The following is a 59,453-nucleotide window of genomic DNA, read 5'->3' on the forward strand; positions in this document are numbered from 1 at the left end:
TTTTAACGTCAGTGCTCTTTTTACCCAATTCTTCAGTGTCAATCTACCTATGTTTTTGTCTATAGTGACGCTGTAAACACATATAAAAAAAAAATTAAGATGTGGTAAGATTGCCAATGAGATTACTGGTAATTTGTTCAGTCAGGGATATCGTTTCCACAAAATTATCCAAAACATTTACTGAATGCATTGAGAGATACAAAGATTCTCTTTGGAAGTTGAGGTATCACTAAAAATTTATTTCAAACGGGAAATCATATCTCAATTGTACGACAATGTTGTTTACGGAGCCCTTAGTACCACGTAAACTTTTAACTAACTTATCAATGTAACAATGCATGCTGTAAATGGATGTTTTATCTGTTCTAATATTGAAATTGACTTGATTCAACCCTTCAAACTTTTGTAATACATGTACAGATGACACCAGGATAAACATTTTCTAAATCTTGACATTGATATGGGCCAATGTTTTTTTTTTTATAAAACGTTGATTTAGAAACGATCCTTGTACAAGCTATCTTATAGCAAACTATTTTTTTCTGTAGAGCCTTGGTGCATTTTTCTCTAAATTTTAATGACAAGCTCTTAAAATGAGGCTTCCTTCGTAATGTTGGTGTCTTTGTTATATCAAGACAAAAAAGGTTTGAAGCCTTGCTTTGTTAAAGCTTTTGAAACAAAAGCGAAATGGAAAAATTTGAATAATGAAATCTTGTGCATATTTAAAGGATGTTATTTGTTAGTGTCCCTCTACTTTTTAGCAATTTAATATTGTTATGCATGTATGACATATAGGTATCATGATGATTCATTTCAGGAGTGTATCTGACCACACTTAATCCAACTGATAATACAAAAGAAACGATAGCTGAAAACAACTATACTGCTGCATTAGGAAACCAAAAACTAATGGAAGGAAAAGTTGACACTTGTATTGGATTATTTCTACGAAACAACCAAGTGAAGAATGAGTCAAAAGATGACAGAAACGTTTATGTGTACCGAAGGGATTTATACTTATCATCTGTCAAATACATGAGAGATACAGGATGTATTAAGTTTTTCATTGGTTTTCCATGTTAACATGAGACAAAAACGTGATAGTTGTGAAGTAATCTCAAACCAGAGGCTCTAGAGAGCCCGAGTTGCTCACATGGATCTATTTGTATTGGCAAATATGACCGCTATCCATAATTATAATAAAATTCATTAATCAAATCTCTATCTTTTATTAATCAAAATATTGAAAATGTAAATGGGGAATTTGTCAAAGAGACAGCAACCCACACAAAGAGCAGAAAACAGTCAAAGGCCACCAATAGCGTTTCAACACGACGAGAAACTCTTGCACTTGGAGGCGGACTTCAGCTTGCCTCTAAACAATAAATTGTACTAGTTCAATAAAAATGAACATTACACTCAGTGGCAGATGCAGGTGAGGATTCTGATCAATGCATTTGAATGGGGACAGAAATGAATGACTATATACCACTTGGTTCATTGTATATTGTTCATATGACTATGTTGTTTGTTAAGGTCAGTTGAACCCTTTCTAACATCATGTCGACCTTGCAAAATCCTCATTTTACAAAATATATCTATCAATTTACTCTACATTCTCTATGCTTTATAATATTTTAAACAGGAATTTATAAAAAAAAAAAAACAAGATTGTGTCTCAAAGTACACGGATGCCCCACTCGCACTATCATTTTCCATGTTCAATGGACCATGAAATTGGGTAAAAAATCTAATTTTCATTAAAAGTAGAAAGATCGTACCATAGGGTAAATGTGTACAAAGTTTCAAGTTAATTATACTTCAACTTCATCAAAAACTAACTCAACCAAAAACTTATACCTGAAACTTGCACTTTCATTTTCTATGTTCAGTGAACTGTGAACTTGGGGTCAAAAGTCTAATTTGGCTTTAAAATTAGAAAGATCATATCATAAGGAACATGTGTAGTAAGTTTCAAGGAACAAACGAACAAATGGACGCACAGACAAGAAAACATAATGCCCTCTACTATTGTAGGTGGAGGCATAAAAAAACAGTATATGCGAATACACATAATCAACAGCGCCTGGTGATGTTTCATAACCTGACTGAGACATTCATCAGAGGCAGAATACTTATGTCAGTACACAATTCCTACATTACCTATCAAATATTTAAAACAGGACTGACATTATTGAAGGCCATTTTGTTGTCCTGATATATTTTATAAAACAATTTTATTTCATCATGCTCAAATATTTTATCTTTTATTGATATTGTTACCTATAGAATAATAGGTAGTTTCGTTTTTGATACTGACTATATCATGTGAAATATCTAGACGAGCCCATAAGGGCGAGTTGAGATATTCCACATGATAAAGTCTATTATTCTGTTTTTGGTAATTATGACGTCACACAATGTATTGCCTAATATTTTCAGTGATACAGCCAGTATGTTGATACTCAAAAATATTAGGCAGTAAAATCAAAGGGAAAATATACGAACTACCGATAAACAAATCTATAAACCTTTTTTAGTAGTGAATCTATATCCAATAGAGGAAGTAAGTCATAGGTATGAAACTGGTAAGGTATAAGTGTAAGACTCTGAACCGTGATAGTACTTCGAACTACGATGGTCATGCTGACGTGTGATGGTTTGACTCTGATGTGCATTTTTTGTCAAGTGCGATGGTGGCACTTGGACACTATCTTGTTGATAATAACGACTAGGTGCGATGGTGGTCAGTGCGGTGGTCTATACAAACTTTTTCAATGTTTTCTATATGTCAATGTAGAAGACAATGTGTGTGTAAGAAGCATTTTTCCAGGTTTTGTTTGGGGTGCCTACAAACTTTAATATCAACAGAAAATGGGGAGGATCGGTGGAAATTTAACCTTCTCTGGGCTTTTGTAGCGATTTTTTTAAAATCTAAAAATATTATGGTAAACGATGATTTTATAAAAGCTACAAAGTACAGATAAAATGTTTATTTAAAATTATAATGTCCACAAAAAAGTCATGTAGAAAATCAAAGTGGATGATCTCTCATTTAGTATGCAACTGTAAGGACAGACCTAGGAAATAATAAATGTAGATTTATATACAGTAACTTACTTTAATGTAAGTTACATGTACTTTTCAAAATAATCTGTATAATTGTAAACTTGCCATCATGCATTTGATAGACAATCCCACATCAGTGAACAGACCATCCCACATCAGTGAACGGACCATCCCACATCAGTGAACGAATCATCCAACATCAGTGAACGGACCATTGCACATCAGTGAACAGACCATTGCACATCAGTGAACGGACCATTGCACATCAGTGAACGGACCATCCCACATCAGTGAACGGACCATTGCACATCAGTGAACGGACCATCCCACATCAGTGAACGTACCATCCCACATCAGTGAACGGACCATTGCACATCAGTGAACGGACCATTGCACATCAGTGAACGGACCATTGCACATCAGTGAACGGATCATCCCACATCAGTGAACGGACCATCCTACATCAGTGAACGGACCATTGCACATCAGTGAACGGACCATCCCACATCAGTGAATGGACCATCCCACATCAGTGAACAGACCATCCCACATCAGTGAACGGACCATTGCACATCAGTGAACGGACCATCCCACATCAGTGGACGGACCATCCCACATCGGTGAACGGACCATCGCACATCAGTGAACGAACCATTGCACATCAGTGAATGGACCATTGCACATCAGTGAACGGACCATCCCACATCTGTGAACGGACCATCCCACATCAGTGAACGGACCATCCCACATCAGTGAACGGACCATTGCACATCAGTGAACGGACAATCGCACTACAGCTCAGATCATTGCACTTCAGCGTCCCCATTGCACCTCTGAGTCCTACATATATTAAGAGGATCATTTACCTCTACATTAATTTTGCAAGCTGATGCAACAAAAACTAAAACTAATATACATCTATATATGCTTGTATTTTCATCACTTTGTATAAAATAATAATATACATTTATAGTATCTAATATGCACATAATTTGCAACTTTTCTCATTAGTAAATGTCTATATAAATGAACACATTGCACATAATTTGACAGGTATAATGCACCAATATATGTTTACATACATGTATTATCTGATACAAACTATTAAATGGATAATTTAGAGGAGTTTAAATTTCGTGATTTCTGGGAACAAACATGATGGTAAGGTTTCTATTTACACTAGTTTCATGACCCTGGTTCTTATTTTAATTTCTTTGAAGATAATATTTACCCTGTGGGATAATTTCACAATTTTTTTCAAAATGAAATCAGCAAACATAAATTCCTCCAGAAAAAAATCCCCTTTTACATTAATTGATTATTGATTATTTACAAAGTTTTCGTATATTCTATTTTCTAGGGTTTAAGTCTATATACTAACAGCACATGAAAATCTTACAATTTAATTTAGACATGGTTGTAACATAAACCTGTGAATTCTGACACAAAACCCTTAGAGAAGATACTATCAAAAGCTATTTAATCAAATCAGTTCTTTCTGTAAAGGTTTAAGAGGACATATTTTATCATAACAACACAAGCATGGTGATACTTAGCTGTCCCTAGCAAGTACATTATAAAATTAAAATGTCTTTGTCAATCCTTTATCATTTTTGGGAAAGAGTAAAAATTTGTGAAATGAAAATGAGATATCAAAATTTGCTCAAATTTGTCAACTTCAATGGAAATGAAATTAAAAGAAAAATTTCTTATAAATATTTTTGAATTCATTTATACAAGCTGTTGTTATTAGACAATGAGTATTGTTGTCTGCTAAGTGATGGCAAGAACACAAAACAGACTATTTACTATGATACATAATTTACCTATTTACAAATTTATATTAATAATACTCGTTTCCTACATAGTATTTGGCAGTTTCAAAACTGTATTATTAAGCAGGGATAAATACATTGGACTAAGTATAAAAGATGTACAATTTCTGTTTCTTATTCATAACTTATTATGAGGGGGAGGACAGGGGGTACCCTTCTCCTTTCTCCCACCCCTCTTCTCCTTTCTACTACCCCTCTTCCTCTTTCTCCTACCCCTCTTCTCCTTATTTTTTTTTTAATTTACTGGAAAAAAGAGATTTTATTTTTTCATATTTTATTTTTTTCTCAAACTTTTTCTCCTTTCTCCCAGCCTTCCTATCCTTTCTCCTTTCTCCTTTCTCCTTGCCCCTTTCTCCCTGTCTCCCTAACCCCTGTCCTCCCCCTCTATTATCTAAAATTTCAACAACAATTATAAAAAAAAAAATAATAATGATTGCTATTAATATTGATAAAATGTATAGAAATTAATTGCAGACAAAACTGACTGCAATAAAAATCCTGAAGATATTTGCTTTCATTTTTCTTTTTAGATTTCAACTGTTAAAGAATTTATTTCAAAATTCAAAATGTTTTGCAGATCTTGCTCAAAGTTCTGTAGTATGTTCTGTAAGTTGTGAAGATTTCTTTGGCTACACAACACACTTAACAATGTATTTTTTTTCTGTCTTTTTATACGTCAGCGGCTGAAGCTTTATACACAGAGTGGTAAGCATTCCTTAAAAGTGCATAAGGAAAACATGACTCTAACAGATCCATGGTTAAAAATGGAGATTCTGTGACGATCTGCAAAAGAAAGTTTTGTTTCAGATAATGTTTTTTATGACAATCCCACCTCTCTGTCAGAAATTGACTTAAAAAATGAGAGCAACTAAAAGGCACACAATTTTCTTCAATAAATAAACTCATTATAGATACCAGGATTAAATTTAGTATATACACCAGACGCGCTTTTCGTCTACAAAAGACTCATCAGTGACGTTCGGTACCCAAAAAAGTTAAAAAGGCCAAATAAATTAGTTCAGTGTTTGTTGCTGTATATCAATTTTATTTTTGTTTATTATTTCATATACAAATTAGCCAATAAGTTTTCTTGTTTTCTTGTATGAGTTGTTTTGTATTTGTATTGTATAGCTTGCTATGCAGTATGAGTTTTACTCATTATTGAAAACCATACAGTGACTTATAGTTGCTAACGTCTATGTAATTTGGTCTCTGGTAGAAAATTGTCACATTGACAAACATATCACATTTTCATATTTTTATTCTAAATGTACTTTCATTTTCTCACCCATACCTTATCAAGTAATATATAGACAGATTCTCTATTTTTTACAGCCTCTTTATCATTTTCTTGACCCAGTCTTAATAAACTAGAAGATGCCAGCTGAAAAGATGAAAAAGAATGCATGATTAAATAAATAAAAAAAATAGTGGTAACCCATGTATAAGTATGAAAAATTAATCAGTGCTGCACAGGGCTCACCTTTATACAACCGCAGAGGTTGAACCCTGAAAATTTGGGGCAAGAATGTACTCAACATTCAAGCTTGATACAGCACTGAATTGGATTAAGATTAAAAAGTTGACACAGCATAGGTTTCTAACACAGAATGAATGTGATTTAATGAACCTAAAAAATTGTTTTGATATTGAGCAATACACTATGCTGTTGAATATCAATCCCCTCAAAAAGAGTTTGCAACAATAACTAAGCATTAAAATACATCATAAAATATTAAAATATAAAATGACATACAGTCATTGTATGATTAATATTAATTAATAGTAACTTCTAAAATGTCTAAATGTAAATTTACAGCTACTCATCATTTCTTAATACATAATTTTCAAGCAGTGTAAGGGAGGTAATCACAAATATAATTAACAGTATTTTTAAATCGAATTTGCTTACCTCCCTTACACTGTTTTTAAATTGTCTAAATTGTGCCTTGAACAGAAAAACCGTGTGTTCCCCCTTTTTTGCCCCTTATTGCTAAATGATTTGAGCCATAACCCCAATAACTATCCCTTTGTAGTATGGAAACTTGTGGTATAATTTCAGAGAGATGTAGACACTTAAACACAAGTTCTTGACTGAAAACTAAAAAAATGCTTATTTTGACCCCCAATTGGTCCCTAATTTCTAAACCTTTGGGACAATTACCCCCAAAATCAATCCAAACCTTCTACCTATGGTAATAAACATTGTGGTACAATTTCAGAGCAAAACAAGTTGATATCCTGAAAGTAAAAAAATATTGTTTTTGGCCCCTAATTCCAAACCCATTTATGTGCACAAAACATTGTGACATCATCAGTGCTTGTTGGCATGTTTCATCTTTTGTGTTGCCATCTTGCCACTTTCATCTAACCTATGCATGGTAAATAACATCAATAGCTTCCAGTAAAATTTGGAAAAAAAACTAAAATTGGTATTCAAAACCTAGTTTTCTGTATAAGTAAAGACTTACAGCTAAGAATTCCTGTAACCGGTCATGAACATCACCTGGTCCATGAATAGAGAACAGAGCACCAGCCAACTGGTTAACAGCTAAAGCCAAGCAGTGACAATTATTCACATTTCCTGAAAAAAATACAAAAACTTTAATGTTTTAATATTTTTCTCAAATAAAGAAGTAGATTCATTAAGGTCCTAAAATGGCCGCCCTCTTTCTAACTTCAAATAACTTTTGATGGTGTTTTATACTTCTTGTAACACATTGAATTCACTTGGTCTAAGGACACAGTTATCATCCTTTGGTTTTCGTAGTCTATGAATATAGTCCCTATTGTGAACAGTGTATAACTTGCATTTTTTTTTATTCACTTTTCCAATTTACTTCTTAATATTTAATGCATGGAATATTAAGTAAGGGGTGAAATTACATGGTATAACCGATTTGGGTGCTGAATCTTTATGTTAAGTATTGATTTGGTCGAGTTAAAAAAGGTAAAAAATTAGTACATCTGAATCTTTCAAACTGAACTTTAGATCCCCTTAACATAGAATTGTCAATATTTTGAGTTAAAGCTGGTAGAAGTTTCTATAATTTTGATATTATTTGTCTAAATAGTAGTACACTACACTGTAAAAATCTTTTTGAGATAGAGCAGGTATGAGTTTTTTAATTTCAATTTATTGTCTATAGGTAATGCACTACGAAATAACTGTGTTCTCGTGCTGCATAATAATTTATAAATTCCCTACATTGAAATTTTGACTAGCAAATATTGTATAGCACAAACACTACCTTCCAGTGATGCTTTATATACAGATGAGTCTTGTCTGGCCAGCTTGGGAATGGCTACAGCTACAAACACCATCAATAAACAGGCTACTTCATATTCATTCTCTCGTCGTTCTGTAAATGACAAAAAAGTTTTAACACTAAGAGCTTGTAAACTAGAGGCTCAAAAGAGCCTGTGTCGCTCACTTTGGTCTATGTGAATATTAAACAAAGGACGCAGATTGATGCAAGACAAAATTGTGTTTTGATGATGGTGATCGATGTGTTTGTACATCTTAATTTACTGAACATTCTAGCTGCTTACAATTATCTCTATCTATAATTAACTTGGCCCAGTAGTTTCAGAGGAGAAGATATTTGTAAAAGATTACTAAGATTTATGAAAAAATGGTTAAAACATGACTATAAAGGGCAATAACTCCTAAAGGGGTCAACTGACCATTTCGGTCATGTTGACCTATTTGTAGATCTTACTTTGCCAACATGTATTGTTTTTTACAGTTTATCTCTATCTATAATAATATTCAAAATATAACCAAAAACAGCAAAATTTCCTTAAAATTAACAGTTCAGGGGCAGCTACCCACAACAGGTTGTTCGATTCATCTGAAAATTTCAGGGCAGATAGATTTTGACCTGTAAAATAATTTTACTTCATGTCATATTTGCTTTTAAAAATGCTTTGGTTTTTGAGTTAAAAGCCAAAAACTGAATTTTACCCCTATGTTCTATTTTTAACCGTGGCAGCCATCTTGGTTGGTTGACCAGGTCAAGCCACATATTTTTTAAACTAGATACCCAAATGATGATTGTGGCCAAGTTTGGTTTAATTTGGCCCCGTAGTATCAGAGAAGAAGATTTTTGTAAAAGATTACTAAGATTTACGAAAAACTGTTAAAAATTTACTATAAAGGGCAATAACTCCTAAAGGGGTCAACTGACCATTTCGGTTATGTTGACTTATTTGTAAATCTTACTTTGCTGAACATTATTGCTGTTTACAGTTTATCTCTATCTATAATAATATTCAAGATAATAACTAAAAACAGCAAAATTTCCTTAAAATTACCAATTCTGGGGCAGCAACCCAACAGCAGATTGTCCCATTCATCTGAAAATTTCAGGGCAGATAGATCTTGACCTGATGAAAATTTTTACTTCTGTCAGATTTGCTCTAAATGCTTTGGACTTTGAGTTATAAGCCAAAAACTGCATTTTACCCATATGTTCTATTTTTAACCGTGGCAGCCATCTTGGTTGGTTGGATGGGTCACCGGACACAATTTTAAAATCAAATACCCAAATGATGATTGTGGCCAAGTTTGGTTAAATTTGGCCCAGTAGTTTCAGAGGAGAAGATTTTTGTAAAAGATTACTAAGATTTACGAAAAATGGTTAAAAATTGACTATTAAGGGCAATAACTCCTAAAGAGGTCAACTGACCATTTCAGTCATGTTGACTTATTTGTAAATCTTACTTTGCTGAACATTATTGCTGTTTACAGTTTATCTCTATCTATAATAATATTCAAGATAATAACCAAAAACAGCAAAATTTCCTTAAAATTACCAATTCAGGGGCAGCAACCCAACAACGGGTTGTCCTATTCATCTGAAAATTTCTGGACAGATAGATCTTGACCTGATGAACAATTTTACCCCATGTCAGATTTGCTCTAAATGCTTTGGTTTTTGAGTTATAAGCCAAAAACTGCATTTTACCCCCATGTTCTATTTTTAGCTGTGGCGGCCATCTTGGTTGGTTGACCGGGTCACCGGACACATTTTGTAAACTAGATACCCCAATGATGATTGTGGCCAAGTTTGGTTAAATTTGGCCCAGTAGTTTCAGAGAAGAAGATTTTTGTAAAAGTTAACGCCGGACGCCGACGGACGACGGACGCCAGACGACGGACGCCAAGTGATGGGAAAAGCTCACTTGGCCCTTCGGGCCAGGTGAGCTAAAAAGGGGATCTATTTACATTGTGTTATCTATTTTCTGAGGTAGACATGGTTGACACAAATTCTCTTGACTTAGTGAAATGTTTTAAATATGAAACAATTGCCCATTGTTAAAAACATACACTGTGCAAAGTTTCATGCTTTTTCCATAAAGTGATCAATTATGACAATTAATACCATAAGCATTGTGATATAGAATATATATTGGGAAAATGCACAAATTTCAAAAGTTGTCTATTAATTAGGCATATTGGTTCACAAGTTTTGATATAATGATTTTATCTGTTCAACATTTGACAGTCGTAAGTCAACTCACCACTCTTCTGTTGTCTCAGTGCATTAATCAGGGTTGGATCAACATCACATGATAAACCTGACGCAGACGACATCTCATTTACCACCTGTTTAAATATAGAATAGATTACTATAAATTAAAGAAGGCTTTCAATAGTACAGTATCTGCCTCATAGAAAATCTTTTCCACTACTTTAGTTTCAAAATAATAGACCTAGTCACCTTAAAACTAAAGGTTATTTAAGCAATATTTATTAACTGACAAATTACAAAATGGGCACAATCATAGAAATATAATGCATGGTAAAATTTTTGAAATATGTGTAACTGTGGTAGATAAAATTGTATGAATTGTATTTCCTAAATTGAATTCTTTTCTGCAAGTGAAGTTATTTTCAAAGTCATGTCTTTAAATACCTGCAACATTTAGTTTCTAGCAAATGTGTAGAAATAAATGACAATTCTAAATTAAATTTTAAATGAAGAAACTAGAATTTCTTATTACTCAGATACTCTCGTATAGATACACTGTAGTTGAAAAATACTATCGAAATTTGGGACAAAATTTAACAAACTTGAGCTAATATATGACAATCTCAGTCATTTCTCTTTAGACAGATGAGATAAAGGTTACTGTTATAAATACAACCAAATAAGTTAGTTTTAATATATCATTCAAATTAGAATGGTTATTCAAGTCGTTTGTTATTTTATTACATTGTACAAATATTTTTGTGATAAACAGCACATAACAAAGAATTAAAATATGATATATAAAAAGCACATGTATAGAAAAGCAATTATGTTATGAACATCAATACACAATAAAAATACATTGTACAAACAAAATTGTAACACAAAACACAATGGTATTATATGTTAATAATTGTGGTTAATTTGATTCATACAAAAATATGGAAAATGATTTAAATAGATGGTTTGTTACTTGTTCTTCTTATATATTTTTTTTTTTATAAAATTAAATATTTGACATGGCTAGTACATTTATAGTTATGATGTAGAGTGGTCGTCTCATTGATGTATACCCAGTATCAACTTTTATTCAAATGAATTACCAACTAACTCATATAAAAGTGTGTCTTATTTGCTAATCATAAACATGTTTTTATATTCATAGATACCTAGAGATTTTAAGAGAGAAATATTTCTATTATTAACTCCAAATAAAGACATAAAAGTAAACCAAAAAGACTGACTAATTTTTCTACACAATAACTAATGAACTTTTGAGTTTTGAGCTTAAGAAAAAACAGATGTACAGTACAGCAGAAATAAAGCTCATAAGGAATTAACTCATTCTAAGGACTAAGAAAAAAGTTCTAAAATACCCTAAAAAAATATGTGTACTTATAAAATAAAAGAAATAAAATGCAATTATATTTTACCAACTAATTATTTCTTAAAATTTAATCAAAAGAAGGAATATAATATTTTTACTTATGTCTATCTGTACATTTACTTGACCAAATCTAAAGCAGAGGAACAGCACTGTTGATGAATTTTGGAAGCCAGAATTTTAGTTTTCATTTGCATCCCCCTAAACCTCCCTCTCATAGTGTCAATTGGTCACCCACTAACACATGTTAAGAAAATTTAATCACTTATTTACTTAGCTTTGCAATATTTAGTACTTTCAAATTTCAAATACATAATGTCATCCTACCCAAAGAATCTAAGTTTATAAAAATGTCTGATTATTAATTGGTGATGACTAGCTGGTTTAACCATCTTGACTGGATTTACAGCCCTCGTACTGTTGGTTATTAATTGGAAAGATACTTTCAATGATAAAGAATTTGTTTTGATTTCAAAATCATGCAAAACAGGAAAACTGCACAAGTTCACAATACAAATAGAGGGAAAAAAATGCAGCACACATTTAAAAATTGAAGATCCAGCACTATGTTAAAATGCAAAATAGAATAGATACATATTCTGGCTAACAAACATATAAACACACAAACAAACCTGTTGTTTCATTGAAGAATGCTGAATAATGTAATGATTACAAATTACAACTTTGGATAAAGGAGAGATTGCAACAAACTACCAGGTGTCGTCTGCTTGAGCAAAAAGTGCATCTTCACCAAGTAACAAAACCCAGATCAATTTTGTATTTCTTATTCTTTCAAAAAGACAATTTGCCAGATTAGAACCTAAGCATTATGAGTAATATTCTCAACAGTTTATACCAAACTGTTTTATTGGTTAAAAACATGGTAAGCAATGTGAATAGTACCAGTTCATGTAATTTTTTATTTCCACTTGGCATACAAAAAATAAAATTACCCATTATTCCTTAAGATTCTAAAATGGCTTAGTCATTGTGTTGTCACTGCATTTCTGAACTGCTACCACAAGTGGTCTACTCAGAGACATAAAAAGGTAAATCTGAAATTTTCAGCTCTGTCAAGGTAAGTATATAAACATGATAAACAGCAGGGGCGGATCCAGCCATTTTAAAAAGGGGGGGATTCCAATTATATGTCCTCATTCAAATGCATTGATGGTCCAGAAAAAAGGGGGGGGGTTTCAACCCACGAAACCCTCCCCCTTGATTCGCCACTGAACAGCTACTCTTGTTGGGAATTTTAAAGAAGTCAATTTCCAATTTCCAATGAGTTTTTACATCAAGTTTTGAAAACTGTATATGACAGATTTACCTTTGCAAGTCTCTTCTATAACCTTACAGAATTATGATTTTCATCATGTTAAAAACCAGCTTAATGAGGTTTTACTGTTACATGTATGTAAGCTTTGCATCATTAGAACTCCATATATGGAATTATTTAATTATAATAAAATGTTTTTGTTAATGTTAAGGGTAATTGTAAATAATTAATAATTTATTGATATTATTTCCATACAGTTTTTATAACTTTCAAGTTTAAAGCAAGACTTTTTTAATATATATACAAAATGCATGTCTTTTGCTGTTAATTCATTTCAGAACCTTATATTCTAAGCATTGTCATGAACAAATATATTCAACTATCAATTAATGTAAAAACATGCATTTTGTACACTTAGTAAAATATAGCTTATGGCTCTTTGTCCAAATATATTATATTGCCATTATTTAGTTAAATTCGTCCTTAGTTAATAATTAATAGGACGCTGAGCAAAATATATTCAGTTATTACTGTATGCCTAAAAATCAGTGTCATCAAACAAAAAGCCAAAATTTATCCCTTTGTAAAAGCATACCTTATTTACGACAGTTTTCATCTAAATAATCAAATACTCCTTTTTAAATACATTTTCATACTATAATTATTTTGATTAATTTTACCACACTAGGCATGGGTGAATTTGTGAATACTCTATTCAAGAACAATTACATATGTGAATACCAATAAAAAACTTAAATATTCTCATATGAATGTAATATGTAATGTTACTCTTGTATGTTGACACACAAAAATGATTATGTCTCAATATTATAAGGAGCTATTGTAGCCATGCCAAGACTAGTTAAGTCTATTTTGCATTAACATGCACAAATGTTTAAATCTTGTTTAAAAACATTCTTGTGTATACAATGTTATATTTTTAAATAATATAATGTTTCACTTGCTAAGATGGTTGGTAGAGATTTTGTTCATCCATGTTTGGTGGGTGTTATGAGCTATCCTAGGAAGCATTTGAAGTGTTCTCCCCAGTATTTTCAAATAGTATCATGATATTTGAAAAAGCACATTCTAATATAAAATATTTCAAGTATCATGGTCTTAAGATGAACACTGGGTCATATAGGGGAGACTTTTCTTTCAGATCTGACAACTAGATAAAAATATGTGCAGAATTTGATTCTTAAAAGATATTCAAACTGACTAACTTGCATTTTTTTCAATTTTAAAGTGTCAATAGCTTTCAATTCCCCATCAAAACATCCCTAAAACTTTATTTACTGGTAAATCCCTATCAGTTATCTTTCTACATTACACTACTATAATGCATAATTGAAAGCATATGAACATTTTCATCATTCTAATTTTTACCTTCAGATCTTTGGTACTTGGCACAAAATGTTGTAAGTCTTTGACTGATGCCATTAGGAATGGAATTCTGTCTTCCAGGACCTATAAAATATATAACAGATTGACTTATAAAAACAAGGAGATGTGACATGATTTTAAATAAGCAACTTTCAATAAAGAACACACTAGTAAATTACATGAAGTTTAACAATTTTAAAAGGTATGAAAAATTATTGCATAAGTTCCTTGAACTGTATTGAGAATTGCACTCTTCAAAATGAGTTTTCCTACCAAAGGTGGTTCTCTCTGTGCATTTGAGAAATTAAAAGCTAAACTGTTCAAAATTCAATAAAGAAATATTGAGAATTTGAAAACTTTTTGTAGGAAGTTACTTGAAATGTAAGTTTTTGAAATTCATTGAGACACATAGTTGTTGAACAGCATTTGTTTAATGTTTTGCCTAAGAAAAAGACAATAGGGTAACAAAATATAAGGACTAATACTGTTTTTTTTTTTTACCATACTCACATCTATGAGAGCTTCCTGTGCGAGCTGTCTGAATGATAACAATACTCCAATAATAGTCATCCTTAGTAACACACTGTCAACATCTGCAATCACACAAATTATATACATGTACATGGTATTAGAAATTTGATTAGAAAGGCTTCAATATTTCCAATGATTTAAATACTTTATGAATACATGTGGTACAAAAAATAATGTAAACGAACGATATCCAAATCACGTCCACAACTTGCTGTAAGTTAATCTGTAGTTCATAATAACACTAGTCTTAATAATAGTCACAAGTAGGACTAACAGTTCATAACATTCTGTTTTAAAAAGGTTTTATTTTGATCAGGGCGCATCATTAAAATTCTCAACAATTTTTTCTCAATGAAAATTCTGTAACTTAATCATGTTAAAATTGAACATGTATCCCTAGACAAATGTGAACAAATCTATTGAATAGCAGCACCACTCTGTAGAATGGAACAAATATGTTGAACTTGGAGCTATAATTCATTTATGATACTCCAACTTTAAGTATTCGGTTAACAGAAAGTAGATAAGCAATGATTGCAAAAACACAGTAAAAATGTTCTCCCCCTCCACTACATTGTGGATAAAAATGCAATCATGAAGATTTCAGAAGCTCTGATTTGTAGTGTCCGAGAAAATGTGATAAAAAAATTCATGGAAATATCAGACAGACTTACAGATTTAAACCAGTATAACCCTTTTTTTAGAAAATGCAGGGGTATGTGTAATAACATATATGTAGACATGCGAAGATGATGTGTGAGTGACAATGAGACACGTCTTCATCCAAATCACATTGTCCACACTCAAATCAATTAACCACAAACTGAAAATTAGGTTATCTGAAAATATTGTGCAATCGTTACTCACTGTGACAGCAAGCTATCAATACACATTCTCCAGAAACAAGTATATATAAATGTATGTAAAGCCTCATGGTGACCTATTTACATCCACATCACTTGACCTCGGGTAGATAACAGTCTAATTTGAAAATCATACCCCATCAATTAGACTCGGGTGGATATTTATCTTATTGGCAAATCATACCACATTATTAAAAAAAAATATTTTCAGAATATTACAAAGTTTCAATTTCTCTGATTATAAATACAGGTATATAACATCACTGTGTAAATGTGAAATAATAGTCTGTGTAGTACAATTCTCGTTAATAATGAGGTACACTGTTTATAAAGATATGAATAATATAACGTGAATTTTTTTTATATGTTACAGTTCTGAAGTTGTACAAAAGTTGATTGATTACCAACCAGGACAGTTATACCTAATGGAATACATATTTCCCATTGATATGTTTTGCTCCTTGGCGTCAAATCATTAGTTAAAGATCCCTTGAGATAAAATTACATCTGTTACAAAGAAAAAGACTGAAGAATAACAAAGGAAGAAGAACCTCAGTATACAAGTATTCAAGCTTTGAAAAAAAAATAAAAAAATATATATATAAATATGATACACTGATTTCGTAATAATAAAAAAAAGTTAGTTCAACTGCAGTCTGGAACAAAAAGTAATAAAATGTAAATACAAATAAATACAACAATCGAAAATTATTCTTAAATATATTTGTAGGAGGAAATATTTCATAGTTGACAACAACATTTTCATGGAGTAACAATGTAGGGGAGGAGTGTAGAGCCGGAAAATATGTGTGTATTGAAGCTTGACAAATCCAGGTCCTACCTTGCAGTCTACCAGCTAAAGATATAAACATACACAAATCATCATACCCTTTTCCAATTACTCTTGAGTATGTACAAATATCTAATTGGAATTGCATAAGTTATGGGGCATAACTCTTAAAGTCACATATGCCTTTGCTTCAACCATTTTCTTAAGCATAGTCTAAGCATCTTAGCTACACTGATCATTTAACTTCAAGTTCATATGAGTGCTTATAAACCATTGTTGATAATGCCTATTACAAATGCATAACTGATTTCATTTATAAGATATCTCTGTGACTAGAGATTTACCTCCTAAACATTTTAACATTATATCACTTTAATCCTGGTATCTATGATGAGTTTATCTATTAAGAAGTCCCCAGACTACTTAAATGACATCTGCAAGAACAGACTATGTTATTAAAGTTGTAATAAAAACTGAAAGCAAAACTTCAGAAAAATGCACTCTTTACTTAGCCTCTTCAAATAAACGTCAAACTGCCTTTTAAAAATAAGATGAAAGCCTACTCTTGCAAAAAATATGTTTTTCAGAGACAAATGTTATTTGCTATGAATGTGAAAGAAACTGTTTACAACAAGGAACAAGTGCATGTGTTCTCCATAGTTTTAATGACAGCAACAGTTCACTTGCAGGACAAATGAAATACATGTAAACTAAAGCTTTGAAGAAGTGCATGGCAATACAATGATTTTACTATCTGTTTGAAAATACCATTGAAAATTCATTATATTACTAAAGGTCATCATGACTAGACAATAAAATTTCAATGGTATTTTTAATCATTGTGTAAACATAAAATGATGTTTTTGACTGATCAGTGGGTATAGAGCTTTTTTTTGTAAAGTTTCTACAAAAGTAAAGTTTAACTTACTCTGCACAAGGCTGCTAAATTCTATTGAAGAACAACAGGCAATAATGAAATAAAACATCACAACATAAAATAACCATGCCAAAACAAACATTCAAAATGAAATAATAATTATTATTTCTGGTTATAATTTTTAAGGTAAATAAAAAATAAACTGGTTTAAGTTATCTTTATTTGAAAAAAAATAAATAAATGAACCAATATTTGTGGTAAATTCCAAAATTAAATTAAAAGTTCAAATATTAAACATAACTGAAGAATATTGTTATAAAAATGTTCAAATTAAAATTTTAATTATATGGTTTAAAACAAATTATAAAATTATTAAAAAATCCACAAAAAAAGAGTAAATAATCTATAAAAGTTAAAAGAAAACATTATTTCGGAACATAAAAACCATGCATAACAAGATACCAAAATAAACATGCTAATCTTTTTTATTCTGTTTATAGAACTGGCAACATGCTTCACCGTAAATATTTATATCAAAAGTTACATTTTCAAATTGGACAGATCATCTATAAGTTTCCATACATTACAGCTTTTCTACAAAAGCATGCAAAGCAAACCTTTGATCAACTTGCTTGCTATGTTTGTTTGGATGTTTGTAAACAACAGGTAGGTTAAGTCGGTTTACTAAATACAGGTTCATGTCAACATTTATTGTCCAATCAAATCCTAATATATATATATGAAAAACAGACTAAAACTCCCCCTACCTATTGTTTGCAAACATCCAAGCAAACATAGCTAGCAAGTTGGTCAAAGGTTTGCTATGCATGCTTTTGTTGAAGAGCTGTTATTGATGCACAAAATTCAAACTTATCTTTTAAAATCCTTGTCAAGATAATGATTGATAAATTGCTATTTGTTTAATTTCCAGTGGCAAATATTTCAAGCATCTTTATAATGACATCTTACCAGGTTTGGTATGGATTATGCTACGGTAATTAGGATGTATTTAGCCCTACAGTGTTAAATTTATTAGGTTGGAAACATGAGTTTACAGTTAGTTTAAAAACACTTTAAAACCTAAATCAATGTTGAAAATTAGGATGTTTTACAATGAGTCTAAAAATACCTTTAAAGATATACCATCTTCTGTATGCAAGTTAAATTGAGGTTCATGATTTTACCTTAGCAGCAGACTTAAATCACACATTGTGTAAACAAATGTATACTTAACTAATATACAATGTACTTACATTACACAACAACTACAGCTCTTAAAAATTCATTTTATCTAAATGAACATATTGTTTATTTAAAATAGAAAGAAGCTCCCAAAAGCTCTAGCAGCTTACTGCATAATAATTGCTTATATTTATAAAAATCATTTTGAATATAATTAAATATGTTCCGGATAAAATAATATGTAAAGGTTAACAACTTAAGCTTCAAATAAAAAATCATGTTTATTTCTATATCGTGTTATTTATTGTATAATATAAATATGAAATTTTAATTAGTTTGACAGAACTGAAATTCAAAGAAGTTCTCTCATTATTAAACTTACAATTGTATGCTAAAGATGAAAAAATGCAACTGATAAAATCATGGACAGATGAAGTTGAAAAAAAAAATTTGCAAAGCTAGAAAAAAAGACTTTGGTTTGAAACTGACAAAGTTTATAATTAAATAATCAAAATTGGTGGCAAAGCAAAATGTGAAAGAAAAGTGTAACTAACAAAAGAAATCAAGAAATAAGTCTAAGTCATTCTGTATAAAGTAAGGGGCCTTTTTTTTAAGATTGTAACATCAACTTTTGAGAAAGTAACTAGTTGTTGGTTTTTTTAAATTGTTATGGTGTTAGGCAGGTTAATTGACCTGTAGCTTTAAGTCCAGTAACAAATAGTTCATGAATATTGAGGACAAGAAAGATTTAACTGAACTTAATGACATAGGTTTTGTAAAGAGAGTCAATTAGTGTGAGAAAACTTGCAATTAAAGATAATGTTGCTTTGTAATAGGTCCTCAACAGACCCATAAAATAGCCACTAAAGTTTTTTTCAGTGTCCCTCTGCCACAACAAGTCAAGAGATAACATCCATGTTCCAGCCAGATATGGTTGAATATTTATTCATCATATACAGACCAAAAGATCCCCTCTAAAGTGAAAAGGGCAAATAGGTGGTAATATTACTTTATCAAAGCTAACCCTTGGAGTATATCTAGCTTAAGTTTGGTTTGTAAAAGTAATGTTAAACATAAAACTATGGGATTTATTTCTGTATCATGGACAATGGAAGAAAATAACCTCAAATTAAGTCCTCTTAACTACACAAACTTTTTTTTACTTGGTAAGGAAAATCTTTTCATAAAAGTATGAATTCAAGATTTATAAATTTGAAGTGTTTCAGCTTTTTGCCCTAAAAAGGGACTTTGAGTGTACAAGGGTTCCATACTATTTCATGCAAATAATTCTAGAATACAACAAAGCTAATAAAACATATTTAACTTTTTCTTCCTTGTTAGTTTTAAACATTATTTAGACACTCTGAGGAACCAATCACAAACAACATGCACATATATTACATAGTCATTCCTATCCGCATTCAACATAGTAGACCTTACACACAAGACATACTAATCTCAATGAAGAAAATTTTCTGAGCAGACGACAGTTTAATTTTAGCAGACGTAAGCACATATTATTCTATGCACATGCTCGTGCAATAAGGCCACTTACCTGAAGATGTATTTTTCGTATCTAAAATTCAACCAATGAAATTTTTACAAATAAACATGTGACACTATGATTACAAAATTGAGATATTTTTTTTTCTTTGTAGAAAACTTCATACTGGAGAAAAAGTGCTGTTTCTTCAGCTCAATAATAGATATAGGAAGATGTGGTGTGAGTCTATTTTCAGCATATGCAAATAGTATATTTTAAGAACAAAATGATTTAAGAAGATTTTAAATGTGTTAGTCTAAATCTCTACATTGTACATATTACTATCATTCAAATAGAAAAATGTTGCATTGAGACATTTCAAAAGACATGAATGCTTATCATATAAAAATCAAAAATAAAATCACATTATTTATTGAACATTTTGGAACTGAAAGAGCTATCTTCTCTAAAAATATTAATTGAACAATAATGGAACATAAACATATGTGCACACAAAACTTCATGCATAATTCATAAATAATATATTAAAGTTTAAAAGAGAGATTTGTCATAAAATGCAGTATTTTTATATATACTTTATTCATTCAGACAGAAACTGCAGAATTGCTAATATTGAAATTTTATTGAATTCTCTCACACTCTCACCCTCCAAAAAATTAAACTTCTATAACATCACAAGCTGTGATCTAATAAAATGACATCATTTTTCATTTTAACCCATGAATCTAAATATTTCTACAGAATTTCCAAAGGCAAGTGAAACATTATTTTGCAAAATGAATGGCAAGGTTAAAGGTCTAGTTTGGAATGACAAACAAATACACAAATTACGTAGAGGCAATCTCAAACTTATCTTCAATTTAAGGATTTGAAAGTATTAACCCGAAAACTGAACATTACTTTACAGAAAGTCAAAACAATAACACATCATTTTCATTGGATTGGTACTTAACATTGAATTAACATCTGATATTGCTGTCCACCTCTCTACTTCTACCAAAGCACAGTAAAATTATTGAAGAAAAATGTGCTTTTTAAAATATGAAGCCAGTTTTATCCCTTCAACAGTTGGGACATTTAAAGACAAAGCATGTATATACAAGTATAGCAGAAGCAGAGCCAGCTGATTTTAATTGATTCTCCGGCTTTACCTGGATATTTTTTTCAATCTCAGGAACGCATCTCGGTAGTGACAACATATTTTTAAGTATCTTAATGCATTTGTTAGTTACCCTTATAATAGAAAGTATCATTGATAAATTTTTCATCAACATAAAATTGACAATCCTACATTTTTTGTTTTCATAACAATTGCATAGGACATTTTTATCAAATCAAAACATGTGCATGTATGCATTTCAAAATAATAATTGGGTTTTGTTTAACTGTACATTAAACAAGTTTCAATGCAAACTTCTATAAACAGTGGTACAATGTATATAGACACATTCTTAAATAATTAAAAAATATTATGTACTGTGAATTTATTCATTTCTTTAATTTAAAAATTATTGCAAGTTTTTAAAATGTGAATAATGCGACTGGGTGAGCATTACAAAAATAAAATACCTATTGTGATATAGATATAAAAAATTGCTGCAATTGAAAAAGCTGCAATTGCAATAATTATTCACAAATTTTTGTTGATTATATCAAAATTGTAATAATAAATGCTCGCAATAATTTATAAATTTTCTGTATGTTCAATGAACAAAAATTTAATTTCCATGGAACTTGTAGAATCTTAATATATGCCAACTGAAAATATAGGATATGAATCCACAGTACATTTATAAGTATATTTACATAACTACATCTTATAAAATGAAAGTATAGATATCTCAAATATACAGTTTAATTCAATTCAATTCCTACCTGTTTTTGCAACTAGTGAGAAAAAAATGTATATAGCTTTTGAAATAAATATTGCTCTATTTAAGTTTTGAACCTTTAGAGTAAGTTCACAGGAAGTGGCAATTTTAACTTAAGAAGCTTTCATTTATCCAAAAGATCAAAAAGAACATTTTATATTGTATTAATTGTTACAATAGTTAAGTTTAAAGTTTAACTATCAAGAGAAGATAATTTTTGAAATTCATGAAAATATAAGTAGGAATGTGTTTCACTCATAAAATTATGTTTCTTTGGTTCATGTGTGAAACTTTAAGACAGAATACTACAGCAATGCCAATTTTGCTTATACAGCTTACAATATTGGGTGACACCATAATGTATAATACAACATAGATCTTTTCCAATGATACTTAAATATATAAGCTTTGGGACAACATATAAATACAGTGACTATGAATTTAACCTGTAAAGACATATTCTTGTATTTAAGTTTTCTTCATTTTTTTTAAATTTTACCCCCTTGTTAAACATTTAACATCAATGTAAAATTTCTTGAACAGAAACATAAATTCAACAAGATGCAAACAAAACAACCTGAAAACAAAATAATACACAAATGGACCACCTAGCACGCATGTGCATGGCAATTATCGTGCAGTGTATACAATAGGATCACACGACCGGAAACCGGCTGCAAGCGCAGACATAAAAGATAGAAACAACATTCAGATCTTACTTGCTGATTGCTTGGGTCCTAAATAAATCAGTAAAATTGGTTATTAGTGAAAGCTAACATACATCTACAGGTGCAATCAAATTATACATTGTCTATGCAACCATTTTACTGACTAATTGCTAATTTTTTTCATGAAAATCTTTTTCAAAATAAAAGTACTGCTAACAAAATGGCTATTCAACATGCAGTATTACATGAGAAGTACTTTATTCTATAGACATATTTGCACTTATAGGTGTTTTGATGAATTTTGTCTCAAATCATTCTGGATCTACTTTGTCAAGATTTTAACTAATGGAAGACAAATGTGTATGTAAGTGTTAACGTGTCTTTTTTGTGATTAATTCTTTTTTAAACTGTATCAGGCAATATCAAAATTATTTGTTTATGTAAAAGTCCAGTACAGATGAGCCTGAACTTATGTTAACTGGATGCAAGCTGCTATATATGGCAACATTGAATCTACTTATATATGTTGCAAGTGATTTTTGCTTATATTTGAACTGCTTGAAGATGGTGGACAAAAAAAAATTCCTGAAATCTTAAAACCATGGCAGCATTTGGATAAGTTTAAAGAAATTAAACTAATTTACATGCCACATGTTCATCAATAAGAAGTTTCTGCTTTTCAACAGACAAAAAATTATTATAAATGGTTTACAATCTGTATTTTATGTGTAGCTATCAATACAAAATAAAATATCTGGCCTTGTGAAGTAGGTATTTCAATTCTTATAATAATCATATTACTTTTCCTTTCATAACCACGTATGAAAGCTATGAATTTATGAATTATTATTTAGAGCTGTCAATGATAATTAGACAGAATGTCAAAAAATGAAGTAGAATCTTACATCAATGTTATTCCACATTTTCTTTTCACATAAAATGTTTGCTTCTTTTAACAGTAGTAGTTTAAAAATTAAGTTGAACACATGTTTTAAATATGTAATTTATCATATAACTATGACAGAATTACTCATAATAACCAAAACCTTAAGATATTACTCTGCTTGAAGAGGATACTTTTTATGCCTCATAATTAATCTGAAATCCTAGCCTCATTCTTTGGTTTATTGGCATGTATATGCTTACATATGATTTATATCTTAATTTAACATGTGTGCTCTATTTTGTTAATTCATCTCAAAATCTACACAAACTCTAGGTTAGAAAGCAACAATATACATATTTCCTCATGGTCAATTATTTCCAGCTTTCTGAAAAATCTAATCTTAATTAAATAAAGATTCTACATCCTATGTTATTCTATAGATGGTCTTCTTTGCATAGCTGTAATAAATATTCATGAGACAGGGACCCAGGTGATACTGGTAACTTACTTGTTAACTGCCTGTACAAGTCTCTCATTACTTCTGGTTTGTCGTAGTTAGTTCTCAGTTTCTGTAAAACCTCTTTGTTACCAACAACTAATTTCTACAGAAAAAGTTAAAGAAGAAATTTTATATCAGTAACCTTTATTCATAAAATTGAGAATGGAACAAGAGATCCTTATATAATTAGATCATAGCAAACTGATTTTGCAATACGTTTTGGATTATCTACTCAACTAAAGGTGTGCGCATAGTTTTATTTAAACACTATTTGCATTGCAAGTTTGCATTGATAATCTACTAACATTAATGTCTGAGGAACACATATTGCTTTTTTAAGCAAATTCAAAAGTGGAAGATCTTCTAACATAACATGAAAACATGGTTTGTAAACTAGATTTTACTGTTCACAGAGAATAAATGCCTCCTAGTACAGTAGACTCCGGCCAATCGGATACCCAAAATGTCAGCTAAAAATATCCGATTGTCCGATATATTCAATTAGCCGATGAACGTATATTCCTCCAAGTTTGTTTTTTTAAATTGACAGACACAACCCTAAGATACCAATAGCTATTATAGCTGCTTTATTAATGGAAATTTGTAACTAATCTCAATGTTTTTTTCAGGTACAAGTTCGGATAAATCGGTTGATTGAGTGGTAATAGATCGATCAGTTGATTACAATGAATTTTGTTTAACTGTCAGTCTGTTGATTTTTTAATTATGTGTTGATTATCTGAATAAAATATGTACCTCTTAAATAATGAGACTTGTTGTTTTTGCGTGATTTGTTTCATTTGTGTGTTAAAACAGGTAAAAGCTAAAAATAACTATGAATTCTCGGAAGTAGGCCACAGGTAAATCTATTAATAGCTTAAGAAGGTGATCGAACTCGGATCTAATTTTCTACAGTTTTTTATTTATGAAACATATTTCCATTTCAAGTAATACAACTACTTTTATGATTATAAAATTGGACATCAAGATGAGGAAAATTAATTTACTTTTCTATCTTATCTGCCGTGGTTCAAAATAAAAAGCTGAATATTATGTAAATTAGGAAAATGGCGTACATGTGTACAAGTTACATAATTCTATTTCACCTGGGATATGCTATTGACACACGATTCCTTATTTTTACACGGGACTTTTATATATATTTTAATAAATTGTTGAGAAAGAGGTACTTTTCATTCATATTTAATAATTATTGATGAACATCACGCACAGTTTATTATTTCTGTTGTGTCCTTGTTTGTGAAGTAAATGATAACGATCACATTTTGATAAACACATAACAAACACATCTTAGGCAAAATATAATATCAGATTCATAAAATAAACAAGACAACAAGAAGAAACATGTTTTATTTGACTATAAAAGATCGTTTTATTAATAAAATGAAACATTTCTGTACAGAAATTTTCTTAAACTTCGTAATGGCGCAACTTCCGGCTTCATTTCCTGTCAAGAAAAATATGAAATTATTTCAAAATATTCGATTGTACATGGTTTTACACATTTTTCATCAATATTCCTATCCAATTAGCCGATATATTCTAATAACCGATATTCGATTATCCGATGTATTTTGACTGAAATGTATAGGGAATGGTTTGGTCTTTTGAAATAATATTACAATAACCGATATATTCGTTTAGCCGATATCCCATTAGGTGGAGTCTACTGTAATACCATTATTTTTCAGTAAATAGTAATAAATATATAAACTATGCAGTCAAACTTTCGAAAACTTATTTCATATTTTTACTAAATTTTTAAACTATAACCCCAAACTATATTAAGTAACCTTGACCTACCATGACCTCCTTAGAAAGTTTTAGTATATCTTACTTTCAGTTCATCAACCTGGCTAGCAACATGGTTCATCAGCCTCTCTCCCATATACTTCATACCATATGGACCAATCAGCTCAGCCAAAGCCCTTAACTCTGTCAAATCTGCATATTCCTCAGCAGCAAAGAACTGGTTCCCATCTGTCTGTATACTGACAAAGGCCTTATGGTTAGGTGAAAATATGACTGGATTCTGGCCTGCATTTACTGTCACTCTCCGTAATAATACTTCAAGATACCTGCAAATGGTTGATTATTATTATAGACAAGCTAATGATAAATTCAATTACAGAAAAGTATCAATGAGTGTTTTGTCACAAGTTGAATAGTTTACTTTATGTGAATTCTTCAAAATAAGGTTATTTTTCTTAACTTTAATAACTATTTATTAACACTATTAATAACTTACCAGTTTGTATAATTAGCTGTGATTGTTTTCTCTCCAGTAAAGCTATCTATATGCTGTGTTTGTTGTGGTAATACACTGTTAAAGATTCTAGCTATGTCTATGTTTACTGCAAAATACAAAATAAGTATGAATTACAATTTTGTAAATATAGAATATATTTATGCAGAAATGTTCTTTGCTACAGTTTTGATAGAACTTTTACTTAGTAATCTCATATACCTCAATCCACATATAAAGGGGAAGAGATTATAATGACCTGTGGAATAGCTTTTTCGTTTCGTTTGTTTGTTTGTTCCCCATTTGTTTGTTTTTTTGTATGAAATATATTCATAGTTTTTCAGTGTTGAAACCTTCATCTAAATTTAAATAGGGACTGCAAACAATAAATGCACTGTTCTAGTAAACACCAGATTTATGTTGCATAGAAGAACTGAAATCATAAACTAAAGTATTAAAAAAACAGGAATTTGTTAATTGTTTTGTACATATATCAGACTGTAAGTTTTCTTGTTTAAAATTTGGGACCCTTTATAGCTTAATATGTGGTATGTGTATTGCTCAATGTAGAAGGTTGTAGAGTGACTTATATTTTTTAACTTTTATATTATTTGGTCCCTAATTAAGAGATGCCTCATTGGCAATCATAGCACATCTTATTTTTATATGTAAACTATCCAGGGAGAGAAATGAAATCTTATCTTATATACCTACCATAATTTTCCAGTCCCTGCAGGACATTCATGACTGATTTAACACTATTCAGTAATTCTGATGGTTTTGCTATCTCTGATGTGTCTGGATTGTACATCATCATACCAACTAAAGCTCTAAAAGAGAAAATCGTATTTATAGAAGATTGAAAATTGTTTCATAACCCCACAGTTCACTTATTACCAAGCAATCTCTCTTGAAACTTTATTATACAGCATCCTACCTGTGTGAATACATGTACATCTTTTTGAAATATTTTTTTTCTCTAGTAAGTTCTTATTTACTAAATTATATAATTTTACAACACTTTTTCTTTCTTTTTATTCACAAGATTATATTTGAAATATCTATGTATTTTTTATTCAAAGGGTGAATATCAATATTTACAAACTTCAACAGTGTTTGATTGGATATTTCTTAACTGAAGACAAATATAAGTTCATGTTAAGCGTTTGAAATATCTAAATTCAATTGTCAAAAGTGTAGAAATATAGTAATGCACAACAGGTGGAATTGGTTTTGCTGGACTGATGGAAGGACAAACAGACCTTGTTGGTAGGAGACTAATAACCAGCTATCAATAAATGTTTTTTATTATATTCTTGTGACAATGTTTTCTATTCAAAGATACTGAAGTTGCTTTCAAATGTTTAATGGGTGTCTACTTTGTACAATTTCACTAAATATACACCAATACTCACTTATTAAATCTTGTTTCTAAGTGTTGTAAGAAGAATTCCCTCGGTACAAATCCATGCTCCCATACTTGTATCACATTGCAGTAGTTTATAGCATAACATAATTCAGTCAAAGCCATGTGTAGTTTATCCATTCTAAAAATATAATGTATAGATTTTTACATTGACATAAAAGACAAATATTCATTTTGTTAAATTTAGAACTTATTTTTGTAAACAAATTTTGTTGATTTTGTTAAACCTAGCTACATGCTAATAATTGATTGACTGGTGTTTAACACCACTTTCAACATTTTCGTGCTATATTTGTTGTGGAGGAAGCTGGTGTGCCCAAGGGAATCACTGACCTTTGGTAGGAAAACTGACTCATAATCAATTAAGATTCAATTCCTGTGTCAGATTTGAACTCACAACCTCAGTATTGACAGCCTAGTTTGACTACTTATACCTCTTGGCCACTGAGGTCCCTTCATTCTATTGAGTCTGTCTCAATACTGGAACCTTGTCTATGGTATGTCATTGTTTATTCTGTCCAAGACACATTTTTTTTTCTTCTAAACTTCAAACCATTTTTTTATTTGACAAAAGGTACTAATTTATAAATACATCTCATTTGCTAGTCTGAGAATGCTGAAGTTTAAACTAAGGTCTTTGAATTTCAAGTGAATTGTATTACCTTGTAAAGACTTCTCTGTTTTTCCGAGCACTCTCTTGTCCTGGTTTTATAGGTTCTGCAACAGTTTTTTTCTTTTTATCCTGTGGTCTTTTCTTCTGTGCAGTCTGTATAATGGTATCTGCACTATGTTTTGGTAGTAACTGAAGCAAAAAAATATTTCAAGAAAACTTGAAAGAAGGATTTATTAATCATAAATAGCAATCTATTATGGAAGTTTTAAGGCAAACAAAATACAATATGATTTTTTTATTTTCTTTTTCTTTTTTTATTTAGCTTTTTATCTGTGCAAGTGTGAGGTGATGTAGGGTATAGGTTAACGCATAACAAACCTTTCTCATAGCTAACTTGTAACTTGTTACCAACAATCAGTTTATATGTTTAAATTTCCTTTCGGAACTTGGTGACCACAAGTGTAAGAGGCATATATAACTTCTCCTAGATGTCAAGTGTATCAATTATCTATCTGTTGACTTTTGAAAAAATAAACTGGAAAATTTTATGGATCAATTGATAGCAGTTTAATGCATTTTCTCCAGCTACAAATATTTACATATACTGTGAATTCATTTATTTTAGTGGGCACCAATTTCCTTTGATAGAAAAAAAAATTTGTTGTTCAGGCAAAGTCTGCATACATTCCTTTAGAAGATTTGTAATTCTTTCAACATTTAAATTTGAGGTTCATATGTACCCTTGAAATCCCCCAAAAATTGGTATTAAACAAATATTAATGAACCCATGGTATATATTTTAGTAGAAAATAATTACCTTGTCACTGAGCATACACTGTTCTTCACAAATAGCTGTTATCACCTGGTTTACCTCATCTGACATCTCCTTCAGGAACCAGTGTGTATACTGGACACTAGTAGTACCTATAGAATGTCTCTGTAAAAACAAACAAGGAACCAGTGTATATTTGAACAACAACTATCTGTACACAATTTTCAAAATAATTAACCCATCAAAATATTATTAATTTGAGGTATACTGGTGCTCAAAATTTGATACTAAATTCTTCTCCTTTAAGCATATGACATTTAGCAGTAACATTGGATACAAAAGTGTGTTATCTTGCAAGCTAGCATTTTAAAAACAGTCTAATGTAAAACAGGGATCATATCAATAACAAATGCCACACTGAATTTTGTTAATAAAATTAACTCCGACCCGTTCTTGACCTTACAATGAGGGAGATTGAGGTGGGAAAGCCTCTTTCTGTCTACTGTTGATTCTGTTATTTTCTTAGATACAAATTTCAATAATAGAGAAAAAATTGTTCTTTGTGTGGTTATGATACTGTTTGGTTACAAGCCTATTGGAAAATTTGTATCTTTAATTATTTCAATTCTTTGTTAATCTATTTTTATGAAAATTGGTTTCCAACAAATAATTCTAAATCCACAGTATGAGATTAATTAATAAGAGCCTTATAACAAGAATGTGTCCCCGTTCAGTGGACCGTGAAAATGGGATACAATCTCTAATTTGGCATCAAAATAAGAAAGATCATATTATAGGAAACATTTGTACTACGTTTCAAGTTGATTGGACTTCAACTTCATCAAAAACTACCTTGACCAAAAACTTTTATCTGAAGCGGGACAAAAGGGCGGATGAACGAATTAACGGACGGACTAACGGGCGCACAGACCAGAAAGCATAATGCTCATAAATGGGGGAAAACAATAAGGATACATGGTATGATTGCTAATGCGACAACAATCCACCAAAGTTCTTTTGTTATGTGTTTTGTGAGTGCTGTTATTGATTTTGTGTCAAAAAACTGATACATCATGCATATTCCTTCTGTTCAAATCTAGAGTAATCTATTTATAAGTTTACCTCTTCAGGACAAAGTTCATGTGTTGCGTTCATAAAATGTGCACAGATCATAGGGAAGACTATACTGAATCTATGCTGTGCTGGGAATTCCATACATTGTTTGAACTGGTGTTCATAAATCTGAGTATAAAAGCTGAAAAATAAAAAGATAAATAGCTACCAGTGTTAAACAAAAACATCAGTGTTGATTCAAGAAATCATATTGGACCTTTTCTATGTACTTGATATATATGATATTTGTTAAGAAATATTATAATTATTTAATCCGTAAATTATTGTTGGCAATCAACAATACAATTATTTAGTGTCTCCTTTTCTTATTAATAAGCTTACTCAAATTTAAACTTACTTCAAATTTAAGTTTTGAATGCCAATTTTCTTGAGTAAAAGTAAGATAATAACATCATCAAAACCAATCTTAATATGTTTTTTGTAAATCGTTAAGCTTATCATTAATTCAGATTTGTTTCAAATTGTCTTTTATGTCAATATCAATAGCATGTTTGATTATGGTACAGGAAATATTTGTATTCACCTAGTGCACTTCAATCTGAATGAACAGTTCATAGGCAGATCCAGGGGGGGCCCTGGGGGGGCCGCCCCCCCCCCTTTTGTGGGAAAAATTTGGTTGATTATATAGGGAATCATTGAAGCATGACTGGAGCGGGCCCCCTCTTAGGTCAGTCAGCGGGCCCCCCTTAGGAAAAGTTCTGGATCCGCCACTGGAACTGCTGTATTAGCCTTATTAAGTGAGAAATAATAATTTGGGGATTGTATCAAAAATCTGTCACATAGCTTTGTCAATTCTTGTTGGTTGTAATTCCTCTCATAGACAGGAATATATGATACAAATAGCACATTAAGTTGTGCGGGATGTATAAATACGCAACAGGAAAGGAGTTCAAGATTTCACCCATGTGCTTAATATATTTATCCATTGAGAGTATAAATTAATTGGAAAATAGTTTCATGCCTTCAGAATATACATTTTATTTTCTTCAGTTTCCTATTTCAAGTTAAATATGCTTTGTACCATATGATTTATTTTCAAAAAGTTACGTTCACCAATTATTTCTTCTTAAATACAAATCTTTAACAAAAACAGCTATTTAAGGGGAAGTTACTCTATATTTCATTTCATGCAAAGTACATTGTTCAAGATTCAAATGAATATTCTCAAATATTTATATTTCTCTTTTAGTTGGATGAATTTTGTTCTTAGAATATTAATTGGACAAAGGGAAATAACTCATTATAAATTTGTTTGCTCCTAGATTTTTGTAAGACAAGGTAATGTCATATAATTATATGTATATATGAATGAAGATATCATGAATAACAGAAATAGAGAATAAGATAACCAATGCAAAAACTGTTAAAACGTATGATAGAAATAGTTTTTTAACAAAAAAGCAAAAAAAAGGGGAAATAACCATCAAACTGTTTTAAACCTAACTAATAAAAATATCTATTCTGACACTAAATATTGAAATATCATCTTGTTGCTGAAATTTGTAGCCGGGGAAAGCACAAAATTTTATTACAATAAAGTCTTGGAGAATTAAAATTGATAAGATTTGGATAAACAATCAGCTTCTCCTCTTCAGATCAATATTATTCCATAAAATTTGTGAAAATATCATACTGAAAGGTCCATGTTTTGATATGGTGATAGGACCTTGCAGTATGATATTTTCACAAAGAGTTCTCCCCAGGGCCTTTAAGCATCAGGGAAATGTGATGCTGTAATCTTAAATGTAATGCAATTTGAATTGGTTTTCTTATAGATTATGTTATAGATATGATGTTGGTTTTTTTTTAAACAAGATGGTTTTTCAATTTCCCCTGTTTACCAGGATGCTAAATGAAATGTCTGGGGAGAACACTGGTACCGTAACCCCCAAAAATTTTCAATAAGTGTACTTTTTCACTTTGCTTAGGCAATGTAGATTTTCATTTATTTTCACAAAAATCAGTGGTTCTCTTCTGCTTTCATCCACCATAAAAAACAATGTTTCTATTATGTAAACAGTGTCACTGAATGTGGCATTAAACACCAACAAAAAATACTGAAATTTAGTCACTCTGGATTTGAACAAACGGATATCAAACAGTCAATCACTACAGCCTCCTTTTCACTCAGTAGGGTTAAAAATAATGAATATGCATGCTTTATTCATCAATTATTGGAGTTCCTCTGCATTTTACCTACCAATATATTGATAAATCTGAAGTTTCCACCAACATTTGATCTAAGTAATCCACCATCTTTGTATGGAAGCAAATAGTGTTCATGTGTTTGGCAATATCTATATGATCCTTCAGTATCAAGGCTGCTTTTCCTACACTTGTATATGCCTGCAAAGGGAGGAAACTCTTATAAACTTTTTTCCTCCCTGATTTTGAAGTGTCATGTCATTATTGCTAAGCAATCAGGAATATGATAAACAAAATTATTATTCACTGTTAAAATTTCAATTTTTTTTTTCTTTGTAATTTATTGACAAATGTTACTGTGGTCCAGATGGCAATATTTCTTTTCATCTTCTTAAAATTCAGTACATGTATACCTCAAATATGTAAATTTTCTTAGAAAAATGGTTTTTTTTTTTTAAACCGTACAGGGATCATTGGAACCTGCTAATTTCAATTTGACATTTAAAAGAATAAGAACATTCCTACCATTAGGATATAAAATAAATGTTGTTATAAATAGTTTTATCAAGTAGATACCATAGAGTGGGGAAATTCCATACAGGAAATATTATGCTAAAATATTCTATGACCTAGATTTGATCTTCAAGGAGTAGATTTCAAACCAAACAAAAAATGAACCCTTTAATGGCATTGGTAAAAACATACCTGAAGCCTGAACCAATCCAGTCTGATTCCTCTAAAGTCAAATAGTACATTTTCCTCAACTGAAATACAAAATGTTGGAAATACACTAAACAAATTAAATTGGATGAAGTGAAAATGTACAAACTCAATTATTTTATATTTATTCTAATTTTACAATTTATAATTCATTAAGTAATACTTAGTTTTTATTTATTCACTAGAAGAATTTCAAGGTGAATATATTGTACCTTTCAAACTCAATGTTTTTATTTACCTTTTCTATAATCTTGTAAACTTATAATAGATGTTTGAGGTTAAATTGATCCTTAATCCAACCATTTTCGTTTGACAAATTAAAATGCTGAATCCTTATAAATTAATATTGACCTTGCTGTTTTGGTAAATAATATAAACTGAGTCTAAATTGGTCCTAAATCCAAATGTTGAATTCTTTAAAATTACTTCACTGTTTTTGAAATGTATATCCTTTCAATAAGTTTTAAATCCATTAATAACTTTCTAAACTATGCATAATCTTAATTAGTCCTGGGTTAGAAATAAAATAAGAACAAATGATAACAAAAAAAGTATTCACACAGGATATGTATTTTATATTTATCTATTAAATGGTAAGAATTTTTTTTTCGATCCTTATTATATTATGCTACTGTACCCACTATTAAAAGAGAAACTCTTAATGAATATGTGATAGCTTTATATGTTTTTGTCCTTTTTGTAGTTATACTCTTAATTTATTGGGTTTTTTTGTCTGATGTAACCTACAACCCCCAAACAAATAACAATATGAATTATATTGATTTGAGCAGATATTAGTGACTTTTAAGTCTTGCGTCTTATCTTTATTTTTTCCAAAATGAAGAAAAATTTCCCAAAATCTTGTGAAAAAAATGATTATCTCCCCTGCTTTCATCCAGTTCGAACTTTTTAAAATATGACCTTTTACAATATTTATTGATATAAACAAAATCTTTTTTGGGATATTAAATTCCATATCAAATAAGAAATATAAAAGCATAAAATATCACAATAATAAATAAGATATATTAGCAAATTAAAATCCTACTGGTTACCGTTGGAAAAGCTAAATTCAATTTTTTTGTATCATTTTGATAGCCTCAGTTCCAACATACCAAATATCAATAGTTTTTAGCACCACCTTTACCAATTGGAGAGGTTTAACATATTCAAATAGAGCATTAAAGTAAACTACAAATGACACAAGAAGTCAAACATGTTTAGAAAACTAAAAAGTGAGAAAAAAGAAGGTCACCCATGTCTTTTCAACTTTTATCAGGGTTAGTGCTTCTTTAAGTTTATTTATATGTCTAATACAATGTTTAAAAAGTTATCATGGCTTCGATTTACTGATCGTGTGATTTACCACAAGGCCTTATATGTTCATAGATGTTTATATGGATCTGTCCCAGAATATTTGTCTAACAAAATCTCCTATGTTACAAATAAAAATGGAATGCAACTTAGATCAAATACTACCCAATTACTTAATATACCAAAGGCAAGAACAAACACTTTTAGAAGATCTTTTTTATATTCTGGCCCAACTTTATTGAATAAACTACCAGAAGCACTAAGACACATGTAAAACATAAATACTTTTAAAACAAACTGCTTTAAGTTTTTACTTGAAAATCCAGGAAATATTTAAATGACTATGTATCAACTTTGATTTATGTTTTCTTATGTTTTTCTATGTTATGAAGAAATTGTGTGAATTGCATTGTGAGTGGAGTGTGAGGGCCTCAAGGGAGAATAGGGTTTGTACTAATTGAGCATACCCTCTTGAAATAAAGATTATTATTATTATTATTATTATTATTATGTAAAAGCATTTACTATGCATACATTTTTGGACTTCATATAAAATGGACTTTTGTTAACACTTTAACATCCAAATAAATTTACAAAATGAAGCATTGATTTTTAATTTTTTTCATTATTGATTAAAATTTCTTTACACATGAGAGTACCAAAAAAAAAATTGGGGTGGTAGTGAAAGGCTTTTATTTAATCATGGCATAACATTTTGGGCTAATAAAAAGATAAATACAATCAGTAATTAAATGTTTGTAGTATTAAACTTTCACATGTTTACTTGATTGAATGTGCTTCTTGGTATTGACAGTAATTTAATAGTTTCATAATGAGCAAACTATTTTTGCATATTTGAGTGATTATATTTTTTTTAATACTTTTTATAACTTACTTGCACTCTTTTTCAATGTTCATATTTTCTCTAGATTTAAATGCAAACTGCGGCAAAACCAAAATTTAAATATTCATAAAAATCTTTTTCTCAACACAATCAGGATGACAAAAATCCTAATAGGACCTATATTTTGGTATATAATGTAAGCATTTGCTTAAAATGATTCCAGTTATTCATTATATCAATAATTAATACACAAACCTTGTTTAACGGTTAATGATGCAACAGTATTATATAATGATGATAAAATAATGGATTCGTCTTCTGGACAGACTGCTAAATTCTATAAACAAAAAAAACAACATTATAAGAAGAAGGTTTTTTTGGTTAACCTGTAAGGAACTGAAAATCCAGGAAAATATTTCAGGCATGCCTGAAAAGTATATCAAAAAATTATAATAATAAACACCTTGTTAGAAATGCATTATGGACAAAACATTGATAAGACCTTTAATAAGTTGGGAGCATATTAAAAGTCTGAATTTATTTAATTGCTATATAAATAGGAAAAATGGGATCACATCACTTGTGTTTTTGCTCCATAAATTAAAAGAAAAATTTGCAGACACTTTTCTAGTATATACAAATATAATCTAAGGTACCTCCCCTTATAAAGCATTTCTAAATAAAAATTCTGTATTTATTGAAAAAAAATCTATGAACACATTAATTCATTCATTTAAACTTAGTTTCCACAAATATATTGCACTTGTTAATCAGCTGATTTCAGGTAAAATCTGGACCAACATCGTGGTCATTTGCAATTCAATATGGCAGAATCATAGCATAATATCTGAAAATCTTTCCATTCATCTTTCTACAGCCCAAAACTGCTTCTTAAACTAGAATTAATCTTTATCCTAATAAATCTACAGATTAAAATCTTTCTATTACTCAAGTGAGTTTAAATCATATCCCCATAAACTAAGGTACAACTTGAATAATTGATTTTTCCTAGCTTACTTAACATCCATTTAAAAATTCCTCCTGCATATTGAGATCTTCAGCTTAATCCGCCCGCTCACAATCTTATTTTAAAATCTTTCCATTAGTCAAATTACATAAGAACAAAACAACCATTACCTGTATAAGTTGATTTAACAAGACAGAGTCATAACCAGACAAATATTGCACAAAATATCTCTGTAAAACTTGGTTGTATTTCTTCACTAAACCTGCAAATAAAAAGATTAAATCATGAAATATGCAAATCTTTAAGATCTGTAATCTATATAATAAACAGATGATGTGAATAAGTAAGAATGGACACACTGAAATGTCTTGCCTGCTTTACTGATGGTGGTTGAATTTATGCTGAACGTCTGTTACATGAAGGTTTGCTACAAGTATCACATGATCAACATAAACCAGGTAACTAGGTCAGATAAAACCTGCCAGACAGACATGCACAAGTTACAATCATACCATGCACCAAATAGAGTTAGTCTATTGCCTAAAGTATCTGAGAAACAGACCTTCATGTAATTGCATTTTTCAAGCAGTCATTGAACCTGGAAAATGAGGTCAAGGACAATGGACACATGACGGATGGAAACTTAGTAACAGAAGGCATCTGAAACAAGGTATGACACATCCATATCTTCTACCTACTGAAATACAAAGCTTTTGAATTGTTTAACATTTGTTATTTTGAGGCTTTCTATAGCTAACTGCTGTAAATTCAGAAATTATTGCGTGCATTTATTAATGCTATTTTGTCATTTTAAATACGATTTTCATCTTTACGATTTTGAGAAAAGTCCTGCTTAATTAGATAAAATATTACAAAATGGGAGTTTTAATGATTGCGTTAAAAACTCTGTCGCATTATTCGCAATAATAAAAACCTCGCAATAGTTTCTGAATTTACAGTATTTGGTATGGGCTTTGCTTATTGTTGAAGGTCTTCTGACCTATTGCTTTTAGTTTCTTGTGGAGAGTTCTCCAGTGGCAATCATACCACATCTTCTAATAATTAAGGCTGATGCCAGATAGTATATATCCAACATTAATCAATATGTCTCTCATTCTGTGACTTTTGCTGCAAGTAAGACAATCAGCAACTTTAATAACAGGACATCTGATGTTCAACAGGCTTTGTTCTGACAGACAGATCTCTAAAAGAAATCACAGTATTTCACTTTTTCAGTGTTTGATTACATTATACGTTAATCCTTACCTCTTAATTCTTCCATGTAAAACAACAACTCTGGTAATTGTCTACAAAAAACAAGATTTTTTTTTTACAAATGAGATGTATTACAAATAATGGACCATAATAAATCATAGAAAAATATCTATTATTAAAAACAAAGCTCAAGACCATCATAAATTATTAACTTCATTTTTACAAAACAGTTGTACAAAATATATATTCTCCATGGTAATTGATGAGATAAATTGTTTTTTAGAGGTGTAATGACCTTTTTTATGTTTACTTTGCAAAGATGATGAATGTCTCTTTAAATAATAGACTATTTTCGTATTACTTTAAATAATAGACTATTTTCATATTACTTTAAATAATAGACTATTTTCATATTACTTTAAATAATAGACTATTTTCATATTACTTTAAATAATAGACTATTTTCATAGTACTAACATTTTTCTCCTGATTTTGAAATAATTTCAACATGTTGCCTACTCTGTAAAAGGTACTCAGTCAGATAAGAGATGCCAAAAAAGGGAAGAGAAAGCTTACTGTTTTCTGGTGGTTTTATTGTGTATAGAACCCATATAACAGTTAATTTTTCATGAAAATTGTACCATTTGAAAGTTTAATTTTGCTTTTATAAGTTGCTTTTTTAAGACCAAGTATTAGGATGTCCTACCACAGAGGAGGTTATCTGTCAGGGAAAAAATATAAACTGAGAAAACATAAGTTGGTAATGAGAAAAATAGTCTATCCTGTGGTAAATTATGGTTCACTTACCATAGTTAAAGTATTAAGGCTTTTTTTTTTATATGTTCCCTTGAGAGTAAAACCCTTAATAGCTTTTATTATATATAGTAATACTATTCTGCCAATCATTTATTGGTATTTTTGTGAGTACCAGTTTTCCTGGATTGTTGAAAAATTCCTGTTTTGCTGACGCTAAATCCTTTTATCAATTTGTATTTAAAAGGCAAACTAACTAAATGTTTACCTGTCAACAAAATCTTCTTGTGACAATTTAATGTTGTGTCTTTTAGATGGAGGATTATCAAAGTGTCTTAGTAACCAGTGAATTTCATCTCTTGTGATGGACAAACCTTGCCATACATACAAAGCCTAAAGATAAACACAAACAGTTATACAATGTATTTGATTCAGTAAAATAATATTTCCATTTTTCCACCAAAAATTAAACACAATTGTATATATGGAAACATAAATAAAGTGTGAACATCTTTATAAAATAAGAAGACAGTATGTATGCTTCCCAGAGAGACAACTTTTCATCAGAGAAAAAATGATGTAAAAGTTGCTTATCTAATGATTTCCATTCAAAAATTATAGGTCTTTGACAAACTGAAAATGCACTTTTTATTAAGGCCAATGTCATACAAAATAACAAGCATACACTATTTGTAATTTCAAATCATTCTTGGTAAAAAGGGAGGAAACTCAATATTTTTTTAATCTTTTTACTTGGCTTCATAATCTAGAACTTCAAATAAGACATTATGTGTTTACCTTTGGTCCAAGAAGACCTGGTTGATCAGCATATATCTGTGTCAGTTCTCTTAATGCAGATCTTAGAAATTTTCTTCTCTCCTTGTGTATTCCTGGCCTATAACATAATTATAATATTTTGTATATAAATGAAAATAAAGGTAAACAAGAGCAATAAAGGTACAATACTTTTGTTTATATTTTGTCATGCCAATATAGACTTTGTGTCATGAAATAATATATCACATTCCTTCTTTTCTATTAAAGAAATCCTTAAAAGATAGGTTTATTTGTTATCAAATTCTTAACTAAACATATAATCTTTCATTTGCTTTAGATAAAAAATGTTTGTGGGTGAGAATAATTAAAAGAGGATTTTTTTTCAGTATGGTCACTGAAAATTAGTTTCTCCAAGAAATTTTAATTATTTTTCAAATGGACTCATTACATGATTTTAAAATAAATGTAATAAGAATCTAGTAAAAAATTAAAATGAATTTACTCTAAATTTTTTATTGTAATTTTCTCTTCAACATCAATGAGAAACTTTGATTTATTGTTTTTGGAATAACATTTCCTGATTACTAAGTAATAAGTAGCAGTTGAGGACATAATGAATATAAGTTTAAAACAAGCTATAAAGGGCCCCAAAATTACTAGTGTAAAACCATTAAAACAGGAATAACAGTCTAATCTCTATAAAAAATATCAATATATATTCACTAAAGGTGATTTTGGAATAATTATTTGGGATGATATTCCTACACAACACCTCATTACCAAATACCTAGAACTGTGTACTTACGATGTTTGTAATGCACTATGTTGGAATTCTCTAACATCATCTATTTTCTTCTTCATATTGTGTCTAAAAATTGTAAAAGTAATAAAATAATTATTAAAGCACATGATAAAATATTTCTTTATATAGAATATCCAAAATGTTGGACAAAATTTTGTGTAACATATGGTTTCTATGAATAATCGCACTAATAATCGTAGCAATTTATCTTATATCCATCCAACTATGAGTTGACATGAAGAGAAACAATAGTGGCAATGTTTCTTGTCTTTGGGTTTTGTTAAGAGTGTGTAAATATTTGTATTCAATTACTGTGAATTAATTTTTTCATGAGTACTGTGGTTTAATTTAATTTCATGGGTACCAATTTTCGTGGATTGAGGAAAACTTAAATGTTCGTGGATATTTAATTTCATGGTTTTAGAGAAATCTGCATACAAGCCTATAGAAAATTTGGTATTCGTTGAACATTAAATTTTGTAGTTCGTTTGTTCCAACGAAATCCAAGAAAATTGGTATCCAACGAACAATAATGAATCCACAGTACCAATTTTTTTGTGGATCGAGGTAATTTTTTAGTGGATACTTGATTTTATTGTTTGTTTAAATACGATCTTATAGAAAATTGGTACGGTAATTTGTTGAACATTTAAATTTGTGGTTTACTTATAACCATGAAATCCACAAAAATTGGTACCCCACGATTAAACATGCATCGACAGTATACACAAATTAAACCCATGGAAATCATACTTTGATTTGACAATATTTTAATAGAAGTAATGAACAATCCTAGACCATGTTGATGGTGTGATTAGAACATATTTTGACCTATAATTTTTGCGTGAATTAAAGAAAAACATACTAATTTCTCAGATTGTTTGGAAATTATTCCCCTCTTTCAAAATGTAAGAAACACTAATTAAACCATACTTTGTTACTCACCCTTTAATTGTTTCAAAGAATGATACAATGAATCCATGTATGTGTAACACCTCATCTCTACACAGCTGTACAATATACCCTGACTGTAATACTTGTTTCCAGAGATCCCAGGCCTTAGCTTCTTGTAAATACTGGTAACATAACATCAATCCAACTATAGAAAGGAATCAAATATTTTTATATTTTATGTTGCCCAATTCCATATTAAAGTTATCTTGTTAGAATTTATTTAACTGTATAAATATATATATACAAGTAATTCTAATCATCCCAAAATTTGGCATAGGTCTATAGTGCCAGTTAGAGTATATTTTTTCCTGCAAAATAATTTTATTTTTTGTTTGTTCACAAACCAATTGCCTCGTATAATTGCAAAATGTAATGAATATATTGTATCTCCCTTTTTTAGATTCACTAATTTTTACCTTTCTATTTTTAATTGATCAACCTTCTGCAATTTACACAGCAAAACAGTATTTTACAACGCCACAGCAAAACAGTATTTTACAATGCCACAGCAAAACAGTATTTTACAATGCCACAGCAAAACAGTATTTTACAACGCCACAGCAAAACAGCATTTTACAACGCCACAGCAAAACAGTATTTTACAATGCCAAGTATATATACTGCTGTCAATTGGCTACTAGCAACAGAACAAATAATGTTAAAGTTTCTATTTTTTAGTGGCAAAAAACTCATTATAAATTTGTATATGTTTTTTAGTTGTTTTTTGGGTCTTAGATTAGGCAGTTGGTTTTTCATTTGAATTGATTCACATTTTGTAGGGGCTCTGAATTTTATAGCTGATTATTAATTATTTGTTTTGCCCATTGCTGAAGGTTATTCATTTAACTATTATTGCTTAAATATGTGTCAATTGGACACTGGTCAATAGTTGTCTAATTTGCAATCATAAAAAAATATCCTTACTATATGGTCTGCCAAAAATTACTATGATAACTCTACCACTCTTATTCAACCTGGTTCAAGGAAGTTTAGATCAACAATTAATCAGAGAAATGATTATAATTACAACATGTGCAAACTTACAAATTATCCATTTTTCCATTACATCTTGGGACAGATATTCGCACTGAACCTATAAAATAATTGTGCACACACATTAATAATAATTCAATCATATTTTTTATAACTATCAATAAATCTGTCACTGTAAGGTATTTAATATCCACAGCAATTTTCCAAAGTGTCAATCATTTATGAAAAAGAGAGGTTAGCAGTCATATATAATTCCACAGAACTTTCTCTTGTTGGGCTTTATATTGTATATTGGTTGCCCGTATTTTAGCATCCAGGTTTGTTCAAGGTTCAGGTATAACAAGGAACAGTTAACTTTGAAATGGTTGTTTTTTGCCTTAAGTTTAAAGAAAGAAAATGGATTTTTTCATACAATGTTGGTCATTTTGAAATGACTTACAAGTTTGGGCCCCTTTATCAACCTGTCGAAATTATTCACACTAAACTTAAAGCATCAACAAACTTGTTTTGACCATTTCATTGCATTTGCTTCATAAAATTTTAAAAGGAGCAAAATAATTGTGTAGGTTCCTTTTGTAGAAAATGAATATAACTGAAATAAACAAACATCAAAATTTCCTAATATCACTGTGCTTAAACGGCCGTGGGTAACTTAAGTTACCCACAGCCCAAGATGGCGGACTCTAAATTTGTTGAAATGATAGTTGATACGAAATCTACTTTTTTCATGATCTATGTAAATATTGATAGGACTTTTGAATAAAGATATCACTTACCATCACTTCAAATTTGTTAATTTTGACTTCACTTTAGCGCAAGGCCAACTTTTGAAAAATGAATAAGATGTCCGTAACTTATAAGTTAAAAATAATCAGAGTGTCCGTAACTTTATTTTCGGATGTGGGTAACTTTTTTTCAAAATTGTAAAAATTAACAATTTCAACACTTAAAGGACAATAAACACTATCAAACCACTTATATTATTACATAGGTTTATACAATAACAATATGCTTCAAACTTAACAAGAGAAAAAGCAAACCAGAGTGTCACGGATTTTCCGTTAAATTTTTAAATAATTATTCCCGGGATAAAACGGGATTTTACGGTACGGCGAAATTTATCTAACATTCTTCTAGCTTTATAGATTGTTCACTGATGAGTCCTTGGTCGGTATAGCGGTGGAAAAATTGATATCCTTTCCTTTAAATAATTTCTGAATTGTTAGCCAAAAAAGTATGGTCTCTTCACTATATCTAGTGTGATGTGTTGTAGATTGCGAGAAAAAAAGTGCCAATATCTAGAAATATTGTTGAACAGAATTCAGTTTATTATAGCAATAAAAGTAGATTTAAAATATTCTAAAAGTTTCATTGCAATTTGACCTCAGGGATTTAATAAGATCGGGTATCAAATCATACACATCTTCTTGAAAGGTTTGGACTGATTCATTTATGTATTTCTGCTAAGGATTGACCTCCGAACTTGTTCTCCTAAGGTCATTTTCATATGTTCACTATTAATGTAATTTCTACAGTTGGAAATGGTGAGATTTATAACCTGCATGTCATGATTTATCATCTAAAACTTAAGCAGTTAACAATCTATAAAGCCAGTAGAATGTAAGATGCATTAATTTTGCCGTACAATTTTCTACATAAGAAAATGCCTGTACCAAGTCAGGAAAACGGCAGTTGTTATCCCTTCGGTTGAGCTTTGGATTTTTCTATTTTATAAGGGACTTTCCTTTTTGAATTTTCTTCAGAGTTCAGTTTTTTGGTAATTTTACTTTTTAATGCCTGTAGATTTCTACCAAGGCAGGAATATGACCGTTGTTTTCCATTCGTTTGGTGTGTTAACTTGAGCTTTTGGCTTTGCCATTCTATAAAGGACTTCCCATTTGAATATTCCTAGGAGTTCGATATTTTTTTTATTAATCATTTCTTTTTTTTTATAATTAAATCTACGAATAAAGATTCTTTGAAAGTTACCGACATCATGCTAAAGTTACGATATACCTATTGGTACAAGGAAAAAAGTTACGGACAAGTTGTTTTGAAGTTACGGACATCTTAAGTGTTTTGGAAAATCGTGCTGTAATCGTTTATTTTGTAGTATCAAACCACGTTTTACATTGCAAAGTTTCCCTAAAAGATTTATATAACTTTTTAATTACTGAACATTTCTTTTGTATGCATGGTATTGTAATTATATAGGAGCAAACTTCCTAACCGAAGCCAGGCGGCTCCATCTTGGGCTGTGGGTAACTTAAGTTATCCACGCCCGTTTAAGCACAGTGAATATACAGTATTTTAGAAAGATCCTCTTTTAAGACTACAATGGCAAAAAAGATACCTTCCAAAGTCTAAAGGGATTTGTTAATTATTTGTTGATGAACACACTATTAAATTCTTACCATATCTGTAATGGGACTGTTCATTATTTTAGCAGGTTCTGCTAACAAACTTAACATCTGTGTAGATCTCATCAGCTCTGCTGTTAAATTCCGTTTGGGATAAATTACATGTAGTGACATAATGGCTGGGATCAAAACCTGAAAGAATTCATAAGATCTTATAAGAAACAATTTCTCAAACACTTTAAAGAATTTGCTTATTTTGGTAAATTGACAACATTGGCAAACGCATATGAAAGTTGTCAATTTTGTTTTAGTCAATTTTCGCATTTTAAAATATATTTCAGGTTGCCAATTTAAGAAGTTCAGTCAACTTTTCCTCTAGAACACATGGATTGAAAGTGACATTTCAAATATCTTTACAATCACAATTCATCTGTATCATGCTTTCAAACTAATATTTTTAATTTTTTTCAGCAAATTATGAGTTGGAACATGAAATTCCGCTTACTTTTCCTCTAGAACACATGGATTGAAAGTAATAGGTTTCATATTTCCAGCCAATTCTAAATTAAAACTTGTAAATGTGTTCTATTTTTTAAATTTAATGTGTTATTTATTTACCCTTGAATGAGGTACAAATTCCTCTGACATTTTCTTCATTGGATGATCGTAATCCTGCACCATTTGTCCAAGTCTGGGAAAGGAGGTATCACTGAAATATATAGATAAGAATTGTTATCATTTGTATCATTTGTAGCAACTGATTTATTGTATTTAAGTAAAATCATGGAAGTATTATATAGACAGGAACTTGAACAAACTGACTTCAACTTTATAGTACAATGCCACAAAATCAATAAGTATTTGTTTATTAACTCGACTTGTAGAACATATTCCTGAGATTTATTGTAACTATGGAACATATCCAAATAATCAGTTGTGTACTTAATTGTCAAGGAATGACAAGAAAAAATATAAACAATGCAATGGTGGCATCACAGATACCCCACAAAGAAGTTATAACATTCTTGAAATACTCAGTCAGAACCTTTTATTTTCCTAAATAAATCAGTGGGATGTGAATGTTCTTATTTATTGTTAGAGTTCCTGTCAATAAAATACTTCCATGGTGAAATTAAGTACTGTCAAAGATTATTTCTTCATAACAAGTGAAACTGCGAGCTACTGCTCACTGATGATACCCCCGCCGCAAGTGGATAATATTAATAGTGTAAAAATATGCAAGTGTTCGGTAAACAGGAAGTTGTCGAGTGATGAATCTGAAAACGCATCACACAGTATAGCTGACTTATATAAATCCTGAAAATAAATTTCAGAAATCCTTGTATTGTAGTTCCTGAGAAAAATGTGACAAAATTTTTCAACTTGGCTATCATGTGTAAAATCATACAAGTGTTCGATAAACAGGAAGTTGTCAAGTGATCAATCTGAAATTGCATCACACGGTATAGCTGACATATATTATAATAATTACTCTGTATTGATGACATCGAGAGTTTTTCTATGAATTTAGTCTTATCAATGTCAACTGAAGTTTCCTTTTTTCCCCCCTTTTTAAAAAAAAACAAAACTGGTTCTTTTTTATTTTGTTGGCAACAAATAAAAATATTATGCATTAACATATATATACTAACCCTGCACCATGAAGGAATTCATGTGCTACATTAAACAGAGATAATACTAATCTTCTGTCATCAACTTTAGACACCAGAACCATGATTGACACATAGGTTGTCATAAGGTCAAGGTATTGCTTGGTCAGGTCATAGTTCAAGGCCTGAAAAAAAAAAAAAAAAAATAGAAGTAACCCTATGAACCATTATGATATTTAAAAGTTGAAGAATCTTTTGTTTTTAATTAAAAAGATAAATAAGTTATACAAGGTTCACCTCAAAATTAGGATAAATAGGGCAACTCCTTTAACCTTAATATTTTTAGGGGCCTATTGCATAAATTAATTTAATGTTGACGATCATTTCATGGAAAAAACTCTATTCAGGAGGTTCTTTTTAAGCATAATAAACTAAATAAAAATATTTAAATATGTCTCTGTGAACACTCACAATGTCCAAATGAACTTGGCAAGCATCAATAGTGGTCAGTAAATCTGTAACATGGTCCTGAAAATATAAAATTTAACATTATGTTAATATGTACAACATTTATGTAACAGATATTCACAATTGGACGAGCCATAGATGACAAACCTGAGTACTTTTAAACAGTTTATTTTCATAGTTGTTGTATTTCTTTCAAGATTTGTAGTTGTAAGCTAATATATATCATGTGTATCATATGAATTCACCCTAATATTAGTTGGGGTTGGAATCGCATTGTTTTTCTCAAAGGTTTGTTTTAAGTGTTTTTAAAGCATTGTTTGTTTTTGAATATATGTATTTCATTTTTTTTTAATTGATGTTATTAAATGTTAATGTGGATATGTATATATGGATATAAATCATATATTTTTTAAGGTATGGCCTTTGTTTTTCATCTACATATAAATGATGATGTGAATTTCTGTTAAACATCCAGTGGCAAAGGTTGCAGGTATTTATCCAGATAAGAACCTCTTAACGTGATATAAAGATGAAGTCCGCTTAAAATACTAGACCAACACATTGAACCTCTAGTTCAAAATAATAATCGGAAGGAAGACATGTTAACCCTAAATGCTGAGTGTGTAGCATATTTTTATTATCCTTCAACCAAAAGCATTTTTTTTCTGTTCTTTCGTGTCTCCTTATATATTCTTTATTACCAGAATTAAGACCTACCTTTAAGTCCATGATATCAACAAATGTATAGTAATACAGTGACAAAGATTTGACCACATCTGCTTTGATGTTTTGGATTGGAGATAACTGAAAAAGAAATTAAAATAAATTTCAATATTATACATTATAAATTCAGACACTAATTACAACTGGGCAATTAAACCGTTGTTTTTCCCCTTTGAATGGTTTTACACTAGTAATTTTGAGGCCCTTTACAGCTTGTTGTTCGGTGTGAGCCAAGGCTCCGTTTTGAAGGCCGTATATTGATCTATAATGGTTTCCTTTTTTTAAATTGTTACTTGGATGGAGAGTTGTCTCATTGGCACTCACACCACATATTCCTTTTTCTCATTATTGCATGAATTGGATCTATTATATAGAACTCAAATTCTAAATTCTGTTCACAACATTTGAATTCAATATTTCATGAAATTTTCAACACTTTAATTTTGCTGAAGTTCATTGATCAACAAAAGCTGTTATAAATAATAACAATAATTTTTATTTTCAAAGGTATGCTGTATTCATAAATATTTGTGGGGAAACTATTTTGGTGGATTTCATGGCTACTGGGGAAACATGAATTTATATGATCAATTTAGTACAAATGATCTATAGGCTTGGTATGCAAATGTTTGCATGGGATGGGTTAAAACATAAATATTAGTATTTAAACATAGATCAAATTTCCTACAGGAACGACAGCCCAATATTCAACATTTATTTTAATCAAGTTTCCACATAAATTTGCCATCAATCAAAATAATCAAAGAAAACTACTTTGCTCATTGTTGAAGACCATACAGTGACCTATAGCTGTTAATTTCTGTGTCATTTGGTCTCTTGTGGAGAGTTGTCTTAATGGCAATTATACCATATCTTCTTCTATGTATTTAGTACTGTAAAAAAAAAATCGTCCACAGAGTATTTGTGGACACTCAAATAATATATAGTAAAATGAATATAGCTAATATGTACAATGTAGTTACAGCCACAGGCTTAATTGATGAAAGTTTGGAGATAACATTTATATCAATGTCTGTGAGTGAATTCACATTTTTTTAGACATTCACTTGGACAAACTCATGCATATATTGTAAGAAACATAGTTTAGAGTTGGTCTTTTTTCAGAATCAAGCAAGTTCGATTAAGTTGGATCATTGGTATATATTTCCGCTGATAGAAATTTCTTATACTTAACAAGAATGTAGATTTGCCCATGCTGTTTTCAAACAAACAGTGTATAAGAAAGCATTGGTCGCCAAGCTATTTTTCAAGTCACAAGTGGTACAGTATAGCACATATTTTGCAAAGAATGTTTATGTAAAAAAAAACTTTTATTGAACATGAAAAAGAAATCTATGAGATAAGTTTTGGAAATAAAGTATAAGATATGTTTTAATATATGCACTGAGGAGAAAAACGAAGCAAAAATAGAGTCACCCACCTTGCTATCTTGCTACAAGTAAAAATTAGAAATTTCTCCAGTTTTCCTTAAACACTTCTATCATCATTAACTCAATCATTTTCATAAAACACATGTCAATCAATTTTGTATTTTTTAGCTTACAATGTAGAAACAATATAGACTCAGGGTTCTCACTAAGGCGAGTCCATGAGTCCTGGACTCATCAAAACCTGTCTGGACTCACTATTGTCAAAACTGGTGAGTCCACAGATGCATCAAGATTGAAATATTTTGTATAAACTGAACACAGTTACACACAAATATCTTCATTTTATAGCAAAATTTAAAAGTGATCTGAATTTAATGTCATTGCATTGCTCTGTTAGGAAATGGAGACTAAAACATTACATTATATTGCAATAAAATATTTTCTTCTTTCTGTTGGACTCATCATGGCTAAAAATGATGAGTCCCTAAACTCACCTTCAAAAATCCTTAGTTAGAACCCTGTCTAAGACTAAAACTAAAATGTTGCTTAGGTCTAAATTGCTATCTAACCATCATGCTGCATACCTCACATAATAAACTATTTTATAGATATAGGAAGATGTGGTGTGAGTGCCATATTTTAACTTGTTTGATAAAATTATACAGCTTTACAACTTTTGTGACTTTTTTCAGCCATTTGGAAATAGAAAAACCATACCTCAACTATAGCTTTTTCTTCTTCACACAAAAGACTTACCGTTGATGATTTGGAATCAATGTTTGGAAATTTCTTTGCCAGGTGTTTGAATACAGCCTCCAATGATTTTTCTGATAAAAACGATGGCTTATTTTCTGGATTACCAAGCATCTATAAAATACAAAAACAGACATAACTTTTCATATTCACATTCAAATTCTTAAAAAGTTTAACACTATTGGTATTTACACTTGAGAAGGTTAAATACTATTATTAATATTTGCACTCAAAAGGGAGACAACTATCAACATTCAAAAAGTAGAAAGCTATCATCTGCACCAAGAAAGGGAGACTATACTGTTAGCATAAAGTCTTCATTTTCTTTAACTGCTTCCTTAGAGTTTGGCTTTAAAAAATTAAGTGTCCAGGGAAATGGATTCAAATACAGAATCTTTAGAAAGTGACTAAAACATGAAATGTAGGCCAAAATCAGGGAAATTTTGCTGAACAGTATGAATAGTTATGGTAAAAGTTTTACCCTCAATCAATGATATAAGTCTCTGTATATCTTTAAAGAAATCAGGTCCTCTATACATGCATACTCTTTTATTCAAGTTCAATAATTGCGAATTAGAGTAACAAATGATTAAATGGAAAGTATGATGCAGATACAATATGTATATATACATGTATCATGTATATCAGAGATACATTCATACGTAAAATAATGAAAAAATAAAATGTTTTCAATGAACTTATGCTTTTATAAATTAAAAATTATAAATGACAAATGACATCCACAGATAGACAATATACATGTAAAGCCCAATCACCAGAATAAGAAAATGACAACACTGTATATATATTGTCCATTTGACATCTATATATTTATAGAAAAAAAATCATAAAAAATGAAAACAAAAAATATTTATACTTTCTGTATTAATTAGGGATGTCAAAATGTCTGAAATCTAATACTCGGATACTCGGTCAAGATACTCGAGTACTCGCGAGTACTCGGATGAATCTTAAATGTCTACTGAAAAGTATAAATTTTAGGTGTGATGCAGAATTTTGTTTGTTTGTTATTACCTTCCATAAACATATTAATGAAAGACAACAAAAATAGCTTAATCCTCTGTGTTTGTGTCATTTAAACAATGAATTACCGACCGTCGTTTCTTCAAATAATAGTAACCTATCACTGTGACAATAGCAATTTTTTTTATGTACGTGTTCATGAACCAAAGTCCAATAAAATCATGAATATTTGCATATCAAGTCCGCAAAAGTAGACAATATATTAACTATAGATTAAAGATTATAAAGTTTTAAATAAACATTTATTACATCAAATGTACATCTCATACCAATCATGTTTACAAATAACTATTGATTAACAATTAAAGGTGAGAAAATTCGAGGATCAAAGGTAAGTTTACGGCTTGTAGTATAAGTTACTGAACCGTGTTTTTACACCGTTAAATGCCACTAATCAGATGTGTGGGGTTCAATGCAGGTGACTTTTATCTTGTTCTTGTTTAAAAAAATTATCTGATCTACAACTTCAGCTGAAAGTCTGTTTCTGAGTTTAGTAACCACAAGTCCGGCACATGAAAATATCCTCTCAGAAGGAACGGACGTTGCTGGTACTGCTAACACACGTTTTGCAATTATAGATAAACGTGGGTATTTCGTCTCGTTTTCTGACCACCATTCAAGTGGAGATTTATTGAAATCAGATTTATCTAGTAAATAACTTTGTAGTTCTAACTCGTCTTGAGACTCCGGATTGTCAGGCGATTTACTAAGCAAAAAGTCAATTCCACTTGGTCGTCGTTGTCTCTTTGGTGGCGGAGTATCGGAGCCGCTTGTCTCTGTCAACCGTTTTAGAGGCATTTCATCGATAAGACCCTCTAAAAATTCCTCTGCCGTTTTTCTTTGTTCAGAAGATAAGAAAGTTAACTGTTTGTATCGGGTGTCCATGAGTGATGCAATTACAGGTGTGGAACAGGCAGTCTTCTTGTCATTTGGTTGATAACGTCGATTCAACTCATCACTGATGACATCTTTGGTCTTACGAATTATAACTTCGTCAGCATCTTGTACCTTTAAACTTCTTCTTATTAATCCACATACAATCGGATAGACCTCAGACAAAGATACGCTGTTTTCTGAACACATGTACGTCGTTACATTAGATAAGTCCATAAGAACTGTGGACAGATCATTCATCAATTCCCACTCATGATCTTTAGGAAGAAATACAGCGGAATCTGCTTTTTTTGTCATTTTCTCGTCTAACAATATATCCGTGAGAGTACGACGTTGTTCCACCAGACGTGAAAGCATTGCCTGTGTTGAATTCCACCTTGTTACAACATCCTGTACTAACTCATGTTCAGGAACCCAGGAAGTTTTTGTCTATTGCGCATTTCTGCTGTAACAGTTGTTGAATGTTTGAAATGACCAACAAGTTTTCTACATTTTTGAATCAGTTTTGCCACAGACGCTAATTCAAACACGGGTTTGATACACAACTGCAACGTATGACCGAAACATCCGAAATCGCCCCACTCTAAGCATTTGTTACCAGCACACTCCATGTTTCGGGCATTATCATGAACGCATGTATCAATTTTGCCGTCTAACTCAAACTCGCTGACAATGGATTGCAGTTTATTTGCAATGTTGTCCCCCGTATGTCTTTCAGGCATGGCTCGCGTACACAACACATTAGCCTTTAGTTCCCAATTATCAGTTATGTGATGCTCAGTAACAGTTATGTAACTTTCTGTAGCTGTGGAGGTCCATGTATCCGTTGTGAGTGATGCACTCTTGGCAGACGATATTTCGGAAATAAGACGCTTTTTCTGTTCATCATATAATTTTGCGATACGGGATTTGATTGTATTACGAGTTGGAACCTTATACTCTGGTGCGACAATGTTCATTAGTTTCAAAAATTCATCACCCTCAACAAAACTTAACGGCAAGTAATCCTTTACAACCATTTCTGCGATTGCTAATGTAATTTTTTCTTTTGTGTGAGAATTTAGTTTTCTCGGTGAATTGATGAAACTTTGTATTGAAGACTGTTTCACTGGTGATTCTGCAGGGCCCCCAGCCGGGTGTTTTAGCCTTATATGATTAATCATATTTGTTGTACCACCACAATACTTTAATTCCGTGTCACAAAGAGTGCATTTTACAGTATTTCCATGTAACACTCGTTTAAAATAACTCCACACGGCTGACTTTGGTGGAGGCATTTTAATGTAATGAATTTAAATTAGCTAATTTAAATGATATTTTTGATCTGAGTTGTTTTTACGATGTTAATAGATTTTAAATTAAAACTACGAAGGGTATATTTCAAAAGGTACGTAAGTGGATGAAATTTGAGGGGAAAGTATCATGATTATAAAAAAGGCTAACGAGTATCCGAGTAATAAAATGGTACTCGAGTACTCGGCCTTCCGACCGAGTACCCGAGTACTCGAGTACTCGTTGCCATCCCTAGTATTAATATTCAAATAAATGATTCAAAAGATCTCCCCCTTCATTCCAGTATCATGCTTTAATTTTTAAATCTTAAAATTCTACACGGGATATATGTTTATGATGTTGATTGACTTTGATTCCCTTTCCCCTCAACTTATTTAGTGCATCATGGTACATGTGGTATACCCTTTGGAATTGCAAGTGCATTGTACATGTTTTACATACACAATATGTGCATAGTTCATACACAATGTGTACATATAGTACATACACAATGTGTGCATAGTTCATACACAATGTGTACATATAGTACATACACAATGTGTGTATATAAGAGTGACAAAAACATTCAAATCAAAATGTGCAAATGTTTCTCAAAACTAATATATTATACAAATATTAGGTGCTAAGTAAAATTTATCATATAGTTAAAAATATAGAAAAATCACAATTCAATAAAAAAAAATATTCTATATTCTGTATATATATATAACCTTTAAAAACTAAAATTTAGTAAATTTTAATTTCCAATAAAAAAAACAATACTTCTAAAATGTTCTACTGTAAATTAAAACTGTCCAAAAAGTAAGATACTAAACAAAATTAATTAGAATTAACACATTGCATTAACCATTCCCACCAGAACCTGCACTGTCTAAGTCTAGTATCTGGTAGTTGATGTACCTTAGTTATATACATGTACCAGTATATACAGCTGTTTTACTATTTTGGAAGTTCTATCAGGGTGATATGAAGGTCATTGAAGCCAGCAGGTGAATTAAATACCCCTTATACCAAATTCAAATTGACTGGCTAACATGACTAATTGAAATTTAAATTTACACACTTTCAGTATAAAGGATTAATGGCATAAAGGACATTGATTCTAAAAATGAAGAAATCAAACAAGGAATACCCCCCCCCCCCCCTTTTTCCCCACCTAAAAAAGAAGAGAGGGATAATAAATATCTAAATATGTACTTGTATATTTACAGAGGGAGCAAACAATCATTCAAATATTTTTTTATTATTTTGAAGCTCCTTTTTTTGGTTTATTTTTAGAACAAACATATTGTTTTTATCTTGCCTTTCTTGGAAAAGGTCTATATCAGGTCTTTAATGTGTCTTTCAAGTTTTGCAGGGGCTAAAAAAAACACTAAATGTACAAAAATAAAAAACAATGACAGACAAAAATCACTTAGTCTAATGCTACGAACAGATTTAACAAAAAAGTAAAACAAACAGACATGCTGACAACAACGCCATCTACTTACAGACATCTGTTAGGTCATGTGATAAAAAACAAACTGTTAGTATATCAGCAAAACCATTTGTATGCTGCACTTGATTAACAGACAAAAGAGGAAATGTCCTGAGCATCTGGGTTAGTCTCTCTTTGCTTAGGGCCGAACATAAAAGTATTTGTGTTTACACTGTACTGTCACATGCTGATAAAACAGGGAAGGAACATGAAGGTACATTTTTTGTAGTGATTTTATTTCTTTCACACTGAGTCTGGCTATGGGAGCAACATTGTGACTTTAACAGTGCTAAATAAAAATTGGCCATAAAAAACTTAGGGTACATGTAGGGGTACAGTAAACACAAAAACTTTTTTTTGGCCTAGTCAGTTCATACTAGATGATTTGATCAAACATCACTTTTTCTTCTAATAATACATACATGTACTGTACATGAAGATTCATTGAAAATGATTTAGACCAGGAAGATAACCAAACATACAATGAAAGTTTCTTTTTTTTTTAATCAGGAGAGAAATGATTTCCTGTATTGTGAGTATTTTCCCTCGACATCCTCGTAAACAGAGAAATTTGAAATACCATATTGTTTGTAAAATTATAGCAGTACAGCCTGGTACATCCTTAACATAATCTATAAGAAAACCAATTCTGATGGTAGTTCATTCAAGAAATATAGCATCATATTACCATGATGTTAAAAATCCCAGGGATAAAAACTGATTGTATAATCCAAACAACAACAAAAAAGATGCACTATACAGCCAAAGCTACCAACATGTTTTATATAAAATTGTGTGCAATACCAACTGTCAATATAACTGTTAAAGATATGTAGTTAAAAAATATATGAATGTATGCAGATTTTTTTCTTGAAAGTTCTCTTCAGATTATAAAAATTGACAACAAAATGCATTTTATAAACCAGTCTGACAGTTGCAACCATGATGTTATAGCATGTCTAGGGCATTTCCCTATCATTCAAAATTAAGTATGAAATTGAATGCACTATTTTCATGAATGAATAAACAATACATGATAAAATAAGGGAATAAAACATACAGAAGAAGCTTGCACTTCATACACATGGGCAAAGCCTTGCCTTTCAAAACACCATGCATTCGTAAAAACAAATCTTTAAACACAAACAACTATTGCTTACATCCTTATATTTACTGAATGCCTAGAACCAAAACAAAAGGTCAAATAAATTTAATCAAAGGAACTACATGTAAATTCAGCATGCAAGCAACAGTGATTTGAAAAGCTCTTTTTCAATAGCTGAAAGTTATAAACAAAAGTAAGCATTGAAAAAATATCCAGAAAATCCTCAACTATTTTTAGACTAACATTTTAAAATGAAGAATTTAGAAAAATCATCTAATATTTATTTATTTTCACCTTTTCGGAGTCTATTTTAAATGAGACCAGCTTTACAGTGTTAAAATTATTTTCTTTTTAGTACACATTCATTTACTGCATTTTTAATGATGTAGGTGCTTTTACTATTTACAATGATTGATTTTCATTCTGTTGAAAAAGGCAAGTAATTTTATTTTCAATTTTAATGATGACTCATTTTCAAAATCCTCCTTACCCACCCACCCCTAGAAAATGAAATGGTCATCCCCTAAATACGCAAATCTGTATACATTCATAAAATCTGACAATGTTTTAGTAAATTGTACATGTAATTACCAAAAGTATGAAAGTGCTAAAAAATGTTTTATAGTACATGTTATAACTACAACATGTACAATGTCATGAATGTATAACTATTTAAAAGCCATAATTTACAAGAAAATCATTCTTTTTTCATCTAAAAGCAGTTAGTAATAGTGACTTCCTTAAATTTATAAACTATATATATATTGACTAAAACATGTAATAAGTGCCAACATGGCCTAGGACAAGGTGAAACATGATACATTATAAAATACTTGTTTTTTAAGTGTTATTAAAAATATTAATGCACTCTTCCTTACAAATTAAAGTGTGACACAGGATTTGCTGTTACTTACATGTAAAATGTAACTTACAATGTAGGAGTGAATTATGAAAGTCAAATTTTTGTGCATGAAAAAAAGGAAACATAGTCTGACTGTTTATGTGAAATTACAATCTTTATTATTAGATAACATGGAAAAAGGAATCTAACAAAACTGTAAATGTGATCTGGGATCTGACCAATGTGGGACTGTATGATATAATTCTTTGTATTAGTCTATGAATATATGGTACCATCAGGAGCATGATAACTAATAAATAAATAGTGACATAAAATTACCAGTGTGATTCAAATTACAGAGAGATTATAGTGTCAAGTTGACACTTCTAAAGACTAAAGACATCCATATAATTTACAAGGAACTACAAAAAAAGTTAAAAATTCATCAAAAACACAGGAACTATTTTACACACTGACTTAATTTAATCTCCTCTTTCTCCTGTTCCAAGTTAACAGTCCTAGAAAAAGGATCTTTGGCATTTCATTTCACATAAATAATTTTTATTTTTATTTGACTGTCAAAAACAAACCTTTTTGATATTGTAAATGCGTGTTAGCATTCCACGACCTCGCTCGTTCATGATAGTTAGCTTTTCTGCCAGCTTCTGCTGGCTTGGCATCATTCCTCGAGACATCTTTGCTGTTTTATAAGACAGATTTTGCTAAGAAATGATATTTAGATATTCTTCAACCATTGTATACTTCCTTAAAAGACACTTCCGGTTATAACAAACAAGAGGCTCATATGGTTTGTGGGATTATCTCCCCTGGTTAAACAACTGGCATATTAAAATAATACCGGGCAACAATTCAGATTTAGGATTATTTAACAAATTCCTGTCAATCTTCATTATATTTATAGTATATTGCCCGATAACAACATCTTTTTTTAAAATGCCAGTATAAGCCAAACAGAACTTGATGCTGGTAAAATACTAGTCTGGGAACAGTGTATCTAACGGGAAAAAATATACTAGTATATGTTCCTCATGTCCTGTATTAGATATACATTATTTTTTAAGGACTTTCGAAGACGCCCCTCCTCTGAGTAACGATTTGTTGGGTTTTGATTTGTTTAAGAATGGACTTTTTTGTTTCAATTGATGTACATAGTCACTAGTCTGTAGTTTATGTTATCAGTGACTGATAAATTTTCAATTAAAATAAAACATAGCCTAGGAAGATCTTCAAAAAGGCTGAGTCAAAGCCCAAACTAACTGAATATATATAGTGTCTTTAATCGTTGAGGAATTTCGTCAAACGGCAGTTTCTATAGCTAAACAATGGAAGTTTATTGTAAATATATAGATTTCTATGTCGGTATTCTGTTCTGTTCTGTTTGAGAAAATTCCTCCTTCAAAGGAGCACTTCGCACAATGACGAATAATGTTTATATAAATATCTAAAAAGACATACTACGTACGCCTCGTGAGATGAGTGTTGGTTACTGTCAAAGACCCTTACGCTTGCTTGGCGGAAGGTTTTTAATAATGCGAGTTCGTAGTCCATATAGAGCAAAGCAAAGCTTCCTTGTGATGTATTCTACAGTGTAGCAGATATCCATGCATTAACATTTACAACCACAAGCACAAATAAAGCTACTAGGGTCTAATATAAAGTTAGTGTCTAGTGTGATGTTACTATTTCAATTTCTCTGATGTATTTCAATTTCTCTGAAGTTCTTACAGTTCTGGTGTTTTTTTGTTACAGGCCTACTTTAGAATATGCTAGTGCAGTATGGGATCCATACCAAGAAAACGACATCCACAGATTGGACATGGCGCAAAGACGGGCAGCAAGGTATGTTACTAACAGATATCACAACACGTACCTCATCTGTTAGTAGCATGCTTGATCATCTTGAATGACCCACCTTACAAGAACGAAGAAAACATAGCCGCTTAATAATGAGCTTCAAAACAACTTTGTCAAAGTCGATACATCCAGTAAGCTAATACTGAATGAACGCCCTTCCAGAAATAACAACGAAAAGGCACTAAGAATACCATCATGTAAAACAGCGGTACGGAAGGAGTCGTTCTATCCATGATCGATCAGAGAGTGGAACACCTTGCCCAACTCTACTGTCTCCGCCCGAGTGTCCTGAATCTTTCAAGGCTAAACTTCGTCATTAGATTTAAATGACATGTTTTTAATTGCACCTGTATATATAGTAAATTGCACCCATTCTTTTTGTTTATTAAATTTCAAAATTATGCGCTTACTCCTAAATGTGGTAGAATAGTCAACCAGTTGACGGTGGCCGCTTACCGGAAAAAGAAGAAGAAGAATATTTTTCAAATCAACCTCTCAGTCAAATCATAATATTTCATAACATCTTGTAGCTCCAATTTATATGTTTGTCTTGTAGAGAGTACTGGTATACTGAATGCAGTAGATAAAGGGAAAATACACCTCCAATGATACAGAAAACAACAACACATATATATATATACAACGAAGCCCGAACCTAGCCCAGGCATAGAAAAGACATCACGGGAACATTGTGCGGACTACAATACTTGAATAGACACGTATAATAAAACCGTCATACACACTCTCTTTTTTTTTAAATCACGTCACTGGAATTTTCATTCCATGCACACACTAGAAAATAATAGTTATATATCTATAGATAGGCATCTATATTTTTTAAGTGTTGTTGTTGTATTTTGAAATTTTATAATTTAATGATACATTTTTTTGTTTTCATCGTTCTCAGTCTTTCCACACAAGGCCGTTAGTTTTCTAGTTTGAATTGTTTTACATTGTCATTTCTGAGCCTTTTATAGCTGACTATGGGGTATGAGATTTGCTCATTGTTGAAGGCCGTACGGTGACCTAGAGTTGTTAATGTCTGTGTCATTTTGGTCTCTGGTGGATAGTTGTCTCATTGGCAATCGTGCCACATCCTCCTTTTTGTCGAGCCTTCGACTTTAGTCGAAAAAGCGAGACTAAGCGATCCTACATTCCGTCGTCGTCGGTGTCGTCGGCGGCGTACACAAATATTCACTCTGTGGTTAAAGTTTTTGAAATTTTAATAACTTTCTTTAAATATACTGGATTTCTACCAAACTTGGACAAAAGCTTCTTTATGATCATAACATAGTAACCAGAAGTATATTTTATAAACTAAAATTCCAGTTATTCCGTATTTTACATATAAATGGACTTAGTTTTTTTTTCAGCGGGGAAACATAACATTCACTCTGTGGTTAAAGATTTTAGAATTTTAATAACTTTCTTAAACTATCCTGGGTTTGTACCAAACTTTGACAGAAGCTAGTTTATGAGCATAAGACGGTATCCAGAAGTAGTAATTTTGAAATATTTGTATTAAAGCCAGAATGGTTGTCTTTTTGCAACTTATTTTAAATGGTAAAAAAAAGAAAATATCACGCACGATATGATATGTTATATAGACTTGACGAAGATGGTGTGTATCACTCTAAATGGTTACCATGTATCAACGAAATTTTACTTGATTGTGGTTATAATCATTGTAGGAATAACCAAACTATGGAAAGAAATGTTATTCTGTCAATACAAGTTAAACAGTTTCTTCATGAAAAATTTATTGAAAATTGGAAAGCACAAATATTTAACTCACCTAAGTGTATTAATTATAGAATTGTAAGACT

General features: G+C 30.7%; 1 protein-coding gene across 1 annotated transcript; it reads right to left on the reverse strand.

Annotated features, from left to right (window-relative positions):
• Nucleotides 1-5,570: 5,570 nt before the first annotated feature.
• On the reverse strand, nucleotides 5,571-56,543 carry LOC134683281 (nck-associated protein 1-like). The gene is made up of 35 exons (XM_063542474.1): nucleotides 56,343-56,543; nucleotides 49,102-49,212; nucleotides 46,949-47,035; nucleotides 46,235-46,291; nucleotides 45,806-45,948; nucleotides 44,772-44,862; nucleotides 44,208-44,345; nucleotides 41,845-41,893; nucleotides 40,792-40,945; nucleotides 39,850-39,912; nucleotides 39,066-39,162; nucleotides 38,536-38,660; nucleotides 37,566-37,606; nucleotides 36,470-36,561; nucleotides 35,588-35,669; nucleotides 33,160-33,218; nucleotides 32,510-32,655; nucleotides 30,298-30,430; nucleotides 29,221-29,340; nucleotides 28,453-28,592; nucleotides 27,780-27,911; nucleotides 27,079-27,194; nucleotides 26,368-26,473; nucleotides 25,957-26,197; nucleotides 24,108-24,201; nucleotides 22,765-22,782; nucleotides 20,226-20,246; nucleotides 14,938-15,020; nucleotides 14,431-14,511; nucleotides 12,398-12,418; nucleotides 10,431-10,515; nucleotides 8,156-8,266; nucleotides 7,376-7,488; nucleotides 6,199-6,288; nucleotides 5,571-5,687 (listed from the first exon to the last, which is right to left on the reverse strand). The coding sequence occupies exons 1-35, from the start codon at nucleotides 56,445-56,447 to the stop codon at nucleotides 5,574-5,576; spliced, it is 3,459 nt and encodes a 1,152-aa protein (XP_063398544.1). The 5' UTR covers nucleotides 56,448-56,543; the 3' UTR covers nucleotides 5,571-5,573.
• Between the last annotated feature and the right edge of the window lie 2,910 nt (nucleotides 56,544-59,453).

This window comes from Mytilus trossulus, chromosome 9 (assembly GCF_036588685.1).
Source record: "Mytilus trossulus isolate FHL-02 chromosome 9, PNRI_Mtr1.1.1.hap1, whole genome shotgun sequence".
In the NCBI taxonomy this organism is placed as follows: Eukaryota; Metazoa; Mollusca; class Bivalvia; order Mytilida; family Mytilidae; genus Mytilus; species Mytilus trossulus.

Excerpts from the sequence above, each read along its gene's own strand:
- LOC134683281 (XM_063542474.1), bottom strand. The coding sequence starts at position 56,447 with ATGTCTCGAGGAATGATGCCAAGCCAGCAGAAGCTGGCAGAAAAGCTA. Across the intron at positions 46,292-46,948 it reads TTGATATCATGGACTTAAAG|GACCATGTTACAGATTTACT; the intron begins GTAGGTCTTAAT and ends TTATATTTTCAG. Across the intron at positions 28,593-29,220 it reads AGTGTATGCTCAGTGACAAG|TTACTACCAAAACATAGTGC; the intron begins GTAATTATTTTC and ends TTTTTGCTTCAG.